The sequence below is a fragment of the Equus asinus genome, chromosome 10, assembly GCF_041296235.1.
Source record: "Equus asinus isolate D_3611 breed Donkey chromosome 10, EquAss-T2T_v2, whole genome shotgun sequence".
NCBI lineage: Eukaryota > Metazoa > Chordata > Mammalia > Perissodactyla > Equidae > Equus > Equus asinus.
Genome location: NC_091799.1, coordinates 22567010 through 22639098, shown reverse-complemented (window position 1 = coordinate 22639098; position 72089 = coordinate 22567010). Strand labels below are relative to the sequence as shown.

The following is a 72089-nucleotide window of genomic DNA, read 5'->3' as shown; positions in this document are numbered from 1 at the left end:
AAGAACAATCTGAAAAGGAGATCAAGAAAAAAATTCCATCAGTAGCATCAAAAAGAATAAATTACCTGAGAATAAACTTAGCCAAGAGGTGAAAAACTTACAAATTGAAAACAAAAACATTTGATAAAAGAAATTAAAGAAGATCCAAATAAATAGTAAAACATCAGCTTTTCATGTACTGGCAGACTAAATATTGTTAAAATGTCCATACTACGCAAAGTGATTTACAGATTCAACACAATCCCTATCAAAATCCTAAAACTCCAATGGCATTTTTTACAGAAATAGATTTAAAAATCCTAAAATTCACATGTAACTACAAAAGACTCCCAACAGCAAAAACAATCTTGATAATAAAAAGCAAAGAAGGAGTTTCTCACTCATGATTCCTAAATATCTTATGAAGCTATAGTAATCAAAACAGTATGGTAGTGGCATAAAGACCAATGGGACAGGATAGACAGTCTAAAAATAAAACCAAGTACATACCACCAACTAATTTTCAACAGAGGCATTAAGAATATGATGAAAGGGGCTGGCCCCATGGCATGGTGTTTGAGTTCTGTGCACTCTGATTCACCTGCCCAGGTTTGTGGGTTCGGATCCAGGGCATGGATCTATACCACTCTTCAGCCATGCTGTAGTGATGACCCACCTCCAAAATAGAGGAAGGTTAGCGCAGATGTTAGCTCAGCCTGGAATTTTTAAATTTCTCCCTTAGTAGGGACACTTTTGTTACCATATTTGATCTCTGGTTCCCCGTACTGAGTTGCCTCTTCACAGTGACACCTGTCTCATTCTGTTTGCATTTTGACTCCCCACTCTGTGTTTCCCCCTTCCATGGAAGCCCTCTTTCTCACCCTACATGGACTGCAACATCTCATGGTAGACTTTCCTCATCTTAGATACCCTCCTCTCCTGTTGAGGCTCTGAGAGCCTACACCTGGCTGTCCCTGTGGACAGATGATGTCTTCACTCTCCTTGGACTCTGGTTTAGTCTGGTTTCTCCACAAAAACAAAATTAAAAGTGGGGCTGGCCCCGTGGGCGAGTGGTTAAGTTCGTGTGCTCTGCTGCAGGTGGCCCAGTGTTTCGTTGGTTCGAATCCTGGGCACGGACATGGCACTGCTCATCAAACCACGCTGAGGCAGGGTCCCACGTGCTACAACTAGACGGACCCACAATGAAGAGTATACAACTATGTACTGGGGGGCTTTGGAGAGAAAAAAGGAAAAAATAAAATCTTAAAAAAAAACTAAAAGGATATATATATATATCTGCATATATACATATACACATACGTGTATATATATGTAGATATATAAATACATAGAGAGATATATATGTAGATATATAGATGTAAACTAAGGAATTGGGTCACATGATTATGGAGGCTGAGAAAATCCAAGATCTTCGTTTGGCAAGCTGGAGACCTAGAAAAGACAATGATGTATAGTTCCAGTCTGAGTCCAAGTCCAAAGATTGGAGAAGACCAATGTCCCTGCTTGAAAACATTCAGGCAGAAAGAGCAAATTCTCCCTTACTCAGCCTTTTTGTTCTATCCAGGCTTTCAGCAACACTCCTGAAATCACCTGCTTTGCCACTGCAGACTGAGACACTTTCTGGAAACTTCTCAGGGATTCTCGATAGTTTCAGCATCTTCCAGTCAAGCCTTGTAGAACCATCTTCTTTGGTGCTTCTGGCAAAGATCTTCAGTATCAAGCTCTCTTACCTCTGGCAGAAGCTTCTCTGAACATTGTTCCTCTCATTCTTTCAACAATTCTGTAAACCTCAAATTTTATATTAAACTCATTATTTCAAGATCACAGAGAAGCATCTGATTTTCTAACTGGCTGATGCAATTTTTAGTACCAAAAAAATGATTCCAAAGAAATGGAAATTTAAATATGAGGATTTGGAATTGGTTATCCAGTCTACTTAGATCTGAAAGTGGTAATGAATTCATTGCTATTGGGAAATGGGACACTGTTAACCCATTGAATCCATTGGCAAAACAGTTATAATCACTTAGGAGACCAAATAACCTTAACAACAGGATGTTATCATGGGAATAAAGAGGAGAAGGAGATTGGGGTGGACTGGCTGCTTTAGAGTATAGTAGAGAACTTTGAGAAAGAATTTGACAAGCTCAGTATTTCAAATTCCAACACTAATACGTGAATAGAAATATAAAAGCTCTTATGATTTCTGTACAAAGAAAACAAAACTTTTCTTTTTCCTTTCACATGACCAAGGTTTCTAAAAACCAAACCCAGAATCTCATCCTATAGGTAACTGAATTACAATGAAATTGAATTTATAGCCTTGTCATTTATTGATGTTAGGTCATTTCTTTGGAAAGAGTGACAATGAAATTGAATTTATAGCCTTGTCATTTATTGATGTTAGGTCATTTCTTTGGAAAGAGTGATTTCCTGAGACTTGGAATGGGAAAATTGGGGTAGATTGCAATAAATCTGAGTACATGGAAACAGTGAATGTCAATGAACCTCATTTTCCAGTATATACAGTCCTTTCTCCTCTCTCTGAGGAGTTTATTTGCCCTTTGCCTAACAGGCTATAATAACTCTTCCTGAGGCAGTCATCTTTCATAGGTATGCTGATTCTTCTCAAGACCAACTTCCATCAGCCCTCATTGTCTCCAGATCCATATTTAAACTCAAATCATGGCATACCCAACAGAAGAATTACCAAGTCTTTCAAAAAAAAAGTCTTTCAAACATTTCACTCGTATATCCCCAGTCATTATGCCACAATGGGCATGGTGTTGGGACCAGGATGCCAACTGTATTTCTGAAGTCACGTGAGAGATTGACATCACCTTTGTAGGCCAAACCCATTGCAAAGGAGTCTCCACTACAAGGAGGCTGCTTCTCCAATCTTTCGATAACTATTCCCAGGCTTCTGGCCCTTCCTTTCACTCTTTTCTTATTTGAGCAAACTTTCTTCAAATCCAGATAAGGTCCCTAAGCTTTAAAAAATATCCTTCCCTATGGTGTTAATAACTAAAGTCAATTATTTCACACCAGTCCATAATCTAAAGCAATTAATGGATTCTACTTTTGTAATTTATAATTTTAGCTCTTATGTTATTATTCTCCAGGTGACAAAGATATCTCTTAATTGATACAGAATGATTTCCAGGATATATTGTTAGTATACAAAAGCAATATATCCAAGAGTATATGCATCATGCTACCTTTGTGTAAAAATGAAAGAGAAATAAGAAAATATACATGTATCTGCTCATATGAGCAAAAAGGAACACAGGAAGAAGTCAGAAACTAATGATTTTGGTTTCCTACAATGGCTGAGTGAGAATGTGTGGGAAGGATGGGGAGATGGGTATACCTATTTATATGTTTTGACCAGGTTATGTTTTGCTGGCTCAAAAATAAATAAACAAAAAGAATGGGAAGCAAAAAAATAACAATAAATAAACTAACTTAACTATGTTTCAAATGAATAACATAATTAGAATGAATGAGAAATTAAAATAACTAATCCAAGTACTTCTGGAACACAATATTTTGTGTATATACCTTTAGAAAAAAATTGAAAAAATATTGAGCTGTACTTAGTAGTTTTATCATCCACACAGATATGCGTCCAGGATTTTGAAGTTACTTAATATGTATTCCAGGATTCAGTGAATAAGTAAGAAATATTTCTGAAAAAGGGAATGACTCCTCACTATCAGGAAAGGTGTCACATACATGGAAAAGGAGAGGCTGGAAAGAAGTCTGTGGTGGCATTAGAATTTGAGATGTCAGTTTGAACTCATGGTTTTTAATACATATATAAATAGGTTAAAATTTATATATCAATATTTATACTATTCTCATGCCACATGCTTTTCAACTGATTTCAGCCCCACCTCCTATGAGTAATCATTTTTATTAGTTTATTTTCTTGTTTATACTTCCTATGTTTCTCTCATATATATATATACGAGATATATATATATATATTTGTAAACAATGAACACACCTAACAAATTTTCTCTCTAAATACCATTCTTCCCTAAATGTAATCTAACTCACTTAGAGGGATGGCTGATTTCAGGGCCAGGCCAGGAGATACAAAGATGATCTGGGAAAATTTTCCTGAACCTGAAAGTAAGGAAATGATCAATGAATCAGGGGGACTCAGGAGCCAGGTCAAGTGGCTCACCATGGCCAAATCTGGAATAATTTGAGTTTCAAAAAGAATAACAACTATAATTGATTATTACTCAGAGTTTACATTAAAATCTATGAATCCATAGTGATATAAATAAATTGATAAAAATTAAACAGTAGGGAAAAGAAATTTCTCTCATATAGAGAACTAATGCATGTAGAATAATTGATGGAATGAGAAAAATCACCATTTGTCCACCACAATTATAATTGTTTCATGCTAGAGTCACTTGATTCTTATGAAATATGATGTTATATATAGTGGTTGAAATTTTAATGGGAAATAGCATGTTTACATAACCTCAAAACATCTACCCGTTACGTTTATTAATTTCAACAATATAATAATAACTTTATAGTAGAAAAACCTGGCAGACACCACCTTAATCAAGTTACTAAGTTTAAAATCACCAGTAATTGGGAAAATTGATGCCAGCTGCCTCCTGATAACTTGCACGGTGGTGTATCTGCGAAAGATCTGTAGCCTGAATCTGAGATACGTTTATACCTACATAATAATAAAGTGAACAAGGTTAAGTCTTAACTTTAGAGGAATCTGGGTGAAATATATATGATACTTTTTGTGTAATTTTGACTTTTCTATAAGTCACAAATGGTTTCAAAATAAAAAGGTAAGAAAAATCCCTTGTCCGTAATTACTCAATAAGAGAGAATAGAATATCCTACAGGTCTGTTACTAAATTTAAAGTTGGCATCCAGGAAGACAATTATGATCTTTCAAAATATTCTCCTTGTAGCCCCTGTCAGAGACAGAATATGGACTGCTGAACCATGAGCAGGACAAGGAATGTAATTCTATAAAGTGTATCCTTCCTCTGTAAGAGTTTATAGTCTTTACAATGAAACTGTAGAGGCAAATTTACACTGAGAAAAGAAGCATGTCTGAAGAACAAAACATGTCAGCACATTTGCCACCCATGAGCTGGCTTACAAATGTACAATCAGAAAATATTGTCTATACCAATGTGCACTAGAAACTCTCCATTTTCCCCTCCAGGTCCATTCTCCAGCCTTCTCTAACCTGTTTCATCTCAGGAGTCTGACCTTTATGGACTTCGTGAACTGGGTTCCCTGGGCCTTTGGATTTGGTGGGTGGAAACACAAGCAAGAGGTCAAATGCAAAAGGAGAAAGAGATTGGGGCATTTATTCTGTTTTTCTCCCTGCTGGACCATGGGTTGACAGTGGCTGTCCCCAGTCCTGTCCAGGGGTCCTCTCCTACCCCTACATGTCTCACCAATTCTCATAAGCACTGCCTTCTGTTATACCTGTTTCCCATGGCTGCTAGCCCTGAGTGCCCAACCTTTAATAGCTTTCCTTAAACTTGCCAACACCTTTGTAAACAAGCCATTGTGACATCTTTTTTTTTTTTTTTTTTTTAAATGCTTTTTCCAAGGTGGAAGCACACCCAGGAAGAAAGGCAATGATGGCATCATAGACACTGTCCCCTGGGACTCCAGTCCACTCTGGCTTGTGGAAGTGCAGCTCCCCAAAGGTCAGTAAGAAATTGGCCAATTAGCCTACAGTAGCTCCTCCCTGACAAAGAAGCCTGGGGACACTTTGTGTCCTCTTTCTGGTACTTAAAACATTATCTTTTTGCTTATTGCTCTGGAGTTGAATAAGGACCATGAAAATCTTTAGAAGTGCCTAGCCCACAAATATTTCTTGTTTTCTTCTCCATACCAAGTCTCCTGAAGAGAAACTGAGAATTTGGGAAACAGTCCAAGCAGAAGGTGTCTGAACTCAACAATGACAAGCAAAGGTTAGAGTGAGCTGGAAATCTGCACTTGGCAATGGATCTGCCTGTGTGCTTGTGGGTTTGTGCATAAGTTCCTCTGTGTTCACGAGTGTGTGCGTGTATGTGTGTATGTATGCTTGTGTTCTTGTTATTTGACAGTTACACATATGTGTGTGTACTATGTATCTGATGCACATCCTGATGCTTTTCCTCAGTTAGAGTCAGTCTGGGCTCTGTTTTATCACATGTAGACCAAGTCATCAGCCTCCTAACATTTCATTTAGGGACTCCTGATTCATGCCTGTGATCTTAAACATTTGCCTCCCGTTGTTATGACGAGGGCATTTCCCCCACTGGGCAGGTGTCACAGCTCAGCAGATGAGAGCTCAGCATCAGGAGTGAGATTATTCTCTCTCCTGCTGGAGAAGAAGATGCCTGACTTCACCGAGGATCTAAAGTTTGAGAGGGCTCAAACCTCTGCTCAGCAGTTGTGCTCACGTATGTGTGAACTGTGTGGGTGACACACTTGTGTGTAAGAGCAGGAGTATGTATTGTTTGCTTTTTTGTGCGTGTATATTACCATGTGTATGTCACCACATGCATGGGTTGTTGGTCATTTAGTGACTTTGGCTGTGCGAATAGACTTAACTGCCCCATGTTGACTGCCTTCCTCCAGGAAGTGTGTGGTGAGAAGGGGCCTAACCATGTCTCTCAGTAACGGGAGTGTGTGTGCTGCTTGTTGCAGTGAGTGTGTAGCTGGATGTGCATACGTGTTGTTGGTGAGTGTTTCTTGGTAGATTTTTGCATTGTGTGTTTTTGGTGATGCATGTGTTTAGTGTTGAGTTATGTATATAGCTGAGTTGAGTGTTTACCAGGTGTGTCATGCATCAGGTGTGTTGAAGTGCATTGTGAATGTGTTTGTGGGTGAATGGTACATCCTTATGTGTTGTTTATGTCTCATTTTGTGAGTCATTTATCACTTGTATGATTGTATATGATGTTTATGAACTGAACCACATACTGGCTATCCTTCTTTTAGGATAGGAACTGGTCACCGATTTGATAGGAATTCTCAAATCAGCAGTGTGTGGGTGTGTTTGCGTGTGTGTGATTTGTATGCGTTTAGGGAGGCTTCTGATTTTCCACCATGACTCAATATTTCCTTTAGTACCTTCCTCTGGAGCACCATTGACTGAGACAACCAAGGCTTCAAGCAACTCCCTGTTTCTGAAATGGATCTGCTATGATTTTCATATACCTGAGTGCGATTGACTCACTCAGAGTTTTTTAATCTTTCACTTAATGTCCCAGGAAAAAATATATTAACATCATCATGCGTGAAGTTAGAGAGCAGAACCCTCAGTAAATGGGGGTGAGATCCTGGGAAAATCACTTAACTTCTTTGCCTCAGTTTTCAATCTATAATATGGAAGTAATTACACTTGCCTCAGGAAACTAACAGGCTCTCAATAAAAATGTATTGTTTGAATAAATGATAATGAATGTGAGAGTATTTTGTCAGTTGGAAAATAGATCAATATGAATGAAGGGAACTTTCCAGGCAGGGAACTAAGAACATTTTGAACTATTTTGACTTCTTTGCAGCCATAAAGTAACACAGGGTGCCCAGCACTCCTAACCAGTGATGGAGGAAGTGTCTATGTGTAGTGGTGGAGAGCATGGACTCTGACAGCACAGACATACTATATAGAAGTACATGAAGGAATCAACATGTTGTATGTTTAACCTACAGAAAATGGCATTATGTTTATATATATATATATATAAGGAATTTATATCGTTTATGTTTCTTTATCTCAAGAGCTAAAATAGGTAAAAGAACATTCTTAGTGCAACTGGGAAGATTTTTTAAAATCTGGGAATGTAAGGCTGATGTGTGCATTTAATTAGGAAGTGTAGGTAAGTCCTTAGCGCACTACCCAAATGTTCACCATTCTTATGAAAGATTGTTTGTGGACTATTCTGGTTTGGGAGCTATTCTGGCATCAAGTAGCTTTAAATGAAAAGCTCATACCCACTTCTAGTGTGACTGTGAGTTTATAACTGTAGGCCACTGGGACCCAGCCAGGTTCCCAGGAGGAGGGTGCGATAACGCTTCAACAGTGCTGCCTCGGCACTGGAGTCTCACGTTACTATAAGGAAGGAACAACTGATCTCAGTTTGCTATGGCTCACCTACTCTTTCTGCTACAGTGAATTCTTATGATTTGGCTCTGGCTTGTTATGGTGAATTATATCTATATGCTCACCAAGATCTACACTCACAGAGAGTGGCAACCTTACCTTTCTTGTTCACTGCTGCAGTCTCAGTCCTTAGTACAGGCCCATGTTTAGACTCAATGTTCAATAAGTAATTATTGAATAAACCATGGACACTTTCTTGCTTCTGCACAATGAGGACTTGTTGTCTCCTTTTCGGTGTAATGGCTTCCTGAAGCCAGACTGGGATAGAACAAAGTTGCACACACCCACAGATGTGAGAAATTACTTTAAAAATTAATTGTATTTAAAATTTTTAAAATTTAAAAATTTCTTATTTAAAATTTAAAGTTCATTGTATTTAAAAATTTATTGTTTTCCCAGAGAAGTACAGTATATGAGATAATGGTCCTGATAATGATTTCTAGGTTCCTGAGATTTCCAAACCTTCTTCATCCCCAGCATATTGAAGAACATTATGAGGCCTCAGAACCAGAGCAGAGTGTCCAAGTTCCTCTCCAGGGGCTCCCTATCCAACCAGATCAGCAGAACATGTTCTTTGCCCTTTTCCTGAGCGTGTACCTGACTACAGTGCTTGGGAACCTGCTCATCATCTTGCTCATCAGGCTGGACTCTCGCCTCCACACCCCTATGTACTTCTTTCTCAGCCACTTGGCCTTCTCTGACATTTCTCTTTCATCTGTGACAGTTCCAAAGATGCTCATGAACATGCAGACTCAGCAACAGTCAATCCTCTATGTGGAGTGCATTTCTCAGATGTGTTTTTTCTTAGTTTTTGTTTGTCTTGACCACTTCCTTCTTGCAGCGATGGCATATGACAGGTATGTGGCCATCTGTCGGCCACTCCAATACACAATTGTTATGAGGCATGAGCTGTGTGTCTTATTAGTAGCAGTGTCCTGGTTCTTCTCTTGTGCACAAGCCCTGTTGCACACCTTCCTCTTGGTCCAACTTTCGTTCTGTGCTTACAGTAGCATCCCCCACTTTTTCTGTGACCTCACTGCACTCCTGAAGATGAGCTGCTCAGACGTTTCCCTCAATGAGCTAGTCATCTTCACTGAGGGAGGAATGCTTTTCATCCTGCCTTTGAGCAGTATCTTGGGCTCATATATCCATATAGGGACCACCATCCTGAAGGTTCCATCCACCAAGAGATTATTTAAAGCCTTTTCTACTTGTGGCTCCCATCTCTTTGCGGTGTCTTTATACTATGTGACACTTGCAGCTGTTTACTTTTTCTCTTCATCATGGGGCTCCAACAACAAAGACATAATTGCTTCAGTCATGTATGCAGTAGTTACCCCCATGCTGAACCCCTTCATCTATAGCCTGCAGAACAGAGATAGAAAACAGGCCCTAGAAATATTTGTCAACAGATTATCTTCTTTAAGTGACAATAACTAAGTCCTCTTAATGCAGTCATGAGGACAGTGAGATGTATCTCATAAATTATTGTGTGGTTGAAAACTCAATATAACTTTGGAAGTACATATATTTTGCTGTCATGCATTGTGTTGTTAAAATGTTAAATAGGTTAAGTTTGCTACTTGGATTGTTAAATATTCTTTAGTCCTAATTAATTTTTTCTGCTTATTAATCATCTCTTATAAGATGTGTACTAAATTTTATGCAAAATGCTACACAACTATAATTTTTTTATCTTTTTCTCCTTGTAGATATGCTTGTTTTTGCTTATGTGTTTTTTATGCTATGTTATAGAAGACACACAGGTTTAACATCATGATCTGCTCCTGATGGACTGATTCTTTGTTGAGTGGTGTGCTAAAAGTGGGTTGCATTGGCTTCAAGCTGATTGTGCACATTTCTTCCCAACTCCACATTCAATGGCATCATGTTGGTAGATTGAAATCAGCCATAATGGGAAAAATGACACTATGGACATTGGAAAATGCTACAAAGTAAGGCTTTGTAAAACACAGAAAGAGAAAGAGAGTCATTTTTACACATTTAACAGCACACCATCACATTTATAATTGGGATATATTCCATTTTACCTCTACAATGGCACCTGGATCAACATCTCATCTACTTATTCTTATATAAGTATAGATATACCACCTTTCTTTTGGTTAGTGTTTACATGGCATTTCCTTTTTTTTTTTTGATTGAGTTCATAACAGTTTACATCAATGTGAGATTTCAGTTGTACGTTATTTCTTCATTGTCACCACATAAGTGCTCCCCTTCACCCGCTGTGCCCACTCCCCAGTCCCTTCCCTTGCTAACCACTGAACGTTTTTCTTTTCTATGTGTTTGTTCATATTTCATGTATGAGTGAAATCATCTGGTGTTTGTATTTCTCAGTTTGGCTTATTTCACTTAGCATAATTCCCTCCAGGTCCTTCCATGTTGTTGCAAACGGGATGATTTTGTCTTTTTTATGGCTGAGTAGTATTCTATTGTGTGTGTGTGTGTCTATATGCATATCTTATTTATTGAATCATCGGTTGACAGGCACTTGGATTGTTTACATGCCTTGGCTATTGTGAATAGTGCTGCAATGAACATAGGGGTGCCTATGTTACTTTGGACTGTTGATTTCAAGTTGTTTGGGTAGACATCCACTAGTGGGATAGCTGGGTCATATGTTAGTCCTATTTTTAGTTTTTTGAAGAATCTCCATACTGTTTTCCATAGTGGCTGCACCAGTCACATTCCCACCAGCAGTGTATGAGGGTTCCTTTTCTCCACACCCTCTTCAACATTTCTTATTTTTAGTCTTAGTGATTATAGCCATTTTAACAGGCATAAGGTGGTATCTTAGTGTAGTTTTGATTTGCATTTCCCTGATGATTAGTGATGTTGAACACCTTTTGATGTGTTTATTGGCCATCTGTATATCTTCTTTGGAAAAATGTTTCTTCATATCCTCTGCCCATTTTTTGATGGAGCTATTTGGGTTTTTACTGCTCAATTGTGTGAGTTCCTTATATATAATGGAGATTAACCCCTTGTCAGATATATGATTTTCAAATATTTTCTCCCAATTGGTGGGTAGTCTCTTTGTTTTGATCCTAGTTTCTTTTGAATTGCAGAAGCTCTTTAAACTAATGAACACCCACTTGTTTATTTTGTCTTTGATTTCCCTTGTCTGAGAGGACATGGTATTTGAACAGATCCTTTCTAGTTTGATGTCAAAGAGTGTACTACCTATATTATCTTCCAGGAGTTTTATGGTTTCAGGACTTATCTTTGAGTCTTTGATCCATTTTGAGTTTATTTTTGTGTATGGCGTGAGATAATGGTCTACTTTCATTCTTTTGCATGTGGCTATCCAGTTTTTCCAACACCATTTATTGAAGAGACTGTCTTTTCTCCATTGTATGTTCTGGGCAACTTTATCAAAGATTAGCTGTCTGTAGATGTGTGGTGTTATTGCTGGAGTTTCTGTTCTGTTCCACCAAGCTGTGCGCCTGTTTTTGTACCAGTACCATGCAGTTTAGATCACTATGGCTTTGTAATACATTTTGAAGTCAGGGATTCTGATGCCTCCAGCTTTGTTCTTTTTTCTCAGGATTGCTTTATTAATTTGACATATTTTGTTGCCTCATATGAATTTTTGGATTCTTTGTTCTATTTCATGAAGAATGTAATTGTTATTCTGATTGGGACTGTATTGAATCTGTAGATTGCTTTGGGTGGTAAGGACATTTTAACTATGTTTATTCTTCCCATCCACGTGCATGCAATCTCTTTCCATCTCTTTATGTCATTATCAATTTATTTCAGTAATGTCTTATAGTTTTCATTGTATAAGTCCTTCACCTCCTTGGTTAAATTTATTCCTAGGTACTTTATTCTTTTATTTGTGATTGTAAATGGAACTGTACTCTTGAGTTCTCTTTCTGTAAGTTGGTTATTAGAGTATAGAAAAGCAACTGATTTTTGTAAGTTGATTTTGCTCCCTGCAACTTTATTGTAGTTGTTAATTATTTCTAATAGTTTTCCGATGGATTCCTTGGGGTTTTCTATATATATAAGATCATGTCATCTCAACCAGCAAGAGTTTCACTTCTTCCCTGCCTATTTGGATTCCTCTTATTCCTTTCTGTTGCCTAATTGCTCTGGATAAAATCTCCAGGACTGTATTGAATAAGAGTGGTGATAGTGGTCATCCCTGTCTTGTCCTTGTTCTCGAGGGATGGCATTCGATTTTTGCCCATTGAGTATGACATTGGCTGTGGGTTTGTCATATATGGCCTTTATTATGTTGAGGTAATTTCCTTCTATCCCCATTTTGTTAAGAGTTTTTATCATAAATGGCTGTTGGATCTTGTCAAGTGCTTTCTCTGCATCTATTGAGATGACCATGTGGTTTTTATTCCTCAATTTGTTGATGTGGTGCATCACATCGATTGCTTTGCAGATGTTGAACCATCCCTGTGTCCCTGGTATAAATCCCACTTGATCATGATGTATGATCCTTTTGATGTATTGCTGAATTTGGAGGGCCAAAATTTTGTTGAGGATTTTTGCATCTATTGTTCATCAGCAATATTGGCCTGTAGTTTTCCTGTTTTGTGTTGTCCTTGTTAGGCTTTGGTATCAGAGTTCTGTTGGCCTCGTAGAATGTGTTAGGAAGTGTTGCATCTTCCCTAATTTTTTGGAATAGCTTGAGAAGGATATGAATTAAATCCTCTCTGAAAGTTTGATAGAATTCTACAGGGAGGCCGTCTGGTTCTGGGCTTTTACTCTTTGGCATGCTTTTGATTATTGTTTCAATCTCTTTCCTTGTGATAGGTCTATTCAGATTATCTGTTTCTTCTTGCTTCAGCTTTGGCAGGTTGTAAGCATCTAAGAATTTATCCATTTCCTATAGATTATCCATTTCATTGACATATAATTTTTCATAGTATTCTCTTACAATCTGTTCTATTTCTGTGGTGTCTGGCATTATGTCCTCTTTAATTTATGATTTTGTTCATCTGAGGTTTCTCTCTTTTTTATTTCTAAGTCTGGCTACAGGTTTGTCAGTTTTATTTATCTTCTCAAAGTACAAGCTATTTGTTTCATTGATCCTTTCTACTGCCTTTTTTGTTTCAATAGCATTTATTTCTGCTCTGATTTTTATTATTTCTCTCCTTCTGCTGACTTTGAGCTTTGTTCCTCTTTTTCTAATTCAGTTAGGTGTAATTTGAGATTGCTTATTAGCAATTTTTCTTGTTTCTTAAGGTGAGCCTATATTGCGATAAATTTCCCTCAATACATTTTTTGCTGCATCTCATATAAGTTGGTATGATATGTTATCATTTTCATTAGCCTCCAGATATTTTTTCATTTCTCCTTTAATTTCATCAATGATCCATTGCTTGTTCAATAGCATGTTGTTCAGTCTCCACATCATTGTCCGTTTCTCAGCTTTTTTCTTGTAATTAATTTCTAGCTTTATAGCATTGTGATCGGAAAAGATGCTTGTTATTACTTCAATTTTCTTGAATTTATCAAAGCTTGCCTTGTTTCCTAACACATGGTCTATCCTTGAGAATATTCCATGCACATTTGAGAAGAAGTTGTATTCTGCTATTTTTGGATGGAGTGTTCTATATGTGTCTATTAAGTCCAACAGGTTTAGCTTTTCATTTAATTCCACTGTTTCCTTGTCGATTTTCTGTGTGGATGATCAATCCCTTGATGTGAGTGGACTGTTGAAGTCCCTTAATATTATTGTGTTATTATTAATATCTTCTTTTAGGTTTGTTAATAGTTGCTTTATGAACTTTGGTGCTCCTGGGTTGGATATAAATATCCTGGGACGTAGATATTTATACGTCTCCTTGATGTCTTCTTGATGGAGTGTCCTTTTGATCATTATATACTGTCCCTCTATGTCTCTCTTTACCTGGGTTATCTTGAAGTCTACTTTGTCTGATATGACTATTGCGACACCTACTTTCTTTTGTTTGCCATTAGCTTGAAGTTTCATCTTCCATGTCTTCACTCTGAGCCTGTGTTTTTCACTGGAGCTGAGATGTGTTTCCTAGAGGCAGTATATTATTGGGTCTTGTTCTTTAATCCATCTCCCCACTCTGTCTTTTTATTGAAGAATTCAATCCATTTACGTGTAGGGTGATTATCGATATATGAAGGCTTAATGATGTCATTTTATTATTCGTTTTCCAGTTCTCCTGCATTTACTTTGTCTCTCGTCCTGTGTGTTTTGGTCTACCCATTGAATTATGTAGTTTTTTATGATGTGTTTCTTTGTTTTCTCCTTATTTATTATTTGTGTCTCTGTCCTGCTTTTCTGTTTAGTGGTTACCATGAGGATTGTATTCAGAATCTAGTGTATAACATAGTCCAATTTCTGATGGCCTCTTATTACCTTAGTCTAAACTGATTCAGTGTCTTTCCTCCTCCCTTCCAAAGTTGTTTTTCTCATATCTTATTCCATCTTGTGTTGTGATTTTGTGGTTAAAATGACAAGATTATCTTTACTTTTGGGGTTTCCCTTCCCTTTATCTTTCTTTTCTTTTCTTTTTTTTTTTTTTTGAGGAAGATTAGCCCTGAGCTAACTACTGCCAATCCTCTTCTTTTTGGTGAGGAAGACTGGCCCTGCGCTAACATTCATGCCCATCTTCCTCTACTTTATATGTGGGACGCCTACCATGGCATGGCTTTTGCCAAGCAGTGCCATGTCCACACCCAGGACTGAACTGGCAAACCCCAGGCCGCTGAGAAGTGGAATGTGTGAACTTAACCACTGCGCCACTGGGCTGGCCCCTATCTTTAATGCTATACTTGAGTATTTGCTCTCCTATCCTGATTCTGTCTATCAATTTATCTCCTTACTCTGTGCTTTGTAACCCCTTTCTCCCTTTTTGTTTCAAGTATAAGGGCCTTCTTGAGGATTTCTTTGGGGGCAGGGGGTGTCTGGTGGCTACGAACTCCCTTAGCTTTTGTTTGTCTAGGAAAGTTTTTCTTTCTCCCTCGTATCTGAAGGATATTTCTGCTGGATAGAGTATTCTTGGCTGAAAATTTTTGTCTTTCAAAGATTTGAATATGTCATTTCACGTTCTTCTAGCTTGTAAGGATTCTGCAGAGAAATCTGCTCAAAGCCTGATAGGAGTTCCTTTGTAGGTTATTTTCTTCTGCCTTACTTCACTTAGTATTCTTTCTTTGTCACTCATTTTTGCCCAGTTTACTACTATATCTTTTGCAGTAGGTCTTTTCATATTGACATATCTAGGAGATCTGGAAGCTTCTTCTACACGAATTTCCACCTCTTTCCCTAGTTTTGGTAAGTTCTCTGCTATTACTTCTTTGAGCATGCTTTCTGCTCCATTCTCCTTCTCTTCTCCTTCTTGAATACCTATAATTCTCATGTTGCATTTCCTAACTGAGTCAGATATTTCTCAGAGCCTTACTTCATTTCTTTTTAGTCTTAGTTCTCTATCCTCCTCTGTCTGGAGCATTTCATCATGTCTATCTTCAATTATGCTGATATGCTACTTTATGATGTCTGCTCAAGCATTCAGAGAGTCCATAATTTATTTTATCTCTTCCATTGTGTCTTTCATCTCTATTATTTCTGATTGATTCTTCTTTATAGTTTCAATCTCTTTTGTGAAGTAGCTCCTGAACTTGTTGAATTGTTTCTCTACATTGTCCTTTACCTCATTGAGTTTTTTGATGATAGCTATTTTAAGTTCATTGTCATTTAGATTACATATTTTTGTGACCTCAGGACTGAATTCTGGGTATTTGCCATTTTCTCTCTGGTCTGGAGATTTGATACAATGATTAATATTAATAGAGGGGCTGGCTCTGTTCTTATGCATCCTGATATTATTTGATTTCAATTACCACCTATCGCCACTGTGTAGGGGTCGAGAGCCAGGTATGCTGAGCCCTCTGCCTTCAGCCAAGATCCCAGGCACTGGAGTGGGTGTGGGGTAGGTAGGGGGATAGGTGCTATCTCCTGCGTGCTCTTGGGGCTTCTCACTCTGCTCTCATTTTCTGCTGTCTTGGAGTGTTGGCTTGGTGAGGTTACCCCCTGTGAAAGCTCTCACCCTAGTCTTCCCTGTAGGCTATATGGTCCCTCAGGGCACCTTGATGTTACCACAAATGAACATCTCCTCTCCTGCTCCTTCCAATTTGAAGGCCTCCCACTGTCATGGATCACAGCCTTTAGGGGAGGGAGCGAAGTATTCCCTTACCCTGTTCCAGCTCCTCTGATGGGGGCGTCAGCCTCTCTGCCCTCCATGGTATGCCTGCGTGTGTCTCTCCAACATTTTTGTGTTGTGTTAGGGTGTCCTCTGTTGGAATGTCCCTTTTTATTGTGTGTTGGACAGGAGAGAATCCCAGGCAAGTTCACTCTGCCATGGTGCTGACATCACTCTACACGGCATTTCTTTTCCCTCACTTTATTTCAAACTTTTCTGTGTCCTTACATCTGTGAGGTGTCTGTTGTTAACAGTGCAAAGTTGGATTTTGCAATTTTTATGCAGATCGACAATCATTACATTTCTGGAGAATTTGATTTATTTACATCTAATGTAATCATAATATATTTTAACTTGTATTTTTCATATAACTATGTGCTTCTTGTTTGAGGCATCTTTTTCTTATTTATTTTATTTCTACCTTGTATTAAATAAATATATTTTGTTATTCTGTTCTCCCTCTGTTAACTTAATCATACATTATTATTATTTTATAATTCTTTTCTGTGCCCTGTGTAGAGACTACTTCTAACCTTCTTTTGAATTTTTTATTGTAGTATAATATAAAAAAATGGAGTTTATGATTTTAATCATTTGAGCTATACAATTCAGTGGCATTTAGTACATTCATCACAACTACTTCACCCTACGACCACAAAGGGAAACTCTATGAAACATCAATGCAGTTGAGTGCTTTGCAGCTGTGAAAAAATGATGAGAAAGATATATATGAATCAATATGGAGGAATTTCCAGGTTATTTTGATCAATGAAAAAAATAATGTATAAGAGAGCATCTATAGCATGCTATTTTTTGTGTAAAAATGAAGAGGAAGTACTTTATACATCTGTCTGCCCATTTGAGCAAAAAGAAACATAAGGAGAATAAATCAGAAACTAATGAGATTGCTTACCTACAGTAAGTGGGTAGGAATGGGGTAGAAATATGGGAAGATGACTGTATTTATTTGTATAGTTTTAACTATCTATATTTTACCTACTAATAAATAAATAAAAGAATGTGAGGAATAAAGCAAAATAGAATAAAGGAAAACAAATAAACTTAACTATCTTGCAATTTAATCTCATAATTAGACTATAGAGGAAAATAAGATAACTAACCTAGTAATTCTTGAAGAATCTGAAATTACTTAACCTGTGTTCAAAGACTCAGCAAATAATTAACGATGCTCTAACAACAGTGCCTCACCTGGGAGTCTTAAATTACTTTAAGGCAGAAGCAACTGATACCAGTTAGCTCAGGCTCATCTACTATTTTCCCTGTAGTGAAATATTATGATCTGGCTTTGGGTTGGTGTAGTATCCTCTATTCTCATCAAGATCTACACTAATAGAGGGCTGGGACTTTTCCTTTCTGTTCACTGCTATATTCTCACTCCTTAATAGAATTCCTGGTATAGATTCAATGTTCATAAAATAATGGTTGAATGAAACAGTGAATGCCCTCTTGTTTCTGTGCAATGGATCTTACTGACTGCTTTTGGGTTGATGTTTTCCTAGACCCCGACTGGGATAGAAGGAAGATGTATGCATCCACAGGTGTGAGAATTTAATAGGAGTGTGGTTAAAAATTCATTGCTTTCCCAGAGAATTATGTTATGAGATGTAATGATTCTGATCGTCCTTTCTAAGTTCCTGAGATTTGCAAACTTTCTTCATCCCTAGCTTATAGTGGTGTGAGACATAAGAACCACAACAGCATGTCTGTGTTCCTCCTCCTGGGGCAGCAGGGCATATTCTTCACTCTCATCCTGGGAATGTACCTGACCATGGTGCTGGGGAACCTACTCATCATCTTGCTTATCAGGCTGGGCTCTTGCACCTGCAACCCCATGTACTTCTTCCTCAGTCACTTGGCCCTCCCTGATGTCTCCCTTTCATGTCAATTTTCCTAAGATGCTGATAAACATGGGTAGTCAGGATCAATCCATCCTCTATGCTTTGAGCATTTCAGAAATGTATTTATTCCTTCATTTTAATTTTATTGACAACTTTCTTCTCACAGTGATGGCAGATGACAGGTATGTGGCCATCTGTCACCCTATCCCTTACACCATCGTGAGAGATGAGCATTGTATCATGTTAGTTGCTGGGTCCTGGATCTCCTCTGTGGCCATGCTCTGTTGCATCCCCTCCTCATGAATCAGTTGTCCTTCTGTGCAGGGACTATCATCTTCTACTTCTTTTGTGAACTTGATGTTGTGCTCAAGTCCTCCTGCTCAGACACCTCCTACAATATGCTCTTCATCCTCACTGAGGAAGGACTGATTTTCATTCTGTCATTGAGTGCTATCTTGGGCTCATATATCCACATGGCAGTTATCATCCTGCAGGTCCTGACTACCAAGAGAATCTGCAAAGCCTCATCTACCTGTGGCTCCCACCTCTTTGTAGTGTTTTTATACGATGGGACAATTGCAGGTGTTTACTTATTCTCCTCATCAGGTAACTCCAAAGTCAAGGACATAATTGCTTCTATGAAGTACATTGTTGTCACTCCCATGCTAAACCATTCATCCACAGCCTGAGGAATAAGGATATGAAACATGCTCTGTTGAAAATATTCAAGACCATGGACACCTCTTGGTGTTGTTAATTCAATCTCACTGTCGTGGGCATCCACGGTGGCTGTAAAATGTATCTCCCTCAATAGTTTTAACTTTGCCTGCTCTTACTGATAACACTTTAACTCCTAGTCTTTCCTCTCTTGGTCTCATTTTGTGTTTCCTCACATCTTTGTGTTCACCTGATTGTTCTTTTTTCCCTACCTGCCCTCTGAATTCTGTGTGTTAATGCTCTGAAGTGAAATGCAAGCTCTCCTATACACTGATGATGTCCACTGAAACCTAGTGAGACTTTAGAATCCAATTCCCTGGACTCTAAGAAGTTGTTTTAATCTCCATTTTTTCTTTATAACCCTATCTATCTACTGCTGATACTAACACATATTTATATGAACTTTCATATTACCTCTAAACTTCATTTACTTCATGTATGAGAAATTCAGAAGTTGCAAAACTGCTATATCTACACAAGAGATGATTATCACAACTGGCATCCATTAAGCATTTATTACTCCTCAGAACAATCCACCTATAAGGGTGTTCATATTTTTCATATTTACAGAGAATCAAACTAAATCCCAGGGATATCTATAAGTAGCTGCCCCAAGACCTAACCTCAGACATGCATGGTTTAAAAAAATCATGTTTTTATCCATATGATTTTATTGTCGTCATCCTGATTTCAAATAGAATTGGCCAGTTTGACTATTCTATATATATAAACAATACAGTATGTCCTTTTTTGTATTTCCATTTTGGTTTTTTCTGTGTAGTTATGGTTAACTCATTCTCATAGCTTTATAGTTTTCAATTGTATCTATGTTCTTTAATATACTCATACCTTCTAGTTTGGATTGATTCTTGCTGGTTCCAAATTTGGGGCTTGTGTATATACCTAGCAGTGGAATTTTTTAATGAAAATTTATGCATATTTCAATTAATTAATAGGTAATTTTTAAAGTTAGACAAAGTGTTTGTACAAGTTTACACTCCTCCCTGTAATATATAAAAAGGCGTGCTCCACTTTCTCACCAACACTTACGCTGTACATCTTTTCCGCTGTACACATTCTTAATGATTTGTAGAAGTAGTATATCAGTGCATTAATTTGCATTTGTCTGATAACTGGTGTCGTTTTTCTCCTTTGTCTATTCTTATTGATCAGTTGGGTATTCTCTCTTGAGTAAATGCTCTGTTCCTAGTCAATTGCTGATGTTTTATTTAGTGGTCTGGGTTTTTTTTTATTGGTTTCTCAGAGTTCTTTATGTATCCTGGATATAAGCCTTTTGCTGGATATATGTATTGAGAATTTATTCTTTCGTTATGTGGCTTGTTTTTTCACAATCTTAATGAATCTTTTGATGAACAATGTTTATATATCTTTACTTAGTCATATGTATATTTTTGTTTCCTATGTGACTAACTCTGTGCCCTTTTCAAGAAATTTTTGTCTACCAAAATATCTTGAAGATATTCCCCTAAATTTTTACCTTAATGAATTCTTATTTTGCCTCTAATATTTGTATATAAAGTCCTTCTGGGTTCACTTTTGGTGTGTGTTTCAAGATATGGGCACAAATTAATTTTCCTCCATATGGATATTCAATAGATATAAAATTGATTAAACCATTGACCCTTTCTCTAATCCACTTCAGTGTCGTCTTTGTAATATATCAAATGACCAAATATAAGTCATTAATATCTTGGCTACTATTTACTCTTGCATTTCCATTTGAATTTTAGATTCGGCTTGAAAAAACCAAAGTGAAACTATTGATATTTTATTTGGGATGGTATTAAAAACATAAAACAGCTTAGAGAAAACTGACATTTTAAAAATATTTAATCTCCAATCTGGTAATAGGCTATATATCTTCAGTTATCTAGATATTCTTATTTTCTTTCCACACATTTTGTAGTTTTATGAGGACCTACACATCTTTTGTCCAACCTTCCCTTAGGTTTTTCATATTTGTGTGCAATTTAAAAACATTGTAATAATTTATGTTTCATATTCACTTTTTCCTACTTTATAGAAATATGGTTGACTTTCTATATCAAAGTCAATATATGTTTGCTAAATTTGCTTGTTTTTTCTTATAATTTTCTATATATTGTTTTGGATATTTTAGGTAAATCATAGTATTATTAGTGAATAATAAAAATTGAGTTTTACCCTCTTAATGCTTGGATTCTTTATTTCTCTTTATTCAATTAATATACTGCTTAAGATTTCTGATACAGTCTTTTATTTTTGCAACTTTATACAATAACATTTACCTCAATGATTTTTAGTGATTTCCTGATTTGTAACCCAAAGGAACCAATAAGTTCCCAGAAACATACAGTGTACTAATATTGAATGATGAAGAGATAGAAACCTTGAAGAGACTGATAACAAATAAGGACGTTTAATTAGTGATCATAAACCTTCCAATAAAGAAAAGCCCAGGACCAAATGGTTTCACTGGTGAATTCTACCAAATATATCAAGAAGAATTAACACTGATTCTTTTTAAATTCTTCCAAGAACTCAATAAGGGAGAACACTTCCAAACTCGTTTTGGAAGAACAGAAATAGCCTGATAACAAAGCCAGTCAGACGCTATGTTAAAAGAAAACTGAAGGCTGATATTCTCAAGAACATAGATGTAAAAATGTTCAACAAAATACTAGCAAACCAAATTCAACAGCACGTTAAAAGGATCATACACCATGATCAAGTGCGATTTACTGCTGGGATGCAAATATTGTTTAATATATGCAAATAAATTAATGTGATTCAATATATTAACATAATGAAGAGTAAAAACCACATGATCATCTCAATAGTTGAAGAATCAGCTTTTGACAAAATTCAACAACTTTTCACGATAAAAATTCTCAAAAGCTAGATATAGAAGGAAATTACTTCAACATAATGAAAGTTATATGTGAAGATCCCACAACTAATGTCATACTTAACAGGGGAAATCTAACAGATTTTCCTGTAAGATAAGTTACAAAACAAGGTTTCCCACTCTTGCCACTTCTGTTCAACACAGTACTAGAAGTTGTAACCACAGCAATTAGGCAAGAAAAGAAATAAAAGGCATCCACATTGGAAGGGAAGATGTAAAATTGTGTCTGTTTTCAGATGACATGATCTTATATACAGAAAATTCTAAAGATTCCACCAAAAGACGGTTAGAACTAATAAAAAAATTCAATAAAGGTGTAGGATATAAAATCAATGTAGAAAAATCAGTTGCATATCTTTACATGGAAAACAAACTATCTGAAAGAGAAATTAAGAAAAGAATCATTTACAATAGCATTAAAAACAATAAAATACTTAGGAATAAACTTAACCAAGGAGGTGAAGGACTTGTACATTGAGGACTACAAAACATTGATGAAAGAAGTTAATGACACAAATGAATAGAAAAATATCCATGCTCGTGGATTGGAAGAATTAATATTATTAAAATGTCCATAAGTTCCAAAATGATTTACAGATTCAATGCAATTCCCATCAAAATCTCAATGGCATTGTCCACAAAAATTGAAAGGAACTCCTAAAATTCACAGAGACACAAAAGATCCACAATAGCCAAATCAATCTCAAGAAAAAAAGAACAAAGTTAGAGGCTTCAGGATTTCTGATGTCAAAATATATTGCAAAGCCACTCTAATCAAAACAATGTGGTACTAGCATAAAGACAGACATATACTCCAATGGAACAGAACAAAGAACCCAGAATTAAACACACATATATATGGTGAACTACTATTTGCCAAGGATGCCAAGAATATACAATGGTGAAAGGATAGTCTCTTCAACAAATAGTGTTGGGAAAACTGGATATACACATTCAAAATCTCACAGTAGCCCAGACATGGAAAAAACCTAAGTGTTCGTCAATGAACAAATGGATAAAGAAGATGTGGTATATATATCTAAAAAGAAATATTATTCAGCCATAAAAACAAAGCAAATCCTTCCATTCCAACAACATGGATGAGTCTAGAAGACTTTTTGAGAAGTGAAATATGCCAAACAGAGAAAGACAAATATTGTATGGTATTATTTATAACTGGAATCTAGGGGACGGCCCCGTGGCTGAGTGGTTAAGTTTGTGTGCTCTGCTTTGGCGGCCCAGGGTTTTCCTGGTTTGAATCGCAGGCTCAGATGTGGCCCTGCTCATCAAGCCATGCTCAGGCAGCATCCCATATGTCACAACTAGAAAGGCCCACAACCAAAAATACACAACTATGTACCAGGGGGCTTTGGGAGAAAAAGGAAAAAGAATAAAAAATATAATTGGAATCTAAAAAAATTGTGAAATTCATTGAAACAGGGTATAATTGTGCTTGTCAGGGGCTAGAGGTGGAGGAGATGGGGAGATTTTGGTCAAAAAGTACAAACTTTCACTTATAACATGAATATATTCTGGGGATCTAATATACAGCATGTTGTCTATAGTTAATAATATTGAATTCAATACTTGAAAATTTCTAAGAGTAGATCTAAAGTGTTCTCACCGCACGCACACACACAAAGCTATGGAGGTGAAGGATGTGTTAATTAATTTAAAGAAGAGCAAAGAGACAGAAATTTCACTTTTTGATTTAAGTTTACTGTAAAGATACAGTAATCAAGAAAGTGCAGCACTGGAATAATGAAAGACATACAGACCAACGCAACAGAATTGAAGGTCCCGAAATAAATCTCCTATGGAATAAACGTTGCATTTGCGGTCAACTGGTTTTTGACACAGGTGTGAAGGCAATTCAATGGGGAAGGGATGATCTTTTCAATGATGCTGGGAAATTGAATATTCCCTTGAAAAATCTTAAACTTAGACCCTTATGACATATCATACACAACAGTTAAATCAAAATGGATCATAGACCTAAATATGAGATAAAAATATAAAACTTTTAGGAAAAAAGCAGGAGAAAAATCTATGTTTCTTTGGGTTAGGCAAAGATTGATTATATGATCCATAGAAGAAAAAAAATTGTACATTGGACATCATCAAAATTCAAAACTTTTGCTCTGAGAGAGACATTAAAAAAATGAAAATTTAGCCAAGATTAAGAGAAAATATTTGAAAATTATATACTTGATAAGGGTCTAGTATCCAGAATAGATAGAGAACACCATACACAAAAATCACACACTTTACCTCATTGATGTCAAGACAGAAAAACGAGCAAGTGTACTCACATTGAGACATGGCTATCAGAGAACAGGTTGTGCCTGAATAGGGTTCTCATGACTTCCACACTCTACCAGGTACCAGACAGTTTAGGTCACCTCCTCCTCAAACTTGCTCTCATCCTTGCCAGTGGTGTCCTAGTACTGTTAGTGCTTGAACACCAGATCATTCATGTTGCTCTCAGCATCGGTGAATTCCCTCTCGTCGATGTCATCACTCGTGTACCAGTGCAGGAAGGCTGTGCACAGGAACACGGCCATGAACTGCTCCAATACGCACTTGAACAACTCCTGCATGACCTACTGTTGTCAATGAAGGTGGTGGACATTTTCAGCCCCTGGGGCAGGATGTCACAGACAGCTATTTTCACATGGTTGGGGACACACTTTCATTCTTTTGCATGTGGATATCCAGTTCCCAAACACCCTTTGTACGTTCATGGCTTCCTTGTCAAAGATTAGTTGATGGTATATGCACGGGTTTATTTGTGGGCTTTGTATTCTGTTTCATTGTCTACATATCTGTTTTCACACCAGTAACATACTGTGTTGATTACTATAGGTTTGTAGTATACTTCCAGCTTTGTTCATTTGATGCCTCCAGTTTTGTTTATTTTTCTCAAAATCACTTTGGTTTCTGTGGGTCTTTTGTGGTTCTTTATGAATGGTGGCAGTGGAATGTGTGTTCTAATGCAGATCAGGGTCAGTGGTGTGGGAATCTATAAGGGGTGGTACTACCCTATCTGAGCCTTTCTGTGATGTATAAAGAGGCAGATTCCATTGCTGTGTTCTTCACAGGTCACGAGTGTTCATGCCCTCTCCTCATGACGCAGAGGAGAGACCTACATGTCACTGACATTAGGGACACTGTCTTCTGGGTCTCCTGTGGCTCAGGTCCTTTGGCTCCTGCAGAGGATCCATCTTAAGAGAAGGCAAGAAATTGGGCAATTAGCTCTGTTGGGTTATTCTCTAACCAGAATCTTGGGGCTGTGTTCCCCTTGGTCTTATTCCTGTTCATAAATGAAGATCTTCCTGCTCATTGTTCTAATGCTTGTAAATAGGCATAGAAGGTGCTAAAGATCCCTATGCCATGAGGCATAAGAGATGAGTGTTCAGGTAGCAGCCTGGACCAGCAAGAATTGGCATTAATCAGAACAAGGTGAGGAATGGTCACTTGGCCCACATATGTGCGTTTCTGTGAGGACTAGGAGAGAGAGGGAGAAAATGTGGGTTTATATTACTTGTATAACCATATGTTTTTAGTGGGTAACTGACTTACACACTGACCCATATGATGCTACTAGCCACACGTGGCTGTGAAATTAAAATTAACTAAAATTAAAATTTGGTTCCTTGGTTGCACTAGCTATATTTAAATTCCTCAGTATTCAATGAGGCTAATGTTGCTGTATTGGACAATGCTGATAGAGAACATTTCCATCATTTCAGAAAGTCTTATTGTATAGTGCAGATAACAGACTATGGGGAGCTAGAAATCTCTTGCCAATGCAGGTGTGTGTGTGCTTGTATTAGTGTGTTTGTGTTGCTTCTTTTTATGTCATTTGTGTGTTGTGTTTGACTACATGTGATTCTTAGTATGTATAATGGAGTTTGTGTGTGTGTGTAGTTTGTGAATTTTCTGGGTGACCGGATGTGGCATTTGCCTGTTTTTTTTTTTGGTAATCTATCAACATTAGTTTATTAATTGTGACAAAGGTACTACACTGGTGTAAAATGTTAATTATAGGGGAAATTGGGTGACAAGTGCATGGGAACTCTCTGTATAATCCTTGCAAGCTATTGTAAACCTAATATTATTCCAAAATAAAATAGCTTATTTTAAAAATACTTCATTAGCATTGAGAAAGCGATTAACTCTAATGAATCTGTAACAAGTACTTTTGCAAGCCATGTGTCTTACAATTAATTGCTTTCAGCTAAATCAAAGGAAATCCTTAAATTGTCCCACTGGTAGATTTTTTTATAGCTATAATTTTTGTTTATTTTTTATTGTGGTAACATTGGTTTATAACAATATATAAATTTCAAGTGCACATCATTATATGTTAATTTCTGTGTAGATTGCATGATGTTCACTACTCAGAGACTAACTATAATCCATCACCACACACATGTGCCTAATCATCCCTTTTAACCCCCTCCCTTCTGTCTTCCCCTCATTTTTTTTAAATATCTTTTTTGAGGCACAGTTTATAAACAAAAAATGTACATATTTAATGTATATAATTTGATGAATTTGAACATGTGCATGCATCCATGAAATCATCATCACAATCAAATTAATGGACATATCCATCACCTCCAAAATTTTGAGTGTCTTTTTTTGTGTGTATGTGGTGAGAAAACTTAACATGAGATTTATCCTTTCAATAGATGCTTAAATGTTCAACATAGTATTATTCACTATAGGCAATGTGCTCCAGAGCAGGTCTGTAGAACTAGTTCATCTTGCATAATGGAAACTTTATATCAATTTAATAACAACTCTATATTTTCTCCTTCCCTTAACCTTTGGCAATAACCAATTATTCTCTGCTTCTATGAGTTTGACCATTTTGGATACCTCATAAAAGTGAAATCATGCAATATTTGTCCCCCTGTGACTGGCTTATGTCACTTATCATTATGTCCTCCAGGTTCAATCATATTGTTACAAAAGGCAGGATTTCCTTCTTTTTGAATGGTAAATAATATTTCATTGTGTGTATATATACCACATTATTTTTATCCATTCATCTGTTCATTGACATTTGGGATGTTTCCATAACTTAATTCTCGTGAATAGTACTGCAGTGAACATGGGAGTGGAGATGTCTCTTCGAGATCCTGATTTCAATTCTTTCTGGTATACACCCAGAAGCAGGATTGCTGGATCATGTGGTAGTTCTATTTGTAATGTTCTGGAGAAACCCCATACTGTTTTCCACAGTGAGCGCACCATTTTACATCCCCACCAACAGTGTAGAAGTATCCTGTTTATGTGCTTTTTAAGTTGTTTGTGACAAAGCGTTTCATTTTAAAGTTGTATGTAAGTTGGTAGGAATCCATGCAAACCTCTCCACTTTCTACCAGGATGAGTATAGGTCAGAGAGACCAAAAAGCAGTACCTTGGGTTTGTTCCTTTCTATGTCACTGTATGTCACTCTGTGTGTCTTGTTTTTTGTGCAACACACTCACATTCTAATTCTTTTCACCTTTAATGGATGTAGAGCAGGGGGTTAAGTGAGTGACATACCAATATGTGTATGAATTTGACCTGATGAAACAGCCTCACTGCTTAACTCTTCTCTTGTCTCAGTTCTGGGCATAAACAAGCAGCTCTAAGCAGAGTCCTCTTTATGCCGAGCTGAAGGCAATTTGTCCTTGTGCTTTGAAGGCTACTGAACTTCACTTGGGCCCCAAATTTTCTTCATTGACTTTCAATGATTTCTACATTTACACTTTGGGAAAGATGATTTAGTCAATTTTTGAACCTTGTCTAGTTAATCCAGTGACTGTGAATTCTGATATAACCCCTTGGTCCTTCAGAATCTGTAATATTTCAGTTCTCTGGCCACATCATTGGACAGATTCACATTTAACTCACTTTGTATGTATGCTCAGAACTCAGGCATATTGAAGCATTGGAGGTTGAGGGGAAGGGAGAGACAATGGCAGATATGAAATAAGCTATTTATTGGCAAATTTATTAAAATGTTGGGATTAAGTGTTGTGGATGTACTAATCTTCAGGAGCCATGGTCTGGGCCCTTGCTCTTTCCCTGATGTGGGAGAGAGACCACAGAAGTAAACACAAATTTTCAGGAAGCTCCTTCGTCTTGTTTGATGGCCTGCTCATACCTGTGTCATCTTTAATTCCTGATGTGTGATCTTGGTCACTCATGCTGCTAAAATAATGAGTTTATTTTATTTTATGTTTATTTTTTGGGAATTCACCTTTTGACTGCTATTTTTACTCAACAATGTATTAACTCTTGTCGATACATTTTTTTAAGTTAAAAATTTTATTATGGTAAAATATATGTAATACAAAATTTACCATTCCAACAATTTGCAAGTTTATAATTCCATGGCATTAAGTACATTCACGTTGCTGTACAACCATCACCAACATCTACCTCCAGAACTTTTTTATATTCCTAAACTGAAGTTGTACCCATTGAATGATAACTCCTCATTTTCCTTCCCCCCAGCCTATAACAACCACCATTCTACTTTTTTTCCCCCAAGGAAGATTAACCCTGAGCTAACATCAGCCACCAATCCTCCTCTTTTTGCTGAGGCAGATTGTCATTGAGCTAACATCTGTGCCTATCTTCCTCTATTTTATATGTGGGATACCTGCCACAGCACAGCTTGATAAACAATGTGTAGGTTCATGCCCTGGATCTGGGCTGGTGAACCCCAGGCCACCAAAGCAGAACCTGCAAACTTAACTGCTGCATCACTGGGCAGGCCAAATTCCCATTCTACATTTTGCCTCTATGAATTTGACTATTCTGGGAATCTCATATAAGTGGAATCATATAGGATTTATGGGTTTTTTGACTGGCTAATTTTATTCAGCATTTTAACCTGGAGGTTCATCCATATTGTAGCATTTTTCAGGATTTCCTTTCCAAGGCTATCTAATATTCCTTTGTATATATATCCCACTTTTTGTTTACCTATACATTTGTCAACAGATTTGGGTTGTTTACATCTTTTGGCTATTGTGAATAATACTGCCTTAAGCATGTGTGTGCAGCTACAGGTTTGAGACTCTACTTTCAATCTTTTTTGGGTATATACCCCAAAGTGGAATTGCTGGATCATATGATAAATCTATGGTTAATTTTTTGAGGAACTGCCATAATGTTTTTCTCAGTGGTTGCACCATTTTAAATTCCTACCAGCAATGCACACGGGTTCCATTTTTTCCGCATCCTTACCAACACTTGTTATTGTCTTTCTTTTTTCTTTTGATAATAGCCATTCTAATGGTGTGAAGTGAGTTTTTGTGTTGAACACTTATTTTGTAAGTGGTATACTTTTTAATCTTCCAAATAATGCTCTAAGTGGTGTGTGTATGTGTGCGTGTGTGTGTGTGTGTGAGACAGAGAGAGAGAGAGAGCACAACAATTGGGATAAGCAAGAATCAAACATAAGCACATAAGCAGTCTGGCTGCAGAGCCATGCTCTTAATGACTATTCTGTGAGGTTGTTCACTAGGATGTGGTCTCCCCAAATGCAAGGGCTGTGAAATATTTACTACTCTCTCCCTAATGCCTATCATAGTGTCTAAACATGTGTAAAAAGATGAATCCTTCCTGATTTCCATTGAAGATCTTAAAGTCACATACTTTCTCTAAGTGACTGTGTCAGTGTACAGAAAAATCTCATTGCACTATGCATTACAGTGTTTGCCATGCTCAGTATTTCTAAGTTCCTGATATTTCCCTCTCCTCCTCATTCCCTAAAGAGAGAAAAGCAGCATGAGGATGGAGAACCAGAGCAGCGTGTCTGAGTTCCTCCTCCTGGGGCTCCCCATCTCGCTGGAGCAGCAGGGCATGTTCTTCACACTGTTCCTGGTCATATACCTGACCACAGTTCTGGGGAACCTGCTAATCATCCTGCTTGTCAAGCTGGACTCTCGCCTCCACACCCCCATGTACTTCTTCCTCAGCCACTTGGCCCTGACTGATGTTTCCTTCTCCTCCGTCACTGTCCCAAAGATGCTGTTGAACATGCAGACTCAGCACCTATCCATATCCTATCCAGGATGTGTTTTACAGATGTATTTTTACCTACTTTTTGGTTGTGTGGATAATCTCCTTCTTGCAGTGATGGCATATGACAGGTATGTGGCCATCTGTCACCCTCTGCGTTACACCACCATCATGAGGGAGGGGCTCTGTGTGCTGCTGGTGGGTGGCTCCTGGGTTCTTTCCTGTGGCAGTGCCCTCTTGCACACACTCCTCCTGGTCCAAGTGTCCTTCTGTGCTGACAACATCATTCCCCACTTTTTCTGTAGCCTCTCCATTCTACTTAAGTTGTCCTGCTCAAATACCTCCCTCAATGAGCTGGTCATATTCACTGCAGGGGGTGCAACTGTCATTTTTCCTTTTAGTGGCATCCTGGTCTCTTATGGCCGCATTGGGGCTTCTCTACTGAGGGTCCCCTCTACTAAAAGGATTTGTAAAGCCTTGTCCACCTGTGGGTCCCATCTCTCTGTGGTGTCTCTATTCTATGGAACAGTTATGGCACTGTACTTTTCTTCCTCATTGAGCAAGTCCAATGTCAGAGACATGATTGCCTCACTGATGTATACAGTGGTGACCCCCATGTTGAACCCCTTCATCTATAGCCTAAGGAACAGAGACATCAAATTGGCTCTTGGGATTCTTTTCAGAAGCAGTATCCTTTGTGCCAAGTGAGAATCACCTAATTGTTTTCTCATTTCACCCACTGACCTTGTCAGAAATGCCATCTTGGAAAATTGTGTCCTGACCATGCCCGTGTTTCTAGCATCGTGCCAACTATCCTTCAAATGGGTAGTTAGGTTATTGGACCCAATCCCTTTCACTTTATTCACATCTGTGGTTCATTTATTCCTTCATAACCCTAAATATGCATTTGCCACAACACACATTCATCTTTATAGTCTTCAAAGCACCAAACTTCTTATTAGTTTGGTGTAATTGATAATCCTGAATAAGTTGCACTATTGTTTTGTCTTTCTGAAAAGAGATGAAAGACTTGCTAAGAAAACAAAGCATGCCAACCTCCTCTCTCAAAAGGAAAACATGGCACAGGCAGTTTATGCTTCCTTTTTAAAGATAAAAACAGTTTTGCTTTAGGCTAAGATTAAAGATATGAAATGTGATTGTATTTTGGACTAAGTTGTACCATTTTACACTCTGAGTTTCTGACTCCCAGGTGGTAGATGGTCAGAATCCTCAAATATGTTATGGTAACTCACTTTATCTATAATAAAATGAACATTTGGACTCTCAAACAGAGTCAGCTTACATTTTGTGGAACATTATTTTTATAGGTAGAAAAAAAAACCTCCTCAGCAATAGGTCTTATATTTTTAATTATCACTCTCAGTTTCTACCTGTTAACGTAAATGAGATATAAATTAGCTCCTCATTTTCTCTTTCTTGTCTATTGTCTTGCAAAGCTACAATATTCAGGGAATTTTCTAATGTTTAGTACTTTTTAAAGTCCAGAATGCTTACCTTCTTAATATAGTAGTCAGATAATAAAGAGCTTTTGATGGTTTGCTAAAACTCAAAAAAAAATTTAATTTGATTTTGCCTGTGACAAGAACTTAATAAGGGAACACAGAGGAATCAATGCCATTACCAAATTTCCCCATTCTTGGAAGACTGTGTTTTTTCCTCAAAGTTGGATTTCGTGGTGAGAACAGCCTACATTTGTCTGATTGATTTTAGCATGGGAAAATGAGTACTTTAGTCTTGTTCCCAAACTTAGAGATGCCACTTCTAATAGGGGAAAGCTAAATGCATGAATTTATAGTTCATGCACACAAAAATATTTACTGCATGACTACTGTATGCCAGGCAATTTTCTAAGTTCTGGGAATAGAAGTTAAAGAAAAAGGACCTCCAAATCAATCCCCACACAGAGTTTACAACTCAGCACTCCTGACCCTACTCATCATGATCTGTTTTTTCCACAACTACACTTCTAATGCACCATAAGCTTATTTCCTTTACTGTCACTGCTTCTTTTCAGGAATGTAAGCTCTACACAAGATGGGTTTTTCTGTCTGAAATAGATAAGAAAATTCCTAAGGTTTGTTTGTGGGTAAAAACTGCTATGCATAAACGAAGCATAAAAAGGGAAAGCAAGAGTGCTGTGGGGGTTATTCAACATTGTGTGGTCCAGGTAGAGCTCATTGGAAAGGTAACATCCAAAGATGTATGTGAGGACAGGTAAGTGAGCCATGGGGATGTCTGATCAAAAAACATTCTAAGCATGAAGATCAGTAACTAGAAAAACTCTGAGGTGAGATGGTGCCTGGTTTACTCCAGGAACATTAACAGGACCTCTGTAGCTGAACAGAGCCAAGTGGAGGATGGATGGTAGGTGATAAGAGATACCAGGGGACCAGATTTTGTAGGGCACTTAAGTTCAAAGTAGGTGTATTAGTCAAAGTTCTCCAGAGAAATAGAACCAATAGGATGTGTGTGTGTGTTTGTGTATGTGAAGAGAGCGCGACAGAAGGGGAGAGAGATTTATTTTACGAAATTGGCTCATGCATTTGTGGATGCTGCCAATTCCAAAATCTGAAGAGTAGACTGGCAGGATGGAAACCAAGGGAAAAGTTGCACTTTGGGTCCAAAGACCGTCTCCTGACAGAACTGTCTCTTTTTGGTGAGAATCAGACTTTTTCTTAAGGCCCTCCACTGATTGGATGAGGCCCACCGACAATATGGAGAACAATATGCTTTACTCAAAGTTTGTTGACTGCAATGTTAATTCCATTGAAAAAATACTTTCATAGAAACATCTAGAATAGCATTTCACCAAATATTTAGGAACTGTAGCCTATCCAAGTTAACACACAAACATAGTAGAGTTTTTGGTTTTCAATCTGACTGATTTAGGAACCCATTGGAAAGTGTTCAATAGAGGGATAACACGATCATACTTAATTTTGTTATTGTTTCTTTAAAAAAAACAGATTTTGAGGTATAAGTAATACAATAAACTTCATATATTTAAAGTCTATAGTTGAACAGGTTTTACATACATATATACCTATGAATTATCACCAGAAGTCATCAAGATCATGAAGTTTCTCGATACCTTCTCACCTGCTCCCTCCTTGCTCCTCCCATCTTTCCCCAGGGGAATCAGTGATCTGTTTCCTGTCATATAGACTAGTTTGCATCTTCTATAACTTTATCTAAATGGAATAATACAGTATGCATTATTTTATTGCTTCCTAGTTTTATTCAGCATAAGCACTTTGAGATTGATTCATTTTGTAATATATATCAATACTTCATTCTTTTTATTGATGAGTAGTGTTTCATTGTATGGATGTATCACAGTTTTTTTGTCCATTCACCTATTGATGGACATTTGGGCTGTTTCCAGTTTTTGGTCATTAAATAAAGCCATTATGAACATTCTTCTGTAAGTGTATGTATAGACATATACTTCCTTTTTCCTTGCCGAAATACCTAGTGATATGCTAGATATACGCTTAACATTTAAAAAAATTGTCAAACTATTTTCCAAAGTGGTAATATCATTTCACATTCCTATCAGCAGTATATAAGAGTTCCAGTTTCTTCATAGCTTCAGCAACAATTGGTAGCAGCAGTCATTTTAATTTTAGCCATTCTAAAATGTGTGTAGAGGTGTAAACAAGTTTATAGACCTGGAGCCACTTGATTGGAGGGGTGTCTGGGTTCTTTTGAGAAAGAACTCTGTAACTGGGAGATTTTTTTTAACTTCTTCTTGATTCTCTCTATTCCATGCCTGATTTTTTTTGTACCCCAGCACTTTTCACCATTTACCTACCATTTATTTTTCATTAACATCTTTTCTGCACCCCACTTGGATGTGTGTTCCATGAGAGGAATTGTGTTTATATTATTTACTGCGACATCTCCAGGGCATATAGCAGTGTCTTACTTTTGTGAGAGCCTTAATCATTATTTGTTAAGTGAATGAACAAATGAATTCATTCAGCAATTACCAAGTGCCTATTGTGAGCCAAGGCTGATCCCTAGTGAATACAAAGACATTGACAATAAACCCTTACATTTATTAAGCCTTGATTTTGTGCTTATTTAACCGTTCTTCAAATTCACACTAAGAATACTATTATTATTTCCACTTTGAACAACCTGAGTCTCGGAGCTCTTTGATAGATTCCTCAGGTCTGCACTATTATTAAGAGGGAGAGGTCAGAGTCTTTTCTCCAGACCTTATAGACTCAACCCCTGTACTCCTCAACAAGGCATAGACCCTTGCCTAAAGCAGCTCACTGAGGAGCGGGGAGACCTGTAAATGTTTAAGGGGCTCTATTTTCTAATGGAGGCCTTTAGGTGTTGTGGGAGCCTGACGAAACCTGCTTAAGCCCTTGCAATGCCTGGGCCATACAATGCTGTACAAAGAAGCTAAACTCATGATGCAGAGGCTATGGGTGACTGGGGAACCTCTTGCTTCCCATCTGGAGACTTGACCAGTAGCCCAAGGTATCGCTGACATTAGGGACACTTTCTCATGTGACTCCAGTTTCAGCTTAGCCCCTCTGAACCCTAAACATGCTCCTTTCTGAGGGACCAGGAGGAAGTTGGGCAATTAGCTGTTAGTTGAGTCCTTCTCTAGTCAGGGACTTGGAGTTGTTTCCCTGTGGCATCTCTTTCTGATGGTTAAAAGGAAATCTTCTTGCCCATGGTTCTGAACCTGGTGAACAGACATGAAAGTCTGTAAAGGTCCTTGGGCCACCAAGGTTTGCTCTTTTTCCTTGGATCCTGGGTCTTCTGGACAGAAAGTGATGATTCAAGTAACAGCAGGAAGCAGAATGTATCTGAACTCATAGCACCGGCTTATATCAGAAGGAGCGCAAAATCTCCGTAGCTGTGTGCGTGTGTTTATGTGGGGGCTGTGTGTGTGTGTGTGTGTGAACACTTTCCCATTTAATAGCTTTGTGGCCTTGGGTTTGACTTCTCTGATGCTCAGCATCCTCCACTGTCAAAGGGGAATAATGATGATGCTCTAAGATCTCATTGGTATGGTGCTTAACAAATACTAGGCATGTTGTAAGCACTTAGCAAGTTATAGCCTCATGGAGGCTGAGACACCTGACTCTCCATTTTCTGACACTTGGGAGACAATATTTGTTGTGAAGACAGGAGTATTAGTCCCATCCAAAGGATCTACAAATCTCCAGGTCTCAGCTTCTCCTCTTCCTTACTGAGCATTTTCCCAGCCTCTTGTTTTCACAGATGGTGATGATGAGATCAAGGCGCATTTCTATACTGTTCTCTTCCCTTCAAATCGCAGCACTGTGGCTTTATTAGCTGCTCTGGTTTCTCCTCCAGGAGAAGTTTGAGACCCTAGGTTAAGTCTGACCTAGCAACCTTAAGTAAGAATCCAGTCCTTGCCAGAAGAACTGTCCCCTCCTTGTGCCCCATGAACTGAGCCAAGCAATGACCCCAAGCAACCCCCAGATCTAGAATAAGCATCTGTTGTCATATCCTTACACAACAATGTTCATGTCAAGTTCCTCTCCCAAGAATATGGATATTTTATCATTTAACCTTAGTTTAGGCTCCTCTACCTCCCATGGAAAGAAATTGGTGGATTCTCTCTCTTGTGAAAAGATTATCAGAAAATCTGCCTTTGAGACAAGGTTCCACTGGTCTCAAATCTATAAATGCAACACAATATCTTTGTGACATTTTGTACATGATTTCACTACTCGTGTTAATAAAATGGAAGGAAAAAAATCACTGTCTTCTCCACTACCCAGACACAACATAAACACTTACGGATCCAGTGAATTGAAGGCATATAAAAGCCATTTGCAAACTAAAGGACTGTAGGAAGCTGAGTGAAAACAGTTATCTGAGCAGGAGGACTCCTTCAAATCCTGAAATAATATTTCATAAGGTCCTGGCTCTTTTGTCTAACTAAAGAGAGGGATAAACTGTAGTGTCATGGGAGCAGAGATTCAAACTAATTTTAAAAAAATGAGAATTGTGACTTCAGAAGTTACTAACTGTGTGATCATGTTAGTTTCTCACTCCTTCTGAGTATGTATATAATAAAGTTTAATAACACCTATCTCCTGGAACTGTTGAAAAAATGTAATCAGGCAATAATGCAAAAATATATTTGTCTGATATAGTGCTCATTAAATGTCAATTATTATCAGTATGAATCAGTTTTAGGAAATAGTGATGGTCAATTGGGTAATTGTGGATTCCAGTAGTCACCTCCAATACTTCGGTATTTCCTTTATGTTGCAATTGTAAATGAGATTGTATTCTTAATTTCTCTTTCTGATACTTCATTATTAGTTCATAGAAACACAACTGATTTTGTATATTATTTTTGTATTCTGCAACTTTAAGGTATTCATTTATTATTTCTGAAAAATTTTGGGGGCATTCTTTAGGACTTCCTATTATAAAATCAAGTATTCTGCAAATAGTGACAGTTTCAAATCTTCCTTTCCAATTTGGATCCCTTTTATTTCTTTTTATGACTGATTTCTCTGGACCAGGACTTTCAATACTGTGTTAAATGAGTGGTAAAAGTGGGCATCCTTGTCTGGTTCCTGTTCTTAGAGAGATAGCTTTCAGTTTTTCTCCATAGAGAATGTTATTAGCTGTGGGTTGGTCACATATGGCCTTTAGTATGTTGAGGTCCTTTCCTTCCATACCTATTTTATTCAGAGTTCTTATCATAAATGGATGCTTTATCTTGGTAAATGCTTTCTCTGCATCTATTGAGAAGATCATGTGTTTTTATTCTTGTTAACGTGGTATATCACGTTGATTGACTTATAGATGTTGTACCATCCCTGCATCCCTGAAATAAATCCCACTTAATTATGGTATATGATCTTTTTAATGTATTCTTGTATTCAATTTGCTAGTATTTTGTTGAGGATATTTGCATCAATGTTCATCAGTGGTATTGGCCTGTAATTTTATTTTTTGTCTTGCCTTGTTTGGTTTTGGTATCAGGGTGATGACTATAGTAGTTACTGGCTTTGTGACCATGGGCTGTTTGCTTAACATCTCTTAGCTCCAGCACACATGCATGCACACAAACACAGAAGAAACATATATATAAACAAAATACCTTCATTTTAACTGGTGCATAGTAGGGCACCTGTTTAATAAATTTCAAGTATAATAAGATTGATATTAAGAAATAGTCATGTTACTAAGATAAATACTAATTTTAGCAGGCATCATCAATCTTACAGCATCTACTAGTTCTTAGGTTCTAGGGAAAATGTTCAGGTGTCTTACTGCTTATGGATACTTATAACTGAGCCATTTTGATACACTGAAGATAGATGCAGAGAAATAGACAACAAGAGAGATGATAGAGGGCCGGCTCCATGGCCAAGTGGTTAAGTTCACGCTCCGCTTCGGCGCCCCAGGGTTTTGCCTGTTTGGATCCTGGGCGCGGACATGGCACCACTCATCAGGCCACGGTGAGGCAGCGTCTCACATGCCACAACTAGAAAGACTCACAACAAAAAAATATACAACTATGTACTGGGGGGATTTGGGGGAGAAAAAGCAGAAAAAAAATGAAAAGATTGGCAACAATCGTTAGCTCAGGTACCAATCTTTTAAAAAAAACGAAACAAAAGGGGAGAGATGATAGAAGCATAATTTACTTTTTCCAAAAGGAGTAAAATGCATCAAGCTACATCACATCAGGAAATTAACCACAGGGTCTAGGGTGTGTGTCTCTGCTCCTTCCCTGAGACATTGAGAGCCCACGTACGTGAACACAACTTTTAGATCAGCCACCTTCTTCTTTATAATTCCCACCTCATATTTCTGGTGTATTGGGTTCCTAAAGATCAACTTAGGATTTATCTGGGCACTTGACACTAGCATGAAGATGTTAGATGACATATCCATGCCCTTACCATATGAAGAACTCTGCTCTAACATCATAAATCAAATTGAATTGTTTAATTTTTCTGTAAACGCTATGTGTGGGCATTGTTGTGCTTATTTTGTAGAGGTTCAAAGGAGGCTAGGAGAAATTAAGATTTTGAAACTAGTTAGGAAGTATTAGGGTCAGATCCTCCTGGAAGTCTAGTTGCAGATACACTGATTTGAATTAGTTCATGAAGACTACTCCTTAGAATGTGAGCTCCATGAAGGAAAGGCTTTTTTCTGTCTTGTTTTCTCCAGGAAACAGTATGGCATCTAACACGTAGTTAAATAAGTAAATAAACTCCCCCTGGTTTGCAATGAAGGAATTTTGATGGCCATTGGAACTCTGATGGCTCCCTCCTGCTCTACTAGGGTTCAGTGGGGATTCAGGCAAAATCATGAAAGAAATATCCTGAGGAATTCTTCAGTAGAAAGTAGATAGCTCTACTGTGATTTCCATCACCACTATTATTTTACACATTCTCCGTATTCCTTCAACCTAACCAGAGAGAAGAGGAGTATGAGGACAGAGAACCAGAGCAGTGTGTCTGAGTTCCTCCTCCTGGGGCTCCCTATCCAGATAGACCAGCAAGGCATGCTCTTTGCCCTGTTCCTGGTCATATACCTAACCACAATGCTGGAGAAACCTACTCATAGGGCTGCACTCTTGCCTCCACACCCCCATGTACTACTTCCTCAGCCACTTGGCCCTCACTGATGCCTCCCTTTCATCTGTCAGAGTCCCTAAGGTGTTGACAAACATGCATACCCAGCATCCATCCATCGTCTATGCATGGTACTCAACATAGATTTTTTTTTCATATTCTTTGGTTCTATTGTTAACCTTCTTGCACTGATGGCATATGATAGATATGTGGCCATTTGTCACCCTCTACACTACACTGCCATCATGAGGGAGAAGCTCTGTATATTTCTTTTGGCTGGATCCTGGCTCCTCTCTTTCACCTGTGCCCTATCCCACACCCTCATCCTGGCTCAACTGTCCTTCTGTGCTGACAACACCATCCCCTACTTCCTCTGTGACCTCACTGTCCTGCTTAAGCCCTCCTGCTCAGACACCTCTCTCCATGAGATTTTTATCTTCATTGTTAAGGGATTAGTCATTTTCCTGTCATTTACCAGTGTTCTTGTCTCTTATGGCAGTATTGGGGCCACCATCCTGAGGTTTCCCTCAATCAAGGGGATCTTCAAAGCTTTGTCCACCTGTGACTCTCACTTCTCTGTGATTTTTCTGTTCTATTGAATAATTGTGGCATTGTGCTTTTTCCCATCCTCAAGCAACCCCAGTGGCAAAGTCATAATTGCTTCATTGAAGTATACAGTGGTCACTTCCATGCTGAATCCCTTCATCTACAGCATGAGGAACAGAGACATAAAATGGGCCTTGGGGAAACTTCTCAGGAAGGAGATCTTTTTCTCCAAGTGACAGTACTCTCTTCTTATTCTTATCCTATTCACTGACCCAGTCAGATATCCTTGATAATGTGTAGTTAGATGACCAACTTTGTTCCTTCTCCCTACACACTCTCCTTTTCGTAGTCTCTCCTATTTTTGGTCCTCTATAGTCCTTGGGATTAGAAGTGTAAAATATATTTGCCAAAGATAGCTTCTCACTCTTTAAATTCTTGATTCCCAAATTGAAGAAGATTCCAACTGTCATATGTGTTTGAGAAATATTTCTTAAACATAGGGTGAAATGTAGATTTGACCCTATGTTCAAATTAGTTTTAATGTTTATAAAATTGAATTGATTTAGAAAGTAAGGTGTTAGAAAATATTTGCATGAAAATTAATGATAATCTATAGTGCTGAAGATCCTAGTCAATGGTTTTTGGACTTTTTTTCATTTTTTTTCTGCTATTGTGAACAACATTGCTATGAACCTTCTTATTTTTGTCTCCAGTTGTACATGTGCAAAACTTCTTTAGGATATAAACCTGAGAGAAGAATTGCATGGTCCAATGTACATTTTCAACTGTAAAACATAATGCCATGTTGTTTCTCTATTAGAAACGAATAAGATTTCCAATTAATATACACTGTTGCCAACAAAGAGCAATTTCTAACTTAAATTTTCCAACCTATTAATATAAAATGGAATCTTATTGAGGTTTTGTCTTCCCTGATTATTATGGAGGTTGATTATCTTTTTATGTTATTATTAACCCATTTGATTTTCTTTTCTCTGAAATACCTATTAATCTCATTTTGCTTATTTTCTGTTTTTGTGAAGGGACATGTAAGGGTATTTTTGTTACTAAATTATAAGCTATAGTAGGGGGCAGGTTTTGAAGAACGTTCAGAAAAATTGTAGGGAATGGGATAACAGAGTCTAAAGATGAAGATCTGTTAGGAAGTGGTATATGTCATTTCCTAATTCAAAGAGACACTTTTTCTCATATTCATTAAATAAGAAATCCTGCAGAGTCACTGTTTTTGTCTTGATCTGATGTATTAAGGAAAGAGGTAGGTTCCAATGATGTTCTTCTGGTTTGAGAAGGAAGTCTTGTCAAATCATGACTTTTAGGAACACAGGCCGATCAATTGTAGCATTATAATCAGAGCAACAGATTATCAACCATGATCCACACAACCTAGAAACCATTTCTGAAATCTAAATACCTTACGTGACTCTTCATTCAAACAGCAGTTCCAAGTATAGATTGGCTTTAACACAAAACAGAACAAATAAATAGCACTTACGAATATTCAAACATCTTCACCTCAGATAAGAAGCATATGATATTCATCTCCTATCTAGCTTCAAAGAAATGGAACTGTAGATGTGTGCAATAAATTTGAATCGATTTTGTGAGAGGTTTAGTAGAAAGCATCTATTGAATGGTTATTGTATAGTCTTGTGAGAAACTTACACCAAGAGAATGCTGACTCCATAGCCTTTGGGCAGGAGACCAATATCTATAGAAACTGTCTTCCATTCCCCAGGGTCCAGCTGTGGTGATGAGATATAAAGTCCCTTAATCTTTTGTTCATAAAGTGAAAGTATTAAAGTATTTCTGGTGTTCTTGAGATAGCAAAGAGTTCAGAAACAAGAGACTTTTGTTGACACACTCAATCTCTGGCTTCATTTATAATGGACTCTGAATCACAGTTTTCCCAATGCCAACCAAGCAGGCAAAAAGCTTTGTGAATCGTAAAGTTCCCAGCAGGTGCTTTGTGGTTATCATCATCATTCCTCCAAGGGTGAAGTTTCCTATGGCCTGCTATCAACAAACTGTTCTTCCCTCAAGGGAACCAAAGGTAACAAAGCAATTATTTCCTGTTTGTCTCTAATTTGGAGCTGGAGGTAGAGAACTGCCCCCCACACCCTCCACCTCCCCGCCCTCCGCTGCCAGGCCCTCTCCATGATTGGTAAAGTTAGAACCCATGTTCATTGCTCAGGAGTTGTAAATAAGCGTGTGTTCATACGTCTATCTTATTTGCTTTTGAACTGATAACGCTTCTCCCTGTTGCAATGCATATTTGAGACCCTTAGAGACTCCACCTGCTTCTTTGTATCCTGTGTCTTCTAGAGCAAAATGAGAGAACCTTCCCAGGCCTTGTAACTGAGGTATATGTGCTCATCACCTGAGATGCATTGTAGAGCAGGAGTAGAATTTAAATTCAATGGCGTGATGGCATGCGTTTGCGTGTTGATGTGTGTGTTTGTGTCCAGTCTGTGGTACTGATCCCTAACGTGGCTCTTCCACTCCTCACACCAGAGAATAAGCTATGAGAATAGAATAAAAACATTGCATTATAGTTGAAACGGCCTTACATAAACTGGCTCCTGTATAATTCTCCAATCACATAACTTGCCCATGCTAACTATGCTCCTGAATTTTCTCGGTTCCTCAAACACCATAGCTCTGTCCTCTGAAAATGGCTAGAAAGCCCATTTTTATAATCTTCACACAACAGGCTCTTATTGTGTAGGATTTATTTTAAAGACCCCATTAAAACAGGCTCCCTCCCCACATTAGCCTCTTGTAATTTGACAATATCTATCAAAATTGTGAATGTATATATCCGCCAATCCAATTTATAGGAATTTATCCTAGATATATATATATATATACACGTATATGTATGTTGATATATATGTTAATGTGAAAATTGGCATATGAACGATGTTATTAATGAAATATTGCTGGAAATAGAAAAATATTAGAAAGAAGCTAGATGTCCATCAGACAGCAAGTCAGCACTCTCATGGTGAGAAACTCACTGTTATTAACATGGTATGACTAACAGCACTGTGTAATTTGTCTCAGGTAATAATATTAAATTAACAGGATTCTTAATGTAGTGGACTGAAGAAAGTAGGAATTGTAGAGATAATTTTAGTCAAATCGGGAGAATTGGTACATAATGTAAACTTTAGTTAACCCCAAGATGCATGGTGAGTTCTGTTCTCACTTCTCAGAGAGAAAGATCTTTAGACTGCATGTCTTTATATAGTATATTGATTCCATTTTTTAGCAGATAGGCAATCATGGTCTTTTTCCCTATCATATTGTGAGTGTTCCCACGGGCGAGTCTAAGACTAACTGATCTCAAGAAGAAAGAGAGAGAAATGACAGCAAGATCAAAGTGTAAGAAGTGTTGGTATGTAACGAGAAAAATATTAGTCATGAATCACTGGCATAAAACTTAGGTTAGGAACTGTGAAAAAGGAGACATTATTCGGTAAAATCTGGACAGACACTTACAAAGAGCTTATTCTTTGGCAGATCCAGTATCTGAGAGGGAAAGCCAAAGTATTTCCTGGTGTTCAGAGCACTTGAATAAGAGTGATCTCATTAGAACTGAGGGAATTAGATGGGAATTTGGAAGAGAAGCAGACTTTTTTCTCCATATTCCATGAAAATTCCTTTAGAGAGAGTTCTGGTAGACTGAAAATGTTGAGGAGTGGGAAGGAATTTTCTTAAGGGATGAACTGATGGCTACACAACTAGGTATGTCACTAGGTCTTATATGTTATTGACATACATTCTTGTCCTTAATGCTTTGCCTTGATTAGTTACATATGTTTCCACCAAGTCTCCAAATTTTGATTTCTGGGAGATCAGAGGACCCCACTGAGTTGTGTTGACTTGATCCAATCCATGGAAATAAAGCAATAGCCAAAGCATTTGTGAGAGGTATGAGAAAGATTAGGAAAGGCCAACAGATCAATTGGAGAGCCTCTACTAGAGTTTCTAATAAGTGATTACTGACTTAGCCTTAACCATAATTTCCTAGTCTCAGATTTCTGTCATGAACCCCTGGACTCCTCATTTGAACCTGTTCTGATATCATCATTCTGATGTTTCATGGTTTCTCCAAAAGAGATTCTTTTGGTTTCTAGATGGATGCATAATAACCTGAAGTCAGAGCAACACTAGCCCATCAGTAGGGTAAAAAGCATGAGCCATTCAGGTTAAAATTCATGTACTGACAAGTTCAAACCATGTTTCATTACGTGATAGTCATAATGATTTCTCATACTTTCACATTTTCATTTCTTTTTTTTTATCTCCAGCAAAAGAGAAGAAGATGAGGAGGGATAATGAGAGCAGTGTGTCTGAATTTCTCCTCCTGGGGCTCCCCATCTGGACAGAGAAGCAAGGTGTATACTACAGTCTTTTTCTGGTCATGTACCTGACCACAGTGCTGGGGAACCTGCTCATCATCCTGCTCATCAGGCTGGACTCTTGCCTCCACACTCCCATGTACTTCTTCCTCAGTCACTTGGCCTTCACTGATATCTCTTACTCATCAGTCACAGCTCCAAAGATGCTCATGAATATGCACACACAGAGTCAATGCATCTCATATTCTGGGTGCATTTCCCAGGTGTATTTCTTCTTGCTGTTTGGGTGTCTTGACAGCTTCCTTCTCACATCAATGGCCTACGACAGGTATGTGGCCATCTGTCACCCCCTCCACTACACCACAATCATGAGTCAGAAGTTGTGTTTCCTGCTAGTAACTGTGTCCTGGGTCCTATCTTGCACTAACGCACTTTTGCATACCCTCCTCCTGGCCCGTCTCTCTTTCTGTGGAGATAACATTCTCCCCCACTTCTTCTGTGACCTCTCCACATTACTTAAGCTGTCCAGCTCAGATACCACAGTCAATGAGCTGATTATAGTCACTGTGGGAGCAGTAGTCATTACCCTGCCATTCATATACATCCTGGTCTCTTATGGTCTCATTGGGGCCACCACCCTTAGAGTCCCCTCCACCAAGGGAATACGCAAAGCCTTGTCCACATGTGGCTCTCACCTCTCCGTGGTATCTCTGTACTATGGAGCAATTATTGGACTGTATATTTTCCCCTCATCCAGTGAATCCAATGACAAGGATGTCATCGTGGCTGTATTCTACAGTCTGGTCACTCCCATGCTAAATCCCTTTATCTACAGTCTGAGGAATAGGGATATGAAAGGAGCTCTGGGGAATGTACTCAGTAGAGGAAAATTTTCACCATGATGAGCATTTTTTTTCCTATTAAGCTAATATAAGTCTTGCTTCATCCTGCACATGCAACACGAGCATCCTTTCCTCTCTGAATAGCTGCTTTTTAGTGAAACTTGATGTGACATTTTTCCTTCAGTCTCTGTTTCAGCTTGGACTTAGTTTTCTTCTCTGTTTGGTTTTTGTTCATTTTAGAGAGTCATGGGAAAGGTTTATTTATAATTTTTATGAAGTCGTAGCTTTCAGTCTTTTTTTTTTATATTTTACAACTCTTATATAGCAAAGTTTTCCCTTCTCAAGATAACAAAAATATTCCTCTGGCAGTTTCTTGATTTTATTTTTGTGTTTAATTTTGTAATACATTTGAATTTATTTTTATGAATGACATCAGTTAGATATTGAGTTTTATTTTTATTTCTAATTTCATATCAATTGTCTGAATTTTGGTTGCAGTTATGTTTATAGTATTTTAGTATGACATTTTTTTTCCCATAAATTCAGAGGACCTGGCCAAAAATTGAAATGAGATGATTTTCTGTAAAAGGCCAGGAAAATTGTCCAGATAGGACTGATACTGGTCCCAGGTGGTAAACTCAAACTTGACTGTAGCCCTCTGTGTTCTTGGATGGCCAATTTGGCCAATTGCTGTGAAGCATGGTAGTGAGAGTGGAGATTTTAAAGTTGCTTTCCAAGTGATGATGTGAGTATGGGTGATGAGTCTACTCTGATGAGGCGGTTCAGTCTTTCATGATATGGTGCTAAGAATGTCTAGTAAGAATATTGGGAAATCTGGGCAACCTGAATTGAACTCAGGCAAAACTTAGTGTAGTTTAAATATACCTGAATTCTAATAAAAGTACTTCCCTGTCCCAAGTTTGTGAATATAGAGTCCTATGTTTCCATCTGAAATGGTAAAGTTTTGTCTTCAGTCCTTGAGGAACTACCTCTGCTCAAGGCAATCATAGCTAACTTCATTGCTATATGCTGATAGCTGTGACAAATATTTCTGTATCCATTATTCCATTTAATCTTAGTAATTGGAATAAAGGAAGTGATTTCTATTAAGAGAGGCTTAGCAAGTTGCCCAGTGCCACAAAACTAGCACTTATTTAGTGGAGGTGGTACTCAAATTACTCTACGTGTGAAGTCAAATCTTGAGTACTTCAAATAACTTCAATATGTTTCAAACTTGAGCAATATTTTTACCCATTTTACTTGGAAATTTTATTTAAACTTTAAAAAATATTAAAATTGCATACAATAGAAAGAACTTATATAACATATACAGTATAAATATGTATGTGTATATATATAGTATGTTGTTTGTGTATATATAGGTGCATATGTATTTTTTTAATATATGTGAAATCTAATCATACTTTAAAGAATAATATTAAGAGTAATCACTTAATAATCTCCAGGCTTATCTAGTAGAAAATTATCAATATTGTTAAGCCCCTTGTATCTTCTCCTCATTTGTATCTTTCTCTCCTCTTAAAAATACCCAGTATCTTTAATATTTCCAACATTCTCTTATTTTTCTTTAAAGTTTTAACACTTATATATTTATCCTTCAATTTTTCCTGCTCTAGAACTGCATATAAGTGGAATAATATTATATTTATTTTTATAGGCTTTGCTTTTGCTGTCTAATACTGCCCTTGTGAAATTCATCTGTACTGTATAATATTCCATTGTGAGGCTCTAATAAACTTGTCTGTTCTATTTTCTATGGCTGTTTTGTTTGCTTTCAGCATTTGCTATTACAAACAATGCTGCTGCAGACATTCTTGTACATCATCTAGTGCATATATGCAAGATATTCCGTAAATTCTATACCCAGAAGAAGAACTACTGGATCGTGGGCATGTGTATATTCAACTTAACTATTGCTGCTAAACTCTTCTTAAAATAGTTCTACTAAGAAGCCAGTATGAAAAGTTTACATACTGTATGATTTCAACAATATGACACTCTGGAGAAGGCAGACCATAGAGACAGCAAAAAGATCAGTGGTTACCAGAGTTCAGGGCTTGGTGGGGAGAAGGATAAATATGTGGAGCAAAGGGGATTTTGGGGACAGTGATACTATTCTGTATGATGCTGCAACAGTGGATACATGTCATTATGTATTTGTCGAAAAAAATATATACAACAGAAGAGTGAATTCTAATGTTATCTGTGGACTTTAGTTAATAATATACCAATGTTGATTCAGTCATAACAAATGTACCACATGGATGCAAGATGTTAATAATAGAGGAACTGGGTAGGGGTAGAGGAGAAGTATATGGAAACTTTCTGCTCAATTTTTCTGTAAAGCTAAAACTACTCTAAGAAATTTTCTATTAATTTTTTTTTAAATTATACTAATTTAAATCTTCACCACCTGATATGAGAATTCCTATTACTTTACTTGTTCAACAACACTTGGTATTGACAGGCTTCTTAATTTTTGCAATTCCGGTGAGTAGAAAATTATATCTTATTGTAGTTTTACTTTCTAGTTCCCTGATTATTAATGAGGTAGAGCATCTTAGCATATGCTTATTGGATATATGTGGCAGAGATGGCTGACTGTCCACCAAAATTTCATGACCTCCTGTAAACATGTCAAGTTGTCACTGGGAGGCAGTTGCCACATTTTCTACTAATCTAGATGTAGGTACATGGCATGTTCTCCCCACTGGAGGAGAATGTGACATTCCTGGGTAGAATTTTAAAGAAGAGTATGTGTCTTCTCCTCTATGGTCTGGAAGCAAATGACCTGCTTCCCTGAGAGATAATTGAACCTGGTCCCTGAATTACCACAGAGTGAAATGCCCTCAACCTACTATAAGATCCACACTGCACCACTAGAGCAACCATCACAATCTTTATTGACACAAAATTTTCTTTTGTGAGATACATGATTATTTCTTTTCCCTGCTTTTTTTATCGGATTCTTACTCTTGTATTTATTGTGTTGTAGGACAGACTCCATATAATCTGGAAATAAATCCTTTGTCAGTTGTATATATTGCAAGTGGCTTTCACTGACATTGGCTAGTAAATTATTTGCTTTTCAATCTGGTTTAAACCAAATATATTAGAATTAAAAAAAAAAAAAAAGACTTCCCTGGGGGCCAATCTGGTGGTGCAGGGGTTAACTTTGCACATTCTGCTTCGGCGGCCAGGAGTTCGCTAGTTTGGATCCAAGGTGCTGACCTGCACACTGCTGGTCAAGTCATGCTGTGGCAGACATCTCACATATAAAGTAGAGGAAGATGGGCATGGATGTTAGCTCAGGGCCAGTCTTCCTCAGCAAAAAGAGGAGGATTGGCAGCAGATGTTAGCTCAGGGCTAATCTTCCTCAAAAAAAAAAAAAAAAGACTTCCCTCTCTCAGGTACCTAGAGATAGCGTGCTTTATTTTTATGTCAAGTTTTCAAACTGCCTTCATTCCTTGAAATTCCTTGAAATATATGAAGTTGATTGTTTTTAATGTGTTAGGTAGAGATTCATTTTAATGTTTTTCATATAAATAATGAAGTTTTTAAAAGTAATCAATTTTAAAGACTTTATTTTTTTCTCCACTACTCTGCAATAGATGGCCTCGACTAATAATGGAAGTATCAATTAGGTAATTTCATCTGTACTGCAAAAAAATAGATGCAGGTAAATGATGGGTAATCTTTAAGTTGAAGTGTATCGGTAAGGATTTGTTCAAGAGAGTAGAACAAAAGTGTTTGCCTACAAAATTGTTGCAAGGTTGGAGAAAAACCAAAGAAGTTGCCTTTGAAGATTAAAAAAGCCAAAGCTAAAGATTTCAGCCTAAAGCATAAAATAGATAGTTTCAAAAGATTAATGTGTAGTAGCTGCAAATCTCAAGAATCACTGAAGAACTCCTACAGGTATCTCAGTCTGTAGCAGTAATGCAGTTGGCTCTTAGGAGCTCAGTTGGAAACTACTATGAATCTCACATCTGCTGATACTTCCAGCTACAATTAACTCCAGAGAGGAATGGCTTCCCCTCTGCCTTCTAAATCTCTCACGAGTTTCTCTCATTGGAAAACATTAAATATGAACAATACAGAAAAGAATAATCCGGAAAATGTAGTTTCCAGCCTGACCACCAAAATGCAAGACAAGCCTTCCAAGTGGGTGATGATGATGCTAAGTTAACAACAGACAATCTAATATAGGACATAAGGACAAGAAAGAGGGATTCTGTGGGAGGCTGAGAGTGCCCATACACAAGTCCCAGGAACAGGATGAGGATGCAAGGGACAGAGCCAACCTAGATGAGCCCACTTTAGGTCAGATAACCAGAAGATGGTCAGAGAAGCATGAGTGAGACCAGCCAAGTCTGGAAAAACAACCATCCCAAGCTAGATCAGCCTAAGGTAGATCAGCCAAGCATCAAACAACCCTCAGATTCATAGGTAACATAAATGCTTATTGTTGAAGCCTGCTGAGATTTTGTGGTCATTTGTTATCCAGCATTTTTGTGGCAAGAGTTAACTGATATACAGGGGGGTGAAAAAGCCCTGTGTCACAATGGCACGCCTAACATCAGTGGAGTGTGAAAGTACATTCCTGCCTTGGAAACGAAAAGGAAGGAGTAAATATTTTTTTTAAACAATAATCCAATATACAACACTTAATATCTGGAATCTTGAATAAGTACTTCTCAGAAGATGTAATTTATTCCTGCTATTCTTTCAAAACTGATTTAATTGAGGATTGTTTCACTCTTCAACTGAATAAAATCTCTTATGAACACCATAAATTCTCTTCTAACCCTTAGGTATTAGAAAGGGTAAAGATTACTTCCTATCATGAACACTGCCTCAATTCTGTAGTTAAATTTCATTTTCCCTCATTGGATCTGGCTGCAGGCAAACATCTGAAGTCCAGAGAGGAGTCATACAGTATATTATCTCTTGTCCCCTCATTTTTCTCAAGTCTAGTTGGAGTTGCTGAACTCACCTTCTGGGGATGGAGTATGGAAGGAAGAAAGAGAAAGGGACAACGATAACATGCTTTTTGGGTTGCTACCCTATTAAAAGGTTTTGACTTCTCTTGACCTGGATGGTGGTTAAAACAGACTCATTCGCTTATTGTCACTTCCAGGCCAGGAGGTATTCAATGACTTCTGGGCTGGCATCTCTGTGATATAACTAAATATATTTCTTCCTGTGAAAGCTTCTCCTCATAGCCCTTGGTTTTGTGGTGGTATATTCCCTTCAGATCTCTTATTCTCTCTTGGAGCTTCCTAGATTTCTAATGGGTTTTCTTGATAAGAATTGAAAATGGTTTTGCATCATTTCTCTCTCACACATAACCCACCTGTGGTCCATAGGGAACATTTTTGCTTATTTTGTCCCACCATGAAAAGAAGTAAAAGTGTTTCCCAATATAATTCTATTCTATAATTCCAGTTCTTTCTCTCTCCCCTCCTATTTCATTGTTCCTATTTCTCTCACTCTCATAAAAGCAAGGGACATACATCAAACTATTTAAATGGTTCTTTTGAAACTTCTGCCACTAAACTTCAAGAGAAGAGGAAAGCGCCCCCTAATCTCTTGGAAGATTTGGGTTTGCTGTACAGCTTTGTCAAAAAAAAAAAACACAAAAAACAAAACACATCGCTCTACAAGAACCTCTCATCTCCAGTTCTTAGCACTTTTTAGATACACATCCACGTTGAGAGGCTCAAAAATTATGAAATTGATTATTGAGCATTTCCTACAAACATCTTCATTTTGCCTCTTACAACTCACTTTAGTATTTTGTGTCTATCAAATCTTGATATATCAGCTAAAACTTCCAATTTCACAGCCAGACACGTGCTGCTCCCTCTTTCTTTGCTCATCAGGACAAGATAGAATTTCATGTGCCTGGATAATTCTAATTTTTTAAGTCTCCGGTAGAGCAACACCTTCTCTGGCAAGTTTTTCATATCCTCTGCCACTAGGCTGAGCTAATTATTCCTCCTCAGGGCACAGTAATCCATATAAACAATCATAGTCCTTGGCTGAATCACTCTGGAGTCAGACTGCCAAGACCGAAATCTTCCTTTCACTAACTGCAGTTTAAAGGAAGTCTTCAGCGCTTTGAGACTGAGTTTTCCCTACATATCTCTTAGGGTTGTTGTAAGGATTAAATTAGTTGATTTTAATGTATATTAAGCTGTTCAACCAGTAGCTGAGACAATAGAGGTGACATTTATTTTGCTGCTGAATATCTATATGTGTTTGGAGGGTAAGAAAGCATGGGCTCTATTCCTGAAGGACAAGAAAGTAGTGTATTAATTATTACGTAAGGAGGGTAAAATTTAATATGTTTTCCCTGAAAGTTCTAGAAGTGCTCAGGGTCCTGGCATGCCTGGGTGCTTGGGTGAAGGAGAAGTCAGTTTGTCACCAAAATTGAAAATTCTTTAGAAATGGAAATGTGAAAGGCCAAACACATTTTATAACAACTCTAATATTGGGAAAGGGTCATCCTGACAGCTTCTAGTCAGTGATACCAGCCAAAGTGACATAGCATCCTCAAAGTATTTACAATCCCCATTATCCAAAAAAGAGCAAATTAATTCTTAGAAAGCATGTAACATTTTAATACTCCTCTTAGAAGGTGCGAGCATAATGTCAGCCAAGATTTCTGAGCAACAGCTGTGGAAGGAGGACAAGTGAGCTATATTTTTAATAATGTGTATTTACATGTAATTGTGGAGACAAGATCATATAAGTATTTAAAAACAAAAGTAAGTATCAGATGGAAAAATATGTTTTCTTACTCAGGAGTTTTCTCAATGCCCCCTTCACGTCTTTATTTCTCAGGCTATAAATGAAGGGGTTCAACATGGGAGTGACCACTGTGTACATCAATGATGCAATTATGTTATTGCCATTGGTGTTGTTGGATGAAGGAAGGAAATATAGACCAATAATTGCCCCATAGTAAAGTGTCACTACTGAGAGATGAGATCCACAAGTGGACAAGGCTTTGCAGATGCCCTGGGTAGAGGGAACCTGGAGGATGGTGGCCCCAATATGGCCATAAGAAACCAGGATGCCTAAGAATGGAAGCACAATGGTTGTTAACCCCACAGTAAAGATTACCAATTGGTTGAGGGAAGTGTCTGAGCAGGACAACTTGAGTAGGGCAGCAAGGTCACAGAAGAAGTGAGGGACAGCGTAGTCAGCACAGAAAGACAGCTGGGCCAAGAGGAGGGTGTGCAAAAGAGCACAAGCACAGGAAATGAGCCAGGACCCAGCCACTAGCATGACACAAACGCTCTGACTCATGATGATTGTATAATGCATAGGGTGACAGATGGCCACATACCTGTCATAAGCCATTGAAGTGATCAGGAAACTGTCCACAGCAGCAAAGAATATGAAAAAATATGTCTGTGAAATGCACCCTGCATAGGGTATGGATTTGTATTTAGTGTGCATGTTCATCAGCATCTTAGGGACAGTCACAGATGAGAAGGAGACATCAGTGAAGGCCAAGTGGCTGAGGAAGAAGTACATTGGGGTGTGGAGGTGAGAGTCCAGCCTGATGAGCAGGATGATGAGCAGGTTCCCCAGCGCCGTGATCAGGTACATGCCCAGGAACAGGGTAAATAATGCACCCTGCTGCTCGGGCCGAATGGAGAGCCCCAGGAGGAGGAATTCGGACACACCGCTCTGGTTCTCCCTTCTCATACTAATACATCAGCTGGAGGGGAAAGTTGAAAAGAAAAGGAATGTCTTAGGATAAAAAAAAATGATCATCGTGGCATAGCATAATAGAGATATTCTTTTGATCTAGGGAATGCCTTCACCCATATTTTCCTATATTTGATGCATGTTTTGATAGATATATGTGGAAAAAGTGTAGGTTTACTATATACAGCCGCTTTCGTTCTTAATCAGGTCCCATCCTCTGTAAATGATAATATTAACAATTAATGTTTATGAAATGCTGTCCTGATGCACTGTTCTAATAGCTTACATGTAGTGGCTGATTCAACAGTCTTAACTAGGCAAGCTAGGTAGGTATTGCTGTTATTTCCACCTTCAGATTGGATAGCTGAGGCAGACAGTCTCACAGTCACTGAGGAAAGAAGAAGAGAAGCAAGATTTTGGACCAAAGTACTGTGACTTCAGTTTGATCTCTGGAAGTAAAACAAGTGATTTGACATCAGAAACCTCATTAACCTTCATAATTTTGTGTGTAATGAGCTGTTTAATCCTGTATCCTCTGCTGCTCTACCCATTCCATGATTATTTCTAATTTATGCTTTGATTATAGACCCAGAACCCATTGCAGACAATTATTGCATACACAATATAAATTTGTTGATCAAATAAAAGATGTCATATCTAATTAAATTCATCATGGTGGCCTCTTTAAGAAACTTAGATCAGGTCTTGTTCAAGACCCAGGTCTAACCCTAATAATTCCATTAGTTACCACATGGCATCACATTCAAAGTAGGACAATCTAAAAGTCACACATAACTTTAAAAAGGAATTCTAATCTGTTTGGTGTCTCTAAAATAACCTATTAGAGATTTATTTCCTAACCCACATCAATATTTATCAAAATATCTATATAGTTTTAAAAGAGAAGGTTGAGATTCACTATAACATATCGAAGCTTTTATAAAGCTACATTGATTACAACAAATAATGTATTATTACAAATATAAACCAATAAAACAGTGAAGGAAAATAGAGACCTAGAACAGACATGTTTATAATGATGACTTGGCCTCACCATCATTTTGTCAGCTGGATTCAGAAAGCAACCATATACCAGACCCAGTTCACTCAGCACCAACTGAGTGAAAGAAAGAGTGCAATTATGAACTAACTCAATCCAGGGGTGAAAATTCATGTTAAATGATAACTTTCAGTGACTACAGCTGAGTAGCCAAGTGGCTCCCTATAAAGTCTGGAAGCATATATCAAATCATGATATTTATGAAGGCTTTACCATTAGGTCTCCCAGAAACAAGTGAAAGATAGTTTTCCACTTAGTCCTAGAAGCAGAAGGCGTTCTGCACAGATTCCAGCAGAATCCCAAGAGATCCAACCCTGACTCCACAATCTTCAAGGATTGTGGAAGATCAGTGATGGAACACTCTCTAATTTTCCTAAGATTCCTCAGATTACCTGGGTCAGTTTTGCTTGAGGAGACATGCAGAACTGTGACTGTGTAGTGTGACTTCCATAACAACATTGAGCCTTCCACATCCCTACCGGAAATACCACCCTCAATAGGCTGCTGGTATCTAAAATTCTTTTAACAAGAGAAAAAAGGGCTTTAAGATCTCAACTATAGATTCAATTAAAAAGTAAATAGTCCTGGGAGAGAGAGCCTCTGGCTAGCACTGTCACAGACATGGAATGTCTGGGAGCTGTTTGTATTTGGGGACCAGGTATGGATGGCAGAACAAGGCACTAACCTCCTCAGACAAACTGAGGGTGGGATACGGATGGGGATTACAGGCAAGATGAAAGCAGAGGCTGTGGACACTGAGAACAAATTTGCTCTTTCTAGTTTGGCTGAGATGACTGCTTCAGGGCTGGAAATAGTTGCACTGTTAATAAAATCTAATTTAACACCTAATTTCATCAGGTGCTTTTCAAATAATGTTCACTTTTTCTCACAACATTTCAACAGGGCCATCCTGGTACTCATTTTAGAGAGGAGAACATTGGGACTCAGTGATGAAACTTGCCCAATATTATAGCACTAGTATACCTTGAACCCGGGATTTGATCACAGGTCTATCTGGCTTCAAAGACTATATTATTCCCACAATGTTACATGCCTTGTTTAACTATATCTTCAAGCAAGACAGTTCTTGCTGCCTGAGAACACTTAAGAATTTCAGGAAATAAATCAGGAAGTTTGATGATCAATGAAAATCTTTGGATTCAAGATAGATGCCTAGATGGTAATATCAATAATAATTATAACAATAAAATTGTAACAATTATTCATTAGTCACATATTTACTGTGGGAATAATATAGGCCAGATGCTGTGGCATATATTTTATATCATATCATCTTAAGAGGACCACAAAAATGGCATTATTCTCATTCAACCTGTTGGAAATTAAGGCTTAGAAAGTGTAGGTAATTTGACTAAAATCATTCAGCATGAAAATGATGAACAGATCCTTCAATCCCAGATTTACCTGATTTCAAAACCATGTTCCAAACACTACGCTATATTGCCTCCATTAGAGCATAATTTGATGAAAAAGAGACATGTGAATATGTTCTCCTCATTAAAGAGAAAAAGATGGGACCTGTAATTTTCATCAAAGCCTTTGGATGGATGTATTGCCTCAGTCCTTAGGCAGATGGTCAGAAGTGAATAGAGAGACTAGGATACCAGCCACTGGATTTACAAAGATGACTGCTCATAAAGTGAATTTCCCAAGACTCCAGGACACAAGCAGATCAGACTCTGGTCAATGTTTTTGATGGACCACCTAATTTCTATCAGTAAGGCAAAGGTTAAGGCAAGTATGGTACACATCCATTGGAAGTAATATGACATAGCCAATAAAATGAGTTCCTGAAAAGCTCATGATATAATAGTTGAAATAACATAATAGAAAATTGCATATATGTATCTTTAAAATTATTTGCAAAATTACTTATTATTATTATTATTATTATTATTATATTTAATGCTTGAAAGTTTTGCTCATAGCTTGGATGCAGGCCAGATATTCACCAAAACTATGAAAGAGATAACATTTTCCTAGACAGGAAAGTACAAACCCCATGGAATTATAATTATTGTGTCTACATAAGTTATTCAAGATGACACAACAAAATTGTATAAATTGCCTGCCACGAATCTGCAAGATTTTGTAACAGATCATTTACACACACACATGCACACACGTATTGTTGAATGAAGTCTATAAATGCTGTCCTTACCTAACGTGGGTGTGAAAAATTCAAATACTGTCATTTCTGGGGCACAAACTAATTTTTCATTTTCTCTCCAAAAGACTGAGAGCTGGGACAAAGAAAAAAGTCACAAGCTCAACCCTGAAATGAGAATGCGGTACATGCTCTCTTTTTCATGAGATCCTGACAATGACAAAGGCATCCACTTTTTATGAGCCAGTCTGGGAACTCAGGGGACCTAGGCCACAAATTGTTGGTGAGGGGCAATATGGGAGTATTATTGCATTTTCTGTACCCATTCCCAGGGGAGATGTGCCTTTGCTGGATACTAAAGATAGTCAACTCGTAGAGGAATATAAATAAGGACCTTTATTATTTGCAGATTCCTTTATTTTTACAAAATTTTCACATCTATGAGTTCACCTAATCCTCACAATAATTCTTGAGGAAAAGCATTTTTCTTTTTACTGTTTTTGAGTGGCTCAAAAGAAATTGGCAAAAAATGAAGATTCAAATCCAAACACATTAACTTCAAACTGAAAGCCTAATTCCATTGCACTGTGATCCCTCCCTTGTAATAGTAGGCTCTGGATCATATGGGCTTCTTCCTTCCCATATTCAATCCAGAACTGGAGAGGAGAGTTTCCACCAGTCCCTAGGGAATAAAAACACTTGTCAAGGAATTTTCCTTCCTATAGCAGCTGTCCAATAATTGCCCCATAGTAAAGCATCACTACTGAGAGATGAGATCCACAAGTGGACAAGGCTTTGCAGATGCCCTTGGGTAGAGGGAACCTGGAGGACGGTGGCCCCAATATGGCCATAAGAAACCAGGATGCCTAAGAATGGAAGCACAATGGTTGTTAATCCCACAGTAAAGATTATCAATTGGTTGAGGAAAGTGTCTGAGCAGGACAACTTGAGTAGGGCAGCAAGGCCACAGAAGAAGTGGAGGACAGCGTAGTCAGCACAGACAGACAGCTGGGCCAATACATGAATGCATGTATTGATTTTTTTGTCAGTTATGACACATAATAGTTGGCACATACTCAGGGCTCAAGATACATTATTTAACCACAAGAATGAGTGTGAGAAGTCTTTGGATATTTGTTTCATTCAGATTGGCAAATATAGAGAAGAGAGAAATGCTTAACTGGAGGCATTTTATTCATTATTTTTTCCAATAATTCATTCATTTATTTACTAATTCATAAAAATATTGTGTGTCAATTATGTGGCAAGGATTTTGTGAGTAGGAGGAGTAAACATTTGAAAACACATATTTTTTTTCTTTCAGAAAATCTCCTAGTGTAGTGAGCAAAATAGACAAGACAACGTGTGTCTCAAACGCTGCAATGAAGGTGGGTGCTGTGTGCTATGGAAGCACAAAGGAAGAGTATCAAACTCAAATTTAAGGGGTCAGGTAAGAGTGTTGTAGGAAGTTACATGTAAGCAGATTCAAGAAAATCAAGACAAGTAAAACGTGACATGAACAGCATAAAGGCAGATATTTGGAAGGGATAAAAAGAGAGAAATAGGAAAAGACCTGGAGAGTAGATAGAATGACAAATTTGGAAAACTGTTATTAGAAAAATTAGAATATCTGAAATGTACACTTCAACAATGGAAGAGGTTTGAGATGAGGCCAGAGAAATTAGTAGGAATGAATCATGCAGTACTGTGGAAGCCGTGCTGAACAATTTGCACTTTATCAAAAAGGAAAAGAAGAGCCATAGAAGAATTTGATCAGAATATTGACAGTGTCATATTAAAAACTGTCACTATAGATGAAGAATGGATAATTACATTGTGTTTACAGTGGGTGGAGGAAATGTCAGCAGAATAGGAATAGAGTGGTTGGATGAAAGAGCGGAAGCAAAGTGACTAGTTAGGAAGTGGTAGCAGCCATTTGGGTAAGAGATTATGGAAGTATGTCTAACAGAGATAATCGAGTTGGAGAGAACTAATTGAATTTAAGTCTCCTTTAGAGTTAAAATCTAAGGGATGTGGTAATTTTAATGTGAGTTGATTTTGATAAGACTGTAGAAAGTGAGGAAACAAAGGAGTTAAAAACTTATCTATATGTATGGTTTGTACAGCTGGGTGTATGTTTGTGCTATTCATTGAGATAAGTGACATAGAAGTAGAAACAGATTTGAGTTTTTAACACACTGTGTATGAAGTACCCATGGGTCATCCTTGGAAAAAAATTCAGGAGACAGGTGAATATATCTTGCATACAGATAGAAACTCACGGGTTGTTCACAAAGAAGAGGATAAGATTGCCTAAAAGAAATAAGCTGAATAAGAAAAGTTGAAAAAAGAGAAGAAGAATAGAGAGAACAAGAAAGAGGAGAGGAGAGAAAGAAAAGCAAGGGAAGGGACTGGAATATGGCTGACTCTTTCTTCAGGCCTTACTAAGGATAAACAGGATCACAAATGCATCTGACACTCAGCACCATATACATGTAATTGCAAGGGAAAGGTATTTGGGAAATACAGATCTCAATTGCAAGCTCTGCCAAAATGTGTGGACTCAGGCTATTCACTTAATTCCTCTCAGCCTCAATTTCTTCTTCTGTGTAAATGGAAAAATCATAAAACATCTAACACATTTTTGATTTGAAATAAATGAAATACTAATTTTGGCCTAGCATTACAACTAACTGAGAATAATGAGTATTAGCTTTCCACACCTATGCATCAGAGATTAATTTTGATGCAGAATTTACACAGATACTATGAATTATGGTGACGATGGTAGCACGGCATCTAGATCATATTCCCAATTCAAGACAATCAGGGGGTCCTTGGATACAGCAACACATCTTCTCTGGCTTGAGCTAGAACTAAATCACTAAGGAGCAGTGGATGAGTGAGTTGGTGGGTGGGTAAATGAGGAAGGATCAATCAGAAGAATATCTTACTCTCTGTTTAATATTCTCTCAATGAGTGACCCTTAACTTGGAGCTGAAGAAGCTGCCATTTATCATCCCAGCTTTTTTTGTGTAAAGACAAAGAAGGCCCCCTACCCCTACCCTGCCCAATTAAGTTGCAAGCATGGAGCCATTTTGTCTGCAGGCTCAGTCTCAATCAGTTCCAGAGCCAAAATCCGAACAGGTTTTGAGTCTTCCTTGTTGTTCTAAGTAAAGTACACCTTGGTTGGCCCAGATTGGCATCTGAGTTAACAACTGTTGCCAATCTTCTTTTTTTTCTGCTTTTTCTCCCCAAATCCCCCAAGCACATAGTTGTATATTTTGGTTGTGAGTCCTTCTAGTTGTGGCATTTGGGATGCCGCCTCAGCATTCCCTGATGAGTGGTGCCATGTCTGCGCCCAGGATCCGAACCAGCAAAACCCTGGGCCACCGAAGCAGAGCACGTGAACTTAACTACTTGGCCACAAGGCCAGCCCCGAAAGAAAGATTTTTAAAGAAGAAGCTATAAATGAAATCAAGAGAGAACTTAAGTGTACATAAAATTTACTTTATTTGTCACTAAGGATAAAAAGTAAGAATCAATACCAGAAAAATAGCGAGCCTTTCTTTATCTTATAGATTCTGTAATTCAATAGACTTTTAGCAAGTTACCTACTCTATCTCAGGCAGTGCCTAGCCCTGGTCATACAGATCTGGCTAAAGACAAGACATCCACGCTAAAGAAGTGAACATTCTATTAGTATGGAGACAGGCAAACTAAAAATATGTGAGAGTATAAAAATGCCTTAATATAATAATACCACTAAGTGTGCTTATTATGCATGATTACTCTATGTCAGGCACTGCATTAAAAGCTTTACCTGTATTATGTCTTTTAATCCTCATAAAAATCATATGAAGTATATACTGTTATTATACACATTTTTAAGTTGAGAAAACTGAGGCTTAGAGACAATGACATAAGTATAATAAATGGTAGTAGCACAAGGGAGGATATGGTTAATGCTGCCTGGATATCAGCAGAAGTTTTACAGGGCTCTGCAGCTGAGTGTTGAAGAATTCTCAGAATTATGACACATAATGGGAGAAACAGCAGTCTAGGCAGGTCTAGGCAGAGGGAACAGAATGAACCAGAACATTGAAATAGCATGGTAAGTACATGGAAATGCAAAAGACAGTGGTGTCACTAAAGCATATGTATGTATGAGTTGAGGAAGCATCAAGAGGTAAGTCTAAATAGGCAGACAAAGACTATACTGTGAAGCGGCTAGAGTACACTCTTAAGGAGTTTAGACATTGCAAGTGAGGGGGTACCATCAGCTGGGGGTGGGGTGCAGTAGGAACTAAGCCTGGGGGAAGTTATTTTTGTGTTTAAGAAAGATTGCTCAAGTGACCACATATGTGTAATGGGTTGGAGAGCCTGGAGATGGGCTCAATTAGAAAGTCATTGTACGTCCAAGTAAAAGATAATGTGTGCCTGAAAGAAGACAATGGCAAAAGGATAGAGAAGAGAATAGCTCTGAAGGTGGACTAGAGAGATCTTGGTAACTGATGTGTAATTGATAGGAAGTAGAAAGGTATTGGTAATTGATGGAAAGTAGGTGGGGGAATGAAAGATTGTTCTTGATTTCTGGCTCTGTGAACTGATATTTAGAACAATATGGAAAACTAGGCACTTTGAATAAATTTGATAGGTTTGACAGTCTTAAGGAAGTAAGGAAACAAGTTTCTGACAACCTGATTTTTAAAAAATGGTTCCGGGGCCGGCCCGGTGGCACAGCAATTAAGTGCACATATTCTGTTTCGGCAGCCCGGGGTTCCCTGGTTTGGATCCCTGGTGCAGACATGGCACCGGTTGGCATGCCATCCTGTGGTAGGCGTCCCACATATAAAGTAGAGGAAGATGGGCATGGATGTTAGCTCAGGGCCAGTCTTCCTCAGAAAAAAGAGGAGGATTGGCAGCAGTTGGCTCAGGGCTAATTTTCCTCAAAAAAAAAAAAAAGGTTCCAAGTAAGAGGAAGGCAAATTCCCTAAATAGACAAGGGGCACCAGGAAGCTCTTCATCACCCCCCTGCACTGATTCTAAACACATCGTACTCACATACAGTACAGAAATGCAGAGATTTATAAATAATTTGTACTTCAGTGTGAATTATTTTAATGCCAACATCATAAGAGCCTTAGCTGAAATGGGTAACCTTCAAGGAACAGAAGTTTGAACTTACAGATTGGCGGTGGGTGTAATAGGATGAATTAAGGGAGGAACAAATTTGGAACTTTGAATACAGTGGTAACTATTTTCGCTGGATGGAATCTAAGAATGTTAGACTAGTGAACAGTGATGGACAACAGTGTACTTTGGTGGATCTTTGTACACCCTGTGCTGACCTAATTCCCAACTGCCCCAGAAAGATATTGTTACTATACGTATTTGGTGAACATTGGGAAAACAAAAATGGACACCCACTCTCATCTCCTAGTCTGCTTGGACCTGTGAGAAAGAATTTAAATACAGTCCCAGACAGGGTTCAATCATGTACTGTACTGCTGATGTATTAAGATTCCCTTTGGGTCAGAATCTAGAAGCAAACTGGAAGGCCATCTAGAGAAAGCACCATATAGAGAAACCATCAAGTAAGGCTGATTGGACCAGGTTGAGTGTCAACTTCAAGATGTCAGAGGGGACAAGGATTGCAGGTATGGTGTGACACTGTATCCAGTAATCTCACATCTCAGCCTTCCTCATGTCCATGAACTGCATCATCAGGGGCCTTAAAACTCTGCCCAGGGACCCTCTCCTGAAAGAGTTGATCAGGAGAAGTACAAGATATTTCCTTGCCAGTTCAAAGGACTAAAGCAAGCCAGAGGTTAGTGGCTCAGAGGAGACTGTCAGTGGTCCATCATCTGTAGCACAGTAGATAGTGGAATGAAAGGAGAGTTTCAGACTAAGGAGATGAGAGAAGAGGACTCCAGGGATGCAACTAGCTCCTGACCTGATTGTATGAGAACACCCTCCTCACTCTATTAAAGGACTCCTAGAGAGAATATCTGGAAAGGAGATCTAGAGAGAAGACCAGAAGAAGTCCCACTCCACGTCATCAAAAACATAGATTCCTAAAGTACTAAGATGTGGCATGCTGCTCAAAATGATTCACATTTGTACTCAAAATGCTCAAGCCTGGGACAGTTTGATTCCATGAAGGATGTTCAATAATTATTTGTCAAAAAATATAGGAATGGTGAAACATTTTTAGATATTGAGTCTGAGAAACAACCTGCATTAGGGAGGCGGTTTTAGGCAGCCAGTGGACACTTGTTCATACTAGAAGGATGTGAGGAATCAAAAAGCATACGGCCCTTATTTTTTTAAGAATAATATTTTTTTATATTTATAAGAGTCTTGGAGGCAGAAGAAAACATATATACCTTTAAACATATTTTTTTCTCTCTCAGCAAGTAATTTAAGCTGCTATTTCCCCTTTTAGATCTGAAGGCAAATAAGAAGAGAGTTGCAGTGTTCACACTTACTAGTCACACAAAGGATGTTGGCATTAAACATTTCTCACCAGCACAGGAAAAACGTTGCACGAGGAGCTCTAACATCTTTCCTGGTGAAATCTTTGCAAACCTTGGGAAATGGGGCAACGAGCATGGAAATATAAAGATTGAATTCCAATCTTCTGATGGGGAACTCTTGACCTATTTTTCACCTCCAGAGATGTAACCTCCATCCTTTATTTCTTTTTTATTAATCTCCATTTAGTGCTATGAAATGGACAGAAGCTCTCCAATTTTTATGACTGACTAATAGTCTAGAATGAAAATGTCATGAAAATGGGGACTTTGTGTTGTTCAGTGCTCTATCCCCAGAACTTATAACAGTTCCCAGCACACAGGAGGTGTCAGGTAAATATTTTCTGAAAGAATGAAACTCAGAGAAAAGATTTTTAGTCTTTTTTAATGGGAGAAGAGATGAAGAGTAACAACAGTAATAATAATAATAGCTATCATTCATTGGAAACCTACTATTACTGCCACGCACTGCTTAATGACAGAGATATGTCTGAGAAATTCATTACTGGGCAATTTTGTCCTTGTGTGAACATCATAAAGTGTACTTACACAAACTTAGATCGTGTAGCCTACTACACACCTAGGCCACATGTTACTAATCTTATGGGACTACCGTCATATATGGGATCCACCATTGACCGAAACATCATTGTGTGGTGCATGACTATATTAGCCACTATACCAGATGCATTTCATAGTTTATCTCAATTAATCCTCTAAGTCACTTTGTTCGATAGAGATTATTATCTCCACTTTATAGATGAGAAGTCTAAGGCTCTAAGAGGTTAGTTAACAGGACTACAACCTTATGGCTAGTATGTGGGAGACACACAACCATTGCCAAGCCTGTCTGACTGTAAGGCTATGTCTTTTCATTAAAAGTTGCTATCATTGTATCTAAGAGGAAAAAATTTTCCTGCGACTGAGGAGCCTCTTAATGGCCCCCTTCATGTCCTTGTTCCTTAGGCTATAGATAAATGGATTCAACATGGGGGTCACCACTGTGTACACAGCAGCTGCAACAATGTCCTTCTTTTCAGAGGCAAGAGAGGGAGGGCACAGATAGGCACTGAAGAGGGTCCCACAGAACATACAGACAACACAGAGATGGGAACTGCAAGTGGAAAAAGCCTTGCCTCCCCCACCAGGGGTTCGGACCCTCAGAATGGCTGATACAATGTGGATGTAGGAGATGACAATGCATATAAAGGGAATGATGAGTACTGTGCCTCCTAATGCAAAAAGCATCAACTCGTTGATGTGAGTGTCAGAACATGACAGCCTCAGGACAGGAGTTATGTCACAGAAAAAATGAGTGATTTCCCCAACAAAACAGAAGGACAGCCGAGCCATGAGGAGGGTGTGAGTCAGGGCAACAGTGTGAGTGAGGACCCAGCACAATGCCAGCAGCATGGCACAGACTCGGGGGCTCATGACTATGGAGTAGTGGAGAGGGTGGCAAATGGCCACATAGCGGTCATAGGCCATTACAGCTAGGAAGAAGCTGTCCAGGTCACCAAACATCAGAAAGAAATACATTTGCGTGAGGCAACCAGCATAGGAAATGGTATGCTGCTGAGTTTGTACATTTACAAGCATCTTGGTAACTGTAGACGATGTTAAACCTATATCAACAAAAGATAGGTTGGCCAAAAAGAAATACATGGGCATGTGGAGATGCGGGTCAGAGCCAATGGCCAGAATGATGAGCACATTCCCAGTCAAGGTGACAAGATACATGCACAAGAAAATTCCATAGAATAACTGCTGTTGCTCTGGTGACTCAGATATTCCTCGGAGGAAAAATTCAGAGATGCTAGATTGGTTTTCCATGACACCGCAGGATCTGGAAGCTAAAAAGTTCAGTTAGAATCCTAGATTTCAAAGAAAATCTAACAACTGGGAGAAGATATTTGCGAATCATGTATGTATCCAAAATATGTAAAGAACTCACAACTCAGCAACAACAGAAAATCAAACTACCCAGTTGAAAAATGGGCAGAGGATTTGAACAGACATTTTTCCACAGAAGATATACAGATGGTCATCAGGCACATGAAAAGATGTTCAACATAATTAACTATGATAGAAATGCAATGAAAACTACAATGAGATGCCACCTCATGCCCATCACAATGGCTCTTATTAAAAAGACAAGAAATAGTAAGTGTTGAAGAGGATGTGGAGAAAAGGGAATACTCATACACTGCTGGTAGGAATGTAAAGTGGTGCAGCCACTTGGAAAACAGTATGGAGATTCCTCAAAAAATTAAGAATAGAAATACCATATGATCCAGCTAGTCTACTTGCAGGTATTTATCCAAAGAACACAAGAACACTAATTTGAAATGATAAATGCACCCCTTTGTCCACTGCAGCATTATTCACAATAGCCAAGGATTGGAAACAACCTAAGTGCCCATCAACAGATGAATGGATAAAGAAGATGTGGTATTTATATATGATTGAATGCTACTCATCCATAAAAATGATGAAATCGTGCCACTTGCAACAACATGGATGGACTTTGAGGGCATTAAGCTAAGCGAAATAAGTCAGACAGAGAAAGCCAAATACCATATCATTTCCTCATACGGAGAAGATAACAACAACAACAACAAACAAATGCATAGACACAGAGAAAAGATTGGTGGTTATCAGAGGAGAAATGGGGTAGGGAGTGGACAAAAGGGGTAAAAGGGTACACATGTGTGATAACGGACGACAATTAGACTTGGGGTGTTGAACACCATTTAGGCTTACAGGGAAGTCAAAATATAATGATGTACACCTGAAACTTACATAATGTTATAAACCAATATTACCTCAATAAAAATTAATTAAATAAATGCTAGATTTCTTCTAGAATCTAAATGTGCTGACTCTAAAATCTTCCAATTCCCAATTCTCCCTTTAAATTCATTTTCGTCGCCAATCCTGATTTCACCTCCAATCTTACCCTATGTCCTTCCTTTCTCTCTTTTTTAGGAATATCATAGTTTTTTTCTGTCCTCTCTCTTTCCCTCTGATCAATCTTTTATACAGAGAGTACTCTTCCAAAAAGGCTCTGGGCATGTTCATCTCTGGTATTACCAAACCTTGGTGAGGTCTACAGCCCCATGTCAATTTCATCATTACAGTAGCACGGATACATGAATAAAAAGAGATGAGCTAAATCTTACGTTCTCTTGTGAAGTAGTCTCAAAATCTGTGCAGAATTCTTTTAGGGGTCAGCCCAGTGGTATAGCAGTTAAGTTCATGTGCTCTGCTTCAGCGGCCTCTGGTTAGACGGTTTGGATCCCAGGTGCTGACCTACACACTGCTTGTCAAGCCATGCTGTGGCAATTGTCCCTCATATAAAGTAGAGAAGGATGGGCACAGATGTTAGCCCAGAGCCAATCTTCCTTAGCAAAAAAGTAGGATTGGCAGCAGATGCTAGTTCAGGGCAAATCTTCCTCAAAAAAAAAAAATCTTCTTTTAAAAAATCCTCACAATGCCATTTGCAACAACATGGGTGGACTTTGAGGGTATTATGTTAAGAGAAATAAGTGAGACAGAGAAAGAAAAACACCATGTAATTTCGCTTATTTGTGGAAGATAAACACATAGATAGGGAGAGCAGATTAGTGTTGACCAATGGAGGAGGGGATGGGGGTAGGGAAAGGCATAAACGGGCACACATGTATGGTGATGGACAAAATCTAGTCTATTGATGTTGAGCACGATGCAGTCCGAATTGATGCAGACAGAATTCAAGCCAGTGGCATTGTATACCAGAGACTGCATCATCATCAATCAATACAGATAGAAAGTGATTTTTCTATCACCACATTTATATTGAATCTCTCAATAGTCCTAGTTTAATGTCTTTAGCCTCACTTGCCCTTCCTATCTTGTACACTTTCTTTTATAGAAGAACAATGAAGTTTAAGAACTAATAGAACCTACAAGATCATCTGGTCCATAGGTCCCCAAACACTGGTCTATGAACCAATTGATCATAATCAAGTGAGACGACTCAAAAATACAGAATCCTATACCTACTGAGTTAAATTTTCTAGGATACGGTCTGGGTACCTGTGTTTAAAAATGAAAACAAAAACTAAACTTTCCTCAGGCACCTTGATGCTCAAGAGGAATTAAGAAAAATTAACTTAGTTCAACTCTTCCATTTAATTCACAAATAAATAAGCTAAGGCTCAGAAAATTTAAGTGATTGAAAAGTTTACCCTGTGCCTTAGGAAGATAGTGTAGAAATCCAGGGTATCCAGGCTCTCCAACTAGCACACTCTCTGCTAAGTCAGCTATCTTTCCTTTTGTCATTTTTTACCAATATCTTATAGATCTAGATATATTCTTATTCCCATTTTCTGTTTAAACTCCACAACTAAAGAAAAACTTACCTCCAAATCAATAGAAGATTTACTGAAGCATCGGCCATATTTTGAAGTTAATACTTCAAACTTTAGCAAAAGCACTGTCTGAGAACTATTGCATGTTTATCTACCACTGAACCCTACGCTAATTGAGGAACATATCTTAGAGCAATAAAACGTTTTCTGAGAGATCAGAAAGTTACAAGCTAAGTTATTTTCTCCTCTGCTCCACCTCTTGGTGGGGAGTATAATGCCTCACAAAGACTGACTCTTCTTACAGGGCACATTTTAATACCCATGTCCTGGAGGGCAAGAAACTCTCTTAAGACTCAACTGATTGTATCTCTCTTCAAGAGGAGAGTAATGTAGAGCAGCAGACAACTCCATGCTTTCCAGACATCCACATCCTGCCTTCAGTGAGTAAGTCCATTCATTTCCATTGAGGCTCTCATGAGTACTGTAAGATATTTTAGGGCAGAGCTGCATCTCTTTTATTTTCTCTGTTGATGTATAACGCCTTGACCATGCTATTCCTATAGAGGTGTCTCAGTCTATTGCATCAACCAGTTAACATCAGGAAACCTCTCAAATCTTCAAAAAAAAAGTGTCCACAGTTGTCCATTATAAGCCTAGTTTTTATGTTTTGTCCTTTTTATTTCCCTCTACTCAAGGGTCCTATGCTAATATCTCTTGCCCTATCCACTGGTTCTTCATTGCTCTTAAAGAACTTCTCATCTTTCATCCTGTCATAGCCTCAGAAAACTCTGTAGATCCTAGAGACAACAACAAGGTGCTTCCATGAACCTTGGGGCAACCTCGCCTCTGTCATCTCAGGGTGATGAGGTCCCTTTACTCACCTCCACTGCTTCTTCATCTACTAGGTCTGCCAAAAAGTAAGAGCTGGATTGGACATGATGGAGAGAGTATTCCAAAGGCAGAACTTGCCTGCCTGCCACTGTTTGACTCAAATTTGTCTTCATACTCTTACCCTGGTTACCGAGAAGAAAGTATTGGAGATGTCTTTAATTTTGGAGGCAGGAGGGAAGAGTTCAGATTCTTCCTTACAACATTTGTGATGGATTAACTGTAATCAGGGGTCAGAGTCAAGAGTAACAAATAACAAAATTTTATAACTATGTAGGGTGATGGATGTTAAGTAGACATTGTGTTGATCATTTTGCAATCTATATAAATATTGAATCATGTTGTATACCTGAAACTGGTATAATGTTGTGTGTCAATTATAGCTCAATTAAAAAAACAGAATAACAAATACAGATGACAAATACCTGGAAGCAAAAGTCAGGTTGCTAAATAGGTTATAAATAATTTCAAGGGGGGAAATGGAGAGAGAGAGAAACACTAGGATTCCAGATGAGGAGCACAAGAGATCAACAATGGATTGCAAAGCCAAGCCAAGGCTAGGTCTGAAGGGGATGTTGGAGTATCATAGTTATGTTTATCAGCTGAAACAGAGAAGACCCGAAAGATGAGGGTCTGTACTGAGTACTTAAGATGATCTAGGACCAATGCTACTCTGCCCCACTGAACCAAGGTCTTCAGAAATTTTGAAGTATTTTGTATTTCTATTTTGAAACTTGAACTGAGAGACTCAGAAACAAGAAGCTACTGGATCTCAGGCTAATACCAGGAGGAGGCTGAACAGGGCTCTGCTTTTGGCTTCTACAGACAGGGAGTCATGGGACAGAGTTCCTTAGAGCCTTGTTAGTGTTAACACTCATAATTGCCCAATTTTCCCTCTGTATCTCTCATAGCAGACCAAATTAGTATGGTGATGGCTTCATTAAAAAACAAAGTGGAAGCTTTACTTCTGTCTCTATCTTAAGCGGCAGCATTAAGGAGTTATGCTATTTGTATTGATTTGTAACCATAGTCCATGGCAAAAATGCAATTTCTAAGTAAATAAACTTCCTTGCTGCCCCCTTGCAACAACATTCCTGTCCCTAAACTCCTTCTTTAAGGAAATCCAGAAGCTTCCAAAATCCACATCTACAGAGGGTTTAAGTGGCATATGCCATATCCTTTTTAAAGAATTCTCATACTTCTGTTTAAAAACATTATATTGAAGTCATGCATCTAATTCCATTCTCTGCTAGGAAAAGTAAAGTGATTTTTAAACAAGACTTAAACCCAACAAGGAGAGAGAACGGAAAGCAAACATCAGTAACAAAATTTTTGTAGTGGAAAACCATATGGATAAGGGAGTGGTGATGACGACAGTCTTAACATTGCCTTCAACTTGACTAAATTTTAGATAGCTTCTTCTTGACTGTGGACCCCTGACCTCTGTTTTCTTAGAGCTTTACTTTAGAAAACTTGCAATGTTAAATTTCTTCTCTGCCTCCTTTAGATGTAAATCTTCTCCTAGGTTCTTAGCAGTTTCACAATTTAGGAATGTCGTTCTCAAGTGCCTGGGAGCCATACCTTTGAAATGTAATCATCAAGACAACACACCTATCTCTAGGTCTTTATAGGAGGGCAGGAGCCTAACTTAGCAAACACAGATGGCTTTATCACATTGACCAAACTTCTCTCTAATGCCTTCCTTTAGTACTTTTCTACCACTTTGTCCAGGCACATAAAAGTCTTCCTGCCTTTTGTTTCTGTGGAGTTGAGTTTAATCTCTCTCCCCTGTTGCAATAGTCTGAATAAAGTCTTCTTTGCCTGTTTAACTCTGTGCAGTACAATTTTCCTTTGATGGTGATGAATGAATTAACAGAGTTGGAAAAGCTGAATCCTAAACTGACAATAGATAAAATAAAAGAATCAACCTTGTCAACACCAAGGAGTTCTCAAAAGACCCAGAAACTGGAAGCCCTTGGAACTTCTGGATCTGAGAGTAAAAGGGAAATAAACAATTTCAGAAAAAGTTGGAACTCTAGATTCCCTTTTTCACTCCATACAACTAGAATTCTGTCCCTCTCTTATCACAGCAGAAGCTATGAAGTTTAATTTCTGGTGAAGGTTGAGACTGGGGGTTGCCACATACAGCTCAGATTAGTGAATCATACACAAATCAGGGGAATTAATTACAAAATTATATATACACATCAAATGCTGAATGCTGAAGCCCACAGCCCTTTATCAAGATTTTGCTGCCAGACTTATATCTTGCGTCCAGAATATTTTAAGAATTTTCTTTGGAGTCTAACTAACTAAACAGGAAAGAACTGAAGATACTGACATTGGGGGTCCCTTCCTCAAAAATGGCTTCCCAGCAAGATCATTCTACAGTGAAATTCAATGTTTCAGCTGCATCTGTAAGCAGAGAGCTTCCAGCCAGTCTCCAAAAATTTTATTGGCTTATGGCATATATCAGTAAAGCACATAAATCTGAAGTGCACAGCACAATTAATTTTCCATATATATATATTCACCAATATAATCACCCCCACAAATCAAGATTTATAATATTTCCATGAAGCCAGACGGCTCCCTCTTGCCCCTTCTGAGGCAGTATCCTGACCACTCTTGTGATTCCTATCACCATAAGGTTAGTTTTGCCTGGTTTTAACGTTCATGTAAAAGAAATCATGCAGTAGAGCTCTTGGATCTGGCTTCCTTAGAGCAACATTACGTCTGTCAGGTTCAATCATGTTGTGGCATATAGAAGTTTGTTCTTGTTATTGCTGTATAATATTTCATTATAAAAATAACCCATACTTCATTTTTCTGTTGATGGATATATGAATTGCTTTCAATTTTTGGCTATTATGAGTAAAGTTGATAGGAGCATCCTCAAACATGGCTTTTGTGGGCCATATGTACTTATTTCTCTCAAGTATACCCCTGGAAAAAGTGATATTTCTGGGTAATAAAGTAAGCAACATTTAGCCTTACTATCTGTAGACAAACTATTTTCCAAAATGTTTATACAAATTTACACACTCACCCCCAAAAATTGAGAATTCCAGTTGCTAAAAATTCAATACACTAGTGTCAGTCTTGTTTGCCAACATTTTACTACAAACATTTTTGAACATACAGCAAAACTGATAGAACTTTACAGTGGATACCCCTATACCAGTCACCTAAATTTAATCTTTAAAATTTTATTATACTTGCTTTAACATTTATCCATTTATCAGTAACTTTATCCATTCTGTAATCTATCTTATTTTCATCACCATTGATTGCATTAAATCAGTAGGTTAAGTGTTGGCAAACTATAACTCATATCCCAAACCTGGCTCGTTTCTATTTTTGTACAGTCTGAAAGCTAAGAATAGTTTCTAAATTTTTAAAAGGTTGAACAAATAAAAAGGAGAATAATATTTTGTAACACATGTAAATTATATAAAATTCAAATTTCAGTGACCATAAAGTTTTATTGGGACACAGTCGTGATCATTTGTTTATGTATTTTCTATGGCTGCCTTTGTGCTACAATGGTAATATTGAGTAGTTGTGATAGAAACCACACAGCTTACAAAGTCTAAAATATTTATTGTATTACTCCCTACAGAAAAAAAAAATGCTGATTCTTGCAATGGATCAACTAGAGGATAACGGAAATCTTAACCATATTGAGTTTTCCAATCTATGAACATGGAATATCTTTGTATTAGAGTTTTCCAGAGAAACAAAACCAACAGGACGCACATATATATAAATATATATGAGAAAGAGGGGGAGAGAGAGTGAGAGATTTATTTATTTTAAGAAATTGGCATATGTGATTGTGGAGGCTTGGTAAGTCCAAAATCTGCAGGGTAGGGAGACAGGCTGGAGACTGAGGGAAGAGCTGCAGTTCCAAAGGCAGTCAGCTGACAGAATTCTTTCTTGCTCTAGTGAGGTCAGTCTTTGTTCTATTAAGATCTTCAAATGATTGGATGCGACCCACCCATATTATGGAGGTTAATCTGCTTTACTCAAAGTCCACCATTTAAACACATAATATATCCATAGCCCTGTTGTCCCCGTTACATGCAAGGCAGATAATTTCTTCCATTCTGTGGCTTGCCTTTTCATTTTCTCAGTGGTGTGTTTTGATGAATAGAAGTTCTCAGTTTTAGTGTAGAATAATTTATCATTTTTCCCCCTTTGTGGTCACTCCATTTTGTATCTTATTTAAGAAAAAATGTTCTATTCCAAGGTCATAAAGATCTTATTTTATGATATTTCCTAGAAAATGTGTTGTTTTATCTTTTACACTAAGATCTACAAGTGTGAATTAACTATTTTATATGGTGCAAGATAGGGATTTCCCCCCCACATGTATATCCAAGTACCCCAGAACCAATTCTTAGAAATATATCCTCTTACAATTGTTTTGCAGGGCCACCTTTGTCATGACCAAGCATCTATATACGTGAAAGTCTGTTTTGAGTGTCTCTATTTTATTCCTTTGGTCTATTTGACTACGTCTGAGCCAGTATCACTCTAATATAATGATCGTCTTTTTATGTGATAAGCGTTGATCTTCTGTGGAGTAAGTTTCCCATATTGTGCTTCTTTTTCAAGTCAGTTTCAGCTAATCTTGGTTTTTTGGCTTTCCATATAAGTTTATGAATCAGCGTACCAACTCCTCCAAAAATACCTGCTTGGATTTAGAAAGGGATTTGACTGAATCCATTGTTTAATTTGGAGAAAATATCATCATTAAAATATTCTATGTTCTAATCTGTGAACTTTTGTGTATATCCTCCCAATCATTTATGTCTTATTAAGTTTCACTCAATATGTTTTATAATTTTCTGTGTAGAAGTCTTTCACATGTTCATTGGATTTATCTTTAGGTATTTGATTTTTAGTGCTAACTTAAATAAGATCTTTTGGAAAATCATTTTTGTAGCTATAGTGGAAATACAATAGATTTTTGCACATTGATCTTGTATCCAGAAACTCTGCTGAACTCACATTAATTATAATGATTTATGTGCAAAATTTCTGGATTTAATAAATTTATAACAATGTTATCTGTGAATAAAGGCAGT

At 37.8% G+C, this 72089-nt stretch overlaps 4 protein-coding genes and 2 pseudogenes across 4 annotated transcripts; 4 read left to right on the top strand and 2 right to left on the bottom strand.

The window, feature by feature from the left end:
* Nucleotides 1–8654: 8654 nt before the first annotated feature.
* On the top strand, nt 8655–9601 carry LOC106830776 (olfactory receptor 1J4-like; annotated as a pseudogene).
* An 8499-nt stretch (nt 9602–18100) lies between these two features.
* LOC139046494 (olfactory receptor 1J4-like) lies at nt 18101–19336 on the top strand (annotated as a pseudogene).
* Nucleotides 19337–29661: 10325 nt separating this feature from the next.
* Nucleotides 29662–30603, top strand: LOC106830777 (olfactory receptor 1J4-like). The gene has a single exon (XM_014840584.3). The coding sequence runs from the start codon at nt 29662–29664 to the stop codon at nt 30601–30603; it is 942 nt and encodes a 313-aa protein (XP_014696070.3).
* A 12807-nt stretch (nt 30604–43410) lies between these two features.
* Nucleotides 43411–44349, top strand: LOC106830779 (olfactory receptor 1J21-like). Its single transcript, XM_070519943.1, has one exon. It carries the CDS (start codon nt 43411–43413, stop codon nt 44347–44349), a length of 939 nt encoding a protein of 312 aa, XP_070376044.1.
* A 6738-nt stretch (nt 44350–51087) lies between these two features.
* Nucleotides 51088–52029, bottom strand: LOC106830837 (olfactory receptor 1J1-like). The gene has a single exon (XM_014840684.3). The coding sequence runs from the start codon at nt 52027–52029 to the stop codon at nt 51088–51090; it is 942 nt and encodes a 313-aa protein (XP_014696170.3).
* A 10624-nt stretch (nt 52030–62653) lies between these two features.
* Nucleotides 62654–63589, bottom strand: LOC106830838 (olfactory receptor 1N1). The gene has a single exon (XM_014840685.2). The coding sequence runs from the start codon at nt 63587–63589 to the stop codon at nt 62654–62656; it is 936 nt and encodes a 311-aa protein (XP_014696171.2).
* Nucleotides 63590–72089: the final 8500 nt, after the last annotated feature.

Bases quoted from the DNA above. Each gene is read 5' to 3' on its own strand.
- LOC106830777 (XM_014840584.3), top strand. From the start codon at position 29,662: ATGAGGATGGAGAACCAGAGCAGCGTGTCTGAGTTCCTCCTCCTGGGG.
- LOC106830779 (XM_070519943.1), top strand. From the start codon at position 43,411: ATGAGGAGGGATAATGAGAGCAGTGTGTCTGAATTTCTCCTCCTGGGG.
- LOC106830838 (XM_014840685.2), bottom strand. From the start codon at position 63,589: ATGGAAAACCAATCTAGCATCTCTGAATTTTTCCTCCGAGGAATATCT.
- LOC106830837 (XM_014840684.3), bottom strand. From the start codon at position 52,029: ATGAGAAGGGAGAACCAGAGCGGTGTGTCCGAATTCCTCCTCCTGGGG.